Raw genomic sequence first — 72,089 nt, 5'->3', positions numbered from 1 at the left:
AGGGATGGTGCAGGCGGGAGGGATTCAGATTTCTGGATAACTGGGGCTCTTTCTGGGGAAGGTGGGACCTCTATAGACAGGATGGTCTACATCTGAACCTGAGGGGCACCAATATCCTGGGGGGGAGATTTGTTAGTGCTCTTTGGGGGGGTTTAAACTAATTCAGCAGGGGCATGGGAACCTGGATTGTAGTTTTAGGGTACGGGAGATTGAGAGTATAGAGGTCAGGAGCACAGATTTGACTTCGCAGGAGGGTGCCAGTGTTCAGGTAGGTGGTTTGAAGTGTGTCTACTTCAATGCCAGGAGTATACGAAATAAGGTAGGGGAACTGGCAGCATGGGTTGGTACCTGGGACTTCGATGTTGTGGCCATTTCAGAGACATGGATAGAGCAGGGACAGGAATGGTTGTTGCAGGTTCCGGAGTTTAGGTGTTTTAGTAAGCTCAGAGAAGGGGGCAAAAGAGGGGGAGGTGTGGCGCTGCTAGTCAAGGACAGTATTACGGTGGCGGAAAGGATGCTAGATGGGGACTCTTCTTCTGAGGTAGTATGGGCTGAGGTTAGAAACAGGAAAGGAGAGGTCACCCTGTTGGGAGTTTTCTATAGGCCACCTAATAGTTCTAGGGATGTAGAGGAAAGGATGGCGAAGATGATTCTGGAAAAGAGCGAAAGTAACAGGGTAGTTGTTATGGGAGACTTTAACTTTCCAAATATTGACTGGAAAAGATATAGTTCGAGTACATTAGATGGGTCATTCTTTGTACAATGTGTGCAGGAGGGTTTCCTGACACAATATGTTGACAGGCCAACAAGAGGCGAGGCCACATTGGATTTGGTTTTGGGTAATGAACCAGGCCAGGTGTTAGATCTGGAGGTAGGTGAGCACTTTGGAAACAGTGACCACAATTCGGTGACCTTTACGTTAGTGATGGAAAGGGATAAGTATACCCCGCAGGGCAAGAGTTATAGCTGGGGGAAGGGCAATTATGATGCCATTAGACATGACTTAGGATGTGTTGGTTGGAGAAGTAGGCTGCAAGGGTTGGGCACACTGGATATGTGGAGCTTGTTCAAGGAACAGCTATTGCATGTTCTTGATAAGTACGTACCAGTCAGGCAGGGAGGAAGGGGTCGAGCGAGGGAACCGTGGTTTACCAAAGAAGTGGAATCTCTTGTTAAGAGGAAGAAGGAGGCCTATGTGAAGATGAGGCGTGAAGTTTCAGTTGGGGCGCTTGATATTTACAAGGAAGCGAGGAAGGATCTAAAGAGAGAGCTGAGACGAGCAAGGAGGGGACATGAGAAGTCTTTGGCAGGTAGGATCAAGGAAAACCCAAAAGCTTTCTATAGGTATGTCAGGAATAAAAGAATGACTAGGGTAAGAGTAGGGCCAGTCAAGGACAGTGGTGGGAAGTTGTGTGTGGAGGTTGAGGAGATAAGCGAGATACTAAATGAATACTTTTCGTCAGTATTCACTCAAGAAAAAGATAATATTGTGGAGGAGAATGCTGAGACCCAGGCTATTAGAATAGATGGCATTGAGGTGCGTAGGGAAGAAGTGTTGGCAATTCTGGACAAGGTGAAAATAGATAAGTCCCCGGGGCCAGATGGGATTTATCCTAGGATTCTCTGGGAAGCCAGGGAAGAGATTGCTGAGCCTTTGGCTTTGATTTTTAGGTCATCATTGGCTACAGGAATAGTGCCAGAGGACTGGAGGATAGCAAATGTGGTCCCTTTGTTCAAGAAGGGGAGTAGAGATAACCCCGGTAACTATAGGCCGGTGAGCCTAACGTCTGTGGTGGGTAAAGTCTTGGAGAGGATTATAAAAGATACGATTTATAATCATCTAGATAGGAATAATATGATTAGGGACAGTCAGCATGGTTTTGTGAAGGGTAGGTCATGCCTCACAAACCTTATCGAGTTCTTTGAGAAGGTGACTGAACAGGTAGACGAGGGTAGAGCAGTTGATGTGGTGTATATGGATTTCAGTAAAGCGTTTGATAAGGTTCCCCACGGTCGTCTATTGCAGAAAATACGGAGGCTGGGGATTGAGGGTGATTTAGAGATGTGGATCAGAAATTGGCTAGTTGAAAGAAGACAGAGAGTGGTAGTTGATGGGAAATGTTCAGAATGGAGTTCAGTTACGAGTGGCGTACCACAAGGATCTGTTCTGGGGCCGTTGCTGTTTGTCATTTTTATAAATGACCGAGAGGAGGGCGCAGAAGGATGGGTGAGTAAATTTGCAGACGACACTAAAGTCGGTGGAGTTGTAGACAGTGCGGAAGGATGTTGCAGGTTACAGAGGGACATAGATAAGCTGCAGAGCTGGGCTGAGAGGTGGCAAATGGAGTTTAATGTGGAGAAGTGTGAGGTGATTCACTTTGGAAAGAATAACAGAAATGCGGAATATTTGGCTAATGGTAAAATTCTTGGTAGTGTGGATGAGCAGAGGGATCTCGGTGTCCATGTACATAGATCCCTGAAAGTTGCCACCCAGGTTGATAGGGTTGTGAAGAAGGCCTATGGTGTGTTGGCCTTTATTGGTAGAGGGATTGAGTTCCGGAGCCATGAGGTCATGTTGCAGTTGTACAAAACTCTAGTACGGCCGCACTTGGAGTATTGCGTACAGTTCTGGTCGCCTCATTATAGGAAGGACGTGGAAGCTTTGGAACGGGTGCAGAGGAGATTTACCAGGATGTTGCCTGGTATGGAGGGAAAATCTTATGAGGAAAGGCTGATGGACTTGAGGTTGTTTTCGTTAGAGAGAAGAAGGTTAAGAGGTGACTTAATAGAGGCATACAAAATTATCAGAGGGTTAGATAGGGTGGACAGCGAGAGCCTTCTCCCGCGGATGGAGGTGGCTAGCACGAGGGGACATAGCCTTAAATTGAGGGGTAATAGATATAGGACAGAGGTCAGAGGTGGGTTTTTTACGCAAAGAGTGGTGAGGCCGTGGAATGCCCTACCTGCAACAGTAGTGAACATGCCAACATTGAGGGCATTTAAAAATTTATTGGATAAGCATATGGATGATAAGGGCATAGTGTAGGTTAGATGGCCTTTAGATTTTTTCCATGTCGGTGCAACATCGAGGGCCGAAGGGCCTGTACTGCGCTGTATCGTTCTATGTTCTATGTTCTATGTTCTATTACAGTTGATTCCCTCATCCAAATCATTGATGTATATTGTGAATAGCTGGGGCCAAAGCACTGATCCCCGCGGGACCCCACTAGTCACCGCCTGCCACTTTGAAAAAGACCCATTTATTCCTATTCTCTGTTTCCTGTCTGCTCACTAATTCTCGATCCATACCAATATATTACCCCTATCCCATAGAACATAGAACATAGAACAGTACAGCACAGAACAGGCCCTTCGGCCCTCAATGTTGTGCCGAGCAATGATCACCCTACTCAAACCCACGTATCCACCCTATACCCGTAACCCAACAACCTTAACCTTACTTTTTTATTAGGACACTACGGGCAATTTAGCATGGCCAATCCACCTAACCCGCACATCTTTGGACTGTGGGAGGAAACCGGAGCACCCGGAGGAAACCCACGCAGACACGGGGAGAGCGTGCAAACTCCACACAGACAGTGACCCAGTCGGGAATCGAACCTGGGACCCTGGAGCTGTGAAGCATTTATGCTAACCACCATGCTACCATGCTGCCCCTGCTACCCTGCTGCCCCATGTACTTTACTTTTGCACCCTAACCTCTTACGTGAGACTTTATCCAAAGCTTCCTGAAAATTAATTCCAAGAACCTTTTAATTATCTGAAACACCTCAATTAGATCATGCCTTCATCTTCTATAGTCAGAGAAGACATGCCTATTAGGACGTAGAACATACAGTGCGGAAGGAGGCCATTCGGCCTATTGAGTCTGCACCGACCCACTTCAGCCCTCACTTCCACCCAATCCCCGTAACCCGGTAACCCCACCCCACCTTTTTTGGTCACTAAGAGCAATTTATCATGTCCAATCGACCTAACCTGCACGTCTTTGGACTGTGGGAGGAAACCGGAGCACCCGGAGGAAACCACAGTTTGCATGTTAATTCACTTGTACCTCATATTTTGCCTGAACATTAGAGTATGAGCTAGACATTGCAAATTGTTTTATCTTTCTGGCCTTGGATCGTGAAGTTTGTTTTGTTTGTTCAAAACCCGTTGAATCTTTGGTTTTATTCTCTTAGCAAGTATCATGACTCTCTTTGACGTCATGAAACAAAACTTTACTGGTTCCCAACCAAATCCAGCGACCTCGGGCGGGATTATCCCTTCTGGGGACTAAGTCCCCACACTGCCTGGAAAACCAGGGCCAACCACTCCGGCATCAACAGCCCCCGAAAGGGTGGAATTCTCGGCATTTTGGGGGGCTAGGTGGACGGCACAGTGGTTGGCGCCGCTCCAGCCAGCGCTGAAAGGCCGGCGCGAGTTGGCGCATGCTTTGAATGGCTGGCGTGATCTCGTGCATGTTCAGAACGGCCAGCATATTTTCGCACGTGCGCAGGAGGTTCTCTTGTCTGCGCCGGTCCTCGGGCAATATGGCGGAGCCCTACAGGGGCCAGGCGCGGAAGAAAGAAGACCCCCCACGGAACAAGCCCGCCCGCAGATCAGTGGGCCCCGATCGCGGGTCAGGCCACCGACCACGGGGTCGGATCCCCCTGTGCCCCCCCCCCCCCGAGGACCGCCCTCGCATACTCACCTGCCAGGTCCCGCCGTGGCGTGAGGTGAGTAATTCACACCAGCGGGACTGGTCAAAAATGGACGGCCGCTCGTGTTCTGTTGTCTAAGATGCTTCCACCGGTTCGAAATTAACAGAAGCTGCAATAACGGGTACCCCATCTGACACATCACTACTTGCTTCCACTGAAACATTAGTTATTTCAATACCAACTTCATCAGGTTCTTCATTGCTTATGAATTCAACAACATGCCTTGATGACAACACTGACTATTCCCCAAGAGGTTGACATGTCAATGAACGATCCGTCCCTCCATGTCCACTTGGTATGAAAGGGGTCCAATCTTAGAGGCAATAATCCCGGGGATCCGACTTGATCCACTACCGAAGTATCCCACACGGCTTCATTTACTATAAATGATCGTGCTGTACTTCCGAACCTTGGCTTCCTTTCTGATGACTTTGGCGTGGCCAATCTACCTACCCTGTACACCTTTTTGGGTTGTGGGGGTAAGACCCAAGGAAATATGGGGAGAATGTGCAAACTCCTCACAGACAGTGACCTGGGCCGTGACCGAACCCGGGTCCTCATCGTGGGGAGGCAACAGTGCTAACCACTCCGCCACTGCACTGCCCCGTTTTGAGGTTAAACAGAGGGTGAATACTGGAACCTCTGGTGCTAAACTCTTCCACATTGTATACTATGGTGTGCTAGCGTTCATTAGCAGAGGGATTGAATTTAAGAGCCGTGAGGTGATGATGCAGCTGTACAAAACCTTGGTAAAGCCACATTTGGAGTACTGTGTGCAGTTCTGGTCACCTCATTTTAGGAAGGATGCGGAAGCTTTGGAAAAGGTGCAAAGGAGATTTACCAGGATGTTGCCTGGAATGGAGAGTAGGTCTTACGAGGAAAGGTTGAGGGTGCTAGGCCTTTTCTCATTAGAACGGAGAAGGATGAGGGGCGACTTGATAGAGGTTTATACGATGATTAGGGGAATAGATAGAGTAGACAGTCAGAGACATTTTCCCCGGGTGGAACAAACCATTACAAGGGGACATAAATTTAAGGTAAATGGTGGAAGATATAGGGGGGATGTTAGAGGTAGGTTCTTTACCCAGAGAGTAGTGGGGCATGGAATGTACTGCCTGTGGAAGTAGTTGAGTCGGAAACGTTAGGGACCTTCAAGCGGCTATTGGATAGGTACATGGATTAGGGTAGAATAATGGAGTGTAGATTAATTTGTTCTTAAGGGCAGCACGGTAGCATTGTGGCTAGCACAATTGCTTCACAGCTCCAGGGTTCCAGGTTCGATTTCGGCTTGGGTCACTGTCTGTGTGGAGTCTGCACATCCTCCCCGTGACTGCGTGGGTTTCCTCCGGGTGCTCCGGTTTCCTCCCACAGTCCAAAGATGTGCAGGTTAGGTGGATTGGCCATGATAAATTGCCCTTAGTGTCCAAAATTCTATGATCTATGATTAACCTAGGACAAAAGTTCGGCACAACATCGTGGGCCGAAGGGCCTGTTCTGTGCTGTATTTTTCTATTCTACTTGTAACATCTTAGCTGATGATTACGTGGCAACCTTGACTTGGCTATGCACTGTTTTATCAAATGTCCTCTTTTGTTACAATAACAGCACCCAGCCTCCTTAAACCAACATGATTCAGGAGTGTAGTTACTTTCACATAGGTAACATTCCATTTACAGCATTACTGACTGATTTCGATTCTGTACCTTCTTGTTTTGTTACCTTTCGGTGGCTGAAATTGTTTCTGGTATTGCGGCTACTACGGCGATTTTGGACCATGCACCATGGCTGGCTGCAGGTTCCTGCCCTAACTGGCGAACGGTGCCATTTAGTGCATTCTGCAGCTCTTGTGTGTCTTTTCAGCGCTTTCCATGGCCAGCTCTATTTCCATTGCTCGTTTAAAATTTATGTTGACCTCTGCAAGCAATCTGCATTGAATAGCATCGTTGTTCGTGCCAGAGACGAACCTATCCCGTATCATATCATTTAGGGTGGCTCCAGAATCACAATACTCCGATAATCGCATCAGCTTGGCAATGTCGGCCGTGGTCGATTCTCCTGGGCCCCTCGTCCTCAAATGAAATGTGACACCCTGGAGTCTGACTGATGGTTGAGGTTGCAATTGAGCCTTCACTGATTTCATGTTCTCACTAAATGTTTTGGAGTTGCGCATGCTTGGGGCTTGAATACTGCGAATAATGTTCTCGGTCTGAGTTCCACAAACACTTAGAATTGCTTCGAATTTTGCCTCCATACCCATTTCATTTTCTTGGAAATAATACCCAAGGAGCTTGATTATAATGCGTCCAGTTGTCCATGGAGGAGTTCAATGGGCCTATTCTGATGAGTACATTTATTGTCAGACTGATTAAAAAAGGATACTTAGACCAGAGGCAGTGTCAGGATAATTTATCCTCATTGCCAGATGCAAAGAACTGGACAGCAGCCTCTTGACTGGAACCAGCTCCCAAATGTCTGCGTCCATGTGACCCTTACTCTGCTGTGTTATCCTTAAATGGCCAATGACCGCATTAATAAAGCCGGAATTACATCCTAGTTCCACTAATAATGACCATGAACCTACCAGATTGTTATAAAACCCCCGTCTGATTCCCAATTGCCCTTGATAGAGTGACATCTGCAGTCCTTACCCTGTCTGGCCTACATCTGCCCGACAACTGCCCTCTGAAATGGCCGTGCAATTCAGCTACCCAGTTGAGGGGCAATTAATTTTTTTTATTATTGTCGCACGTAGGCTCACATTAACACTGCAGTGAGCTGACTGCGAAAATCCCCTAGTCGCCACATTCCGGCGCCTGTTCGGGTACACCGAGGGAAAATTCAGAATGTCCAATTCACCGAACAGCGCGTCTTTCAGGATTGTGGGAGGAAACCGGAGCACCCGGAGGAAACCCACGCAGACACGTGTGGGAGAACGTGCAGACTCCGCACAGTCACCCAAGCTGGGAATCGAACCCGGGTCTCTGGCACTATGAAGCAACAGTGCTAACCACTGTGCTGCTGTGCTGGCCAGATGAGCAATAAATGACAGCCCTGCCAGTGATGCTCACATCACAAGAACAAATTTTTAAAAATACCTTTTGGTTTTTGTTTATCAATCTACTTGCTAAAGGAGAGACATTAAACCTTGATGAGGTATGATATAAAATGGATATTCACTGGTCATTCATTTTATTAATATAGTCTTAAAACTTGAGTATCATTGAGCAGAAAGTCAGGATTTCGTGTTGTAATAACCCTCACAAGATCCACAGGGATCTCCCCGTTAGGCTCAAAGAATCAACCCTTAAAAGCCGGCCCAGATTGGGACGAGGTTCCAATCCTTGTTGGATGAGGTTCGGAAGGGGCGGGAATCGCTCCGCACCGGTCGGCGTGCCCCCCTTGGTGATTCTCCAGCCCGCGATGGGCCGAAGTCACGCCGCTGTCAAACCACCTACCTTACCGGCGGGAGCAGGCGGTGCGGGCGGGCTCCGGGGTCCTGGGGGGGGCGCGGGGCGATATGGCCCTGGGGGGTGTCCCCACGGTGGCGTGGCCTGCGATCGGGGCCCACCGATCGGCGGGCGGGCCTGTGCCATGGGGGCACTCTTTTTCTTCTGCCTTTGCAATAGTCTTCACCATGGTGGAGGCGGAAGTGACCCCCTCCCCTGTGCATGCGTGGGGATGACGTCAGCAGCCGCTGACGCTCCGGCGCATGCACGGACTTCCGCCGGCCGGCGAAGTCCCTTCGGCCCCAGCTGGTGTGACGCCAAAGGTCTTCCACGCCAGCCGCCGGAGCACCAACCACTCCGGCGTGGGCCTGGCCCCTCAAGGTGAGAGCTTGGCGCCTAAAGGTGCGGAGATTTCCGCACCTTTGGAGCGGCCCGACGCCGGAGTGGTTGACGCCACTCCATCACACCGGGACCCCCCTGCCCCGCCGGGTAGGGGAGAATCCCGCCCCATGAAACCATTGCCATAAAAGCCCATCTGGTTCACTAATGTCCTCTTGGGAAGGAAATCTGCCGTCCTTACCTGGTCTGGCCTACATGTGACTCCAGACCCACAGCAATGTGGTTGACTCTCAAGTGCCCCTCTGAAATGGCCCAGCAAACCACTCAGTTTTAGGGCAGTTAGGGATGGGCAACAAATACCGGCCCAGCCAGCGATGCCCATGAAAGAAGAAAGAAAGAAAAAAGTTTCTTGATCACTTTCATTGAGGCTAATTGATAACTTTAAAGAAACAAATCAAATTTCTTATTGACCCAAGTGAGAGTTGAACTTATTTTTTTTGTGTCGTCTGGAGATGTGGATTCCTGACTCACTTCCACAACCGCTATAACTCCTCACCTGCCCTTGTTGGATGATTGCTTTTGAGGTAAATTCCAATGGGATTCTCCTGATACTCTGCTGTACCTTCAGGAAAGCTCCGGAAAACCTCTGGCTCCTGGTCGAGTCTGTGCCCAGCAGTGAGTGAATGCCGTTCTGTGAAACCAGGAAAAGGCAACCGAGGAGTGAATTGATGGGACTGCTCAGGATTTTGACAGGTGTAAATAAGGACAAGGCAGGAGAAGAAAAAAACATTCCCATTACCCGATGGCACAAGGGCTAGCGGGACACAGATTGAAGGTTTACGGCAAGAGGTCATGACCTCTGGAAATCACTGCCTACGAGGGTGCCGGAAGTGAAGGTGATCGATGATTACAAAAGCGAAATGTGTCGCCACGGAGGGGAAATAAACTCGCCAGGCCATGGGGATTGAGCAGAGGGATGGGCCTGACCGAATTATTGCTCCACAATCTACTTGATGGGCCAAATGGACTCCCTCTGTGATCCATTGACTCTATTCTCATGTTTATGGGGGTATTTGTTGCCCATCCCTAAATGCCCTTGAACAGGTCGGCTTGCTTGCCCTCTGTTTACTCATCCAGTGACATTAGCACGACGCTACGGCATACCCTTATTTCGGATTAAAGCCATGGCGACACTTCTTTAGGTTTTCCATGGGTGGTGAAGCAATTTAGGAGGTTGAGAGGGTGAGGAAGGTGCCATCTAAATGCGAGGCGTTCTTTAATGTTGGCCCATCTTTCTGCCAAATATTGCCCATGGTCAATCACCGCTGTTCCAATGAAACTACATGCCCCAATGGTCAGTGTATGGTTTCACCATCCATTCTACAGCTGGCACAATAATACCCTCAGTAGAATCAGAGAATCATTTTACAGTGCAGAAGGAGGCCATTCGGCCCATTGAGTCTGCACCGGCCCTTGGAAAGAGCACCCTACCCAAGCCCTCACTTCCACCCTATCCCTTTAATCCAATAACCCCTCCTGACCTTTTTGGACACTAAGGGCAATTTATCACCTAGTTAGGTGACCAATCCACCTAACCTGCACAACTTTGGACTGTGGGAGGAAACCGGAGCATGCCAGAGGAAAACCACGCAGGCACGGAGAGAACGTGCAGACTCCGCACAGGCAGTGACCCAAGCCGGGAAACGAACCTGGGACCCTGGAGCTGTGAATAGAACATACAGTGCAGAAGAAGGCCATTCAGCCCATCGAGTCTGCACCAACCCACTTAAGACCTCGCTTCCACCATATCCCCATAACCCAATAACCCTTCCTCGCCTTTTTGGTCACTAAGGGCAATTTAGAATGGCCAATCCACCTAACCTGCGCATCTTTGGACTGTGGGAGGAAACCGGAGCACCCGGAGGAAACCCACGCAGACACGGGGAGAACGTGCCGACTCCGCACAGACAGTGACCCAGCCGGGAATCGAACCTGGGATCCAGCGGGGAATCGACAGTGACCCAAGCCGGGAATCGAACCTGGGACCCCGGAGCTGTGAAGCAACAGTGCTAACCATTGTGCTACCGTGCTGACCTAGTAGGTGGTGCTGGGATCTCCTTCTTGAAGTCTGTAATGTTTGAAGGTGTTTGATGTAACTGAGTGCCTTGCTTGGACCCTTCAGAGGTCAATAAAGAGTCAATCACATCGGTCAGCTTGGTATCTGAATGGTAACGGCTCAGAAGGAGGATGTTTTGGTCTGTTGTGTACCCTGCTGGCTTTCTGTAAAATCAACTAACATTCTTTCCCTCCCTTGCTCTTTTCCCTGCAATCCTGCAATCCCGTTCTTATCCAATTTCCTTCCGAATGCCATGTTTGAATCTGCCTCCAGCACACCGTCAGGCGGTGGCTTCCAGATGTTGAAGAGTTTCCTCTTGTCACCTCTGAATTTGTTTTGCCAATCACCTTAAATTGGTGTTGTCTGCTTCTGGAACGTTCTGCCAATTGGAATAGTTTCTCCTCAGCCACTCTGTCCAGACACTGGCTCGCACTGAGCAATTGGGATGACAGATTTCCTTCCCTGAAGAATCGTTGGCACCTTGGGTGGGATATTGAAGGCCAGCGAGATCAATAATTGCTAATTTTAATCTGCATTCATCTGACACCGTTTGTTCTGTAATGTCAGAGCGCCACCTGTTGAACACTCTGAGTATGACAGCTGAAGAATCAAGGCGTGCTTAGGCAGAGTGGTGACGAGGGAAGGATGGGAAATGCAACAGCACCAACCGTGGTCTGGATGACATATTTGTTGAAATGGCTTGCGTTTATTTTCAGTGAGTGTAAATAGACTCTGCTCCCTGCGTGACCACAATTGTGCTGTGGGACTGTTCTATTGCATTGAAGGATGAAACGCCTGTTTTAAACAACAAGCCAGGTATCTTTCTGCGAAAAACTTCATTTTGAGTCCACAAGTGTCAGCGAGGAGAGGACTGGTGGACTGGTGGTGCTGTGGCTACTGTCCCTTTGTGTGGTCCAGAAGATGTGGGTTACAGTCCCTGTCAGGACATCTTGGCCATGGATGGAGCAGCCCAGAAACCCTTCCACCACGTCCCCACTATTCTCCAAAGTTGGGGGGGAGGGGGGGTAGAAAAGATCAAATGTGCGAGGATACGCTAAGACGAAGGAGACTGAGTGATGGTTTCTACGATGTGCTGTATATATTGTGCAAAATGCTCTCAGCGGCTGACCTGTGAAGGAAGACGATGTGTCTCATCAGCTGTGAAATTATGATCGTCCATTATGATCATGGCTGATCATCCAACTCAATAGTCTGTGTCATAATATACATCCAGGTATATGATGGTGCACAGACAGCCAGTGATTGACACACAGGATGACCAGTGAGCACACAGAACACAGCAGCCAATCACCAGACAGGACATGGCCAGAGGGCACTAGTTTTCCCGCTCTCTCGGGATCCAGCCTCTGAGACAGTCAGAGCCCGTGAGCAACAACTAGAACATCCACCATGTGGTAGTAAGATAGTCATGGTCAGGTTAGCCTCAGGTCTCCAGGCAACTCAGCATAGTGTCAACCCACAGTTAAAGTATGTTTAGTAGTTGAGAGTTCAATAAAATAGAGTTGTATTTCTTCAAGTGTTGGAAGCCTGTCTCTCTCACTGCGATGGTAAAAGCAGTCCTCGCAGACCCAGCATACCCAACACATCAGTCTGATCCCGCTTTCCCCCATATCCTTTGATCCCTTCGTCCTCAGTGCGATATCTAACTGCTTCTTGAAACCATACAATGTTTTGGCCTCAACTAATTCCTGTGGTCACGAATTCCACAGGCTCACTACTCGCTGGGTGAAGAAATGCCTCCTCGTCTCTGCCCTAAATGGTCTACTCCGTATCCTCAGACTGTGACCCCTGGTTCTGGACTCCCCCACCAACGGAAACATCCATCCGGCATCTACCCTGTCCAGCCATGTGAGAATTTTATAGGTTTCTATGAGATCCCCCCTCATTCGTCTGAACTCCAGCGAATACAATCCTAACCGACTCAATCTCTTCTCGTACGTCAGTGCCGCAATCTCAGAATCAGCCTGGTAAATATTCACCGCACTCCCTCTAGAGCACGAACATCCTTCCTCGGATAAGGAGACCAACTGCATCATTGTGACGAGGCACGTCACCAAATTGTGATCACCACCATTCAAAATCGTGTGGACAATGACGGTGCCCCAAGGCTCGTGCATTAAACAAAGTTATGCAGAGGCTTGTCCCACGCTTTTCCCTCAGGTCTGCAGTCCGCCAGCACGGTAGCATAGTAGTTAGCACAATTGCTTCACAGCTCCAGGATCCCAGGTTCGATTCCCGGCTTGGGTCACTGTCAGTGTGGAGTCTGCACGTTCTCCCCGTGTCTGCGTGGGTTTCCTCCGGGTGATCCTGTTTCCTCCCACAGTCCAAAGATGTGCAGGTTAGGTGGATTGGCCATGCTAAATTGCCCTTAGTGTCCAAAATTGCCCTTAGTGTTGGGTGGGGTTACTGGGTTATGGGGATAGGGTGGAGGTGTGGGCTTGGGTGGGGTGCTCTTTCCAAGAGCCGGTGCAGACTTGATTGGCCGAATGGCCTCCTTCTGCACTGTAAATTCTATGATTCTGAGGATTGGCCTGTTCAGTAACATGAAGCCCCATAGCAGAAACACATGGCCCTGAGTAAACCTGTCTCTGAATGGCAGCTGGCGTGGCACGCCTCGGCCGACGAAGGCATTCTCCATCTTGCCAGCTGGCCAATGGGGTTTCCCATTGTGGGCAGCCCTAAGTCATCGGGAAATCCCTGAGCGTGCGTGCGCTGTCAGCGCAATGGAGAATCCCGACAGCGGAGAATCCAGCCCAATAACTCCCATAACGAGCAATGTTACAACAATCAGATCATTTGCTTTGAGTGATGTTGGCTGAAGGGCAAATATTGTCTCAAGACATTGGGATGGAACTGTCCTTTGAATAGTGCCATTGGGATTGTGCATCATAAGAGGGCAGGCAGGGTCTCAGTTTAATGTGCACTCTGAAAGACTTGGGTACGTTTCTGAATGGATAGCTACAGCACTGGATGAAGTTTTCTGGTGGTCAGAAATTGTATGTTCAGCCCCACTGGAGGACTCAAAAACATGGTTTGAACTGACACCCCAGTACAGTAGTCATAGTCATAGCACAAAATAAGGCCCTTCAGCCCATTGTGTGCGTGCCGGCCATCAAACCTGCACAGGGAGAACTGGGCCATTGTGGGGCCTGCAAAGATGTTGCCATGTTTGAAATCGACTTCCCGGGCACTTTGCATCGGGTGACGCAGTGAATGTCCGAAACTTTGTCAACTGTTCCCAGTGGACTGCCGGTACCGACATCCAACCAGACAGGACCGGTTTCCAACTAGTGCAGTGTTCTTCAAAGTGGGGGGTGCGACCCACCGTGTGTCGGGAGGGTCGCGGAGCTGTTGCCGGCGGCGATCCCGATCGCGCAAATCTCCGCGCAGCAGCCGGCTTTTCATAACGCTGGCTGCAAGCGGCCGCAAACATGTGGCCGCATTGAGCATGCGCGCACGATGATCAGCGCGCATGCGCATTCCGCGAACGTGTAAAAAATTAGGCTGCATTGCGCATGCGTGCCCAATAATCGGGCACGCACGTGCAGTGCGGCCGCTATTTTTAAAAACGGTTGCAGCTGTTTGTTTTGCAAGTTCTGTAGTGGTTTTTATTCATTTATTTTATTCATTTAATTTTTATTTTTTTTTACAAGTTCAAGGGGTTTTATTAGATAAAATTTTACAGGAAAAAAATTTGGACAGGTGGAGGCTCCATACCTTCCGACACCGGAAGGCTTCACCTTCATCCAACAGGATCCATTGGAGGAGCGTGTACGAGGGCCAAAGGGACCCCAAGACCATTTCCTCCATTTTTGTCAGCAGCAAACAAGGTAAGAGAAAATGGTGGGTCGCGCAGGTCGGCCGGCGTGAGTCACGAAGGTTGGCCGGCGCGGGTCGCGAAGGTCGGCCGGGTTGGGTCCCGTAGGTTGGCCGGTTGGTAATAATGGGTCCCTGGAAAAAACGTTTGAAGAACACTGGTCTAGTGCAAGTCCAGGGTCGAGTAACGCAAAAGCACATGGACCACATGCGGTCCAGGCGACCAATTCTTTGCTAAATTTCTCGCAAGCGCAAAGTTCTTGTCCAGCCCAATCTGTTACCCGAACGGGACAGAGCAGAACCCCAAGGGGTCAAGATGTCGCCATGGGAGAGGTTGTTGACATGGATTCAGATATGGAGACACAACCATTGGCGGTCTCCGATGGGGGGTCCACAGTACAGCAGTCTCCGCAGAGCACAGAATCCGCCTCGGCGTTCCAGTCGAAAGTGACATTGACCTTTCCGGTACACACCACCGATCCTGCGCCGCGGGTGCACAATGCACAACTGGATTCAAAGCGAATCCTGCACCCTCCATCTCCATAGTCGGAGGAGGATTCTTCGGACTTTGGAGTGGAGGGGTGTCATAATCCGCACGGGACTTACTAGGAGGCAATGATTAAACTCCCCATGAACCATATATGAGCTCCCCTATTAAAGGGACGGGGAGCCCTAAACCGTGTATAGTTATCTTCTGTATAAAGTCGGCCAGTTGGGGGACCTACAGGAGAGACCCGGCTGGGATCTTTCTGTGCAAATAATAGTTGTTGTAATACAACTTTATTTCCTTTTGAAGACTAGGCGTGGGCTCCTTCATGGTCCACATGAGTACACCTCAATCAGGCCCCCCTTAGCCCTCTCTGCTCTCAGGAGAACAACCCCAAGTGGTAAAGGAGTGTCGCACAGTTGAATATGATGTCCATTGAGGAAGGACAGCGTGTTCGAATAATGTTCAGGGGAAGATTTTCCCTTCGGTTGGAACCATGAAGAATGCACAAAATAATGATGTACCATTAGCTCAGAGGTTATGCAGTGGGCTACTGAACCATAGAGATCCGGAGTTCAAATCCCACCATGGAGACTGATAAAAGTGGATTCAATTCATCTCGTGATGCACAGGAATTGGGACCAGAAAATGATCATGGAAGCTGCTGAGTTTTGTTGCAAAAAATTCAACTGGTTCATTATTATCCAGCCAGGGAGAAAAGCCGCTGAATGAACTCAGTCTAGCCTGGACGTGACTCTGCTCCCCACTCCTGGGGAGTGACCGGTGATCTCACGATGGGATAGTGACATTGCCACTAAACTAACAACCCAAGGAAAGTGAGGCCAAATCTCACTGTGGCGTTTGGAAAAGTTGGATTCTGTCTTAAAAAGAAACGTAGATCTAAATTATAAAAAGCTGCTCTCGGTCAAATGGGACATTTGTGGGAAAACCCCATCTAGTTCACTCATGTCTTTGAGGGAAGGATACTTGCTAACAATTCTCAGCCTGCGTCGACATGTAACTTCAGTCCCACAGCAGTGTAGCTGTCTCTTAAGTCGCTCAGGAAGACAATCAGTTGTGTTAAGCTTCTGCGAAGAATGCTGACTGGAATTGGATTAAGACGGCGTCTCACGGTGGCTCAGTGGGTTAGCCCTGTTGCCTCACGGCGCTGAGGTCCCAGGTTCGATCCCGGCTCTGGGCCACTGTTGTGCGGAGTTCGCACATTCTCCCTGTATTTGCGTGGGTTTCGTCCCCGCAACCCAAAGGTGTGCCAAAGATGAACCAGCCCAAAGAGGAGCTGGTTTAGCTCACTGGGCTAAATCGCTGGCTTCTAAAGCAGATCAAGGCAGGGCTGCAGCACGGTTCGATTCCCGTACCAGCCTCCCCGAACAGGCGCCGGAATGTGGCGACTAGGGGCTTTTCACAATAACTTAATTGAAGCCTACTCGTGACAATAAGCGGTTTTCTTTTCATTTCATTTCATTTTCGGTAGGTGGATTGGCCTCGCTAAATTGCCCCTGAATTGGAAAAAGTGAATTGGGCACTCTAAATTTAAAAAAAGAAGGCATCTCACCACCCCTGCTATGGGCAACTATGCATGGACAATAAAGGGCCCACATCCCGATGAATAGTTTTATTTAAAAAAGCTTTTATTGTGAGTGTCTCACCTAAAGGGGTTGAGAGTTGGAACTGCTGCATCAACCCAATCCACCAGAGCCATTACGGTCAATGTAGAGAGAGAGAGAGAGAGAGGGAAGGGAAAATTTGAGTTTGAATAGGCCCAGGGCCTAAAAAGGCGAGTCACCCACTTCCCTGTCAAATATTTCCTGCCTTTCCCACGAGCAGTGCTTCCTCAGTGCGGGTCATAAGCAAGGATGTGGTGTGGTCAAGAGGTTAAAAAAAAAACATCGAGCCGGGATGTTCAGAAGAAACTGTAAATAAAACCAAAACTGGAGTGGCCCAATTTCCTGCTGGCTCAAGTGGGTGAAACGCACTGCCCTGGTTTGACCCCTTGTGGCTGAACATCTGACAGTCTCGCCTCTGGTGTTAGAAGGTCTGTGGGTTCAGGTCCGTGCCAGAGAGTTGAGCTGGCACTCGTTATGCAACACTGTGCTATGCTGTCACAGGTGCCGACTTAATCATAATCACTTCTTGTCACAAGTAGGCGTCAACAAAGTTCCTGTGAAAAGCTCCTAGTCGACACATTCCGGCGCCTGTTCGGGGAGGCCGGTACGGGAAACAAACCCGCGCCTCTGGCATTGTTCTGTATTACAAGCCAGCTGTTTAGCCCACTGTACTAAACCAGCCCCGATAATAATTGCTTATTGTCACAAGTAGGCTTCAATGAAGTTACTGTGAAAAGCCCCTAGTCGCCACATTCCAGCGCCTGTTCAGGGAGGCCGGTACGGGAATTGAACCCACGCCGCTGGCCTTGTTCTGCATTACAAGCCAGCTCTTTAGCCCACTGCGCTAAACCAGCCGACTTGAGGATGAGACACCAAAGCGAGGCCAAACCCGCCATCTCACGTGGATGTAAAAGGTCCCGTGGCCAATAATTCAAGGAAGGGCAGAGGGAAGTTTTCCCTGATGTGCTGGCCAATCTCTCAACCAATTTCCCTCCAAAAAGAGGGCTGCCTGTTTAAATTCAGAGTGTTGTTTTTGGGATCTTGCTGTGCACAAATTGGCGGTTGCGCTTCCTACAGTACGACGGTTCCTATGCTTCAGGAGTATTGGTTCTGTTGGCTGCAATATGTTTTGGGACATTGTCAGGTTGCTATAGTAAATGCATTCATTCTTTCTGTAAACCTGGTTGTAGTGGCCAGATACATCACCTCTGATCTGAGATAGCTTAGTCACTGTTGAAGTGGCAGGTGTGGGGAGTGAGGCACGGATGCGGGAGGTTGGTAATGTGCTACGCATAACTTTTAAAAGTGTCAGAGCTCTGCGGAATAAAAGCACCAGTCAGTGGTCAGTGTGATGTGACTAGAAAGAAGCGTCATGGTTAGCAGCGAATGTTCCCAGAGTTGAGGGGGTTGGATTACGAGGAGAGGTTGAGTAGACTGGGACAGTACTCGTTGGAATTTAGAAGGATGAGGGGGCATCTTAGAGAAACATATAAAATTATGAAGGGAACAGATAGGATAGATGCGGGCAGGTTGTTTCCACTGGCGGGTGAAAGCAGAACTAGGGGGCATAGCCTCAAAATAAGGGGAAGTAGATTTAGGACTGAGTTTAGGAGGAACTTCTTCACCCAAAGGGTTGTGAATCTATAGAATTCCTTGCCCAGTGAAGCCGTTGAGGCTCCTTCATTAAATGTTTTCAAGATAAAGATAGTTTTTTTAAGAATAAAGGGATTAAGGATTATGGTGTTCAAGCCGGAAAGTGGAGCTGAGTCCATAAAAGATCAGCCATGATCTCATTGAATGGCGGAGCAGGCTCGAGGGGCCAGATGGCCTACTCCTGCTCCTAGTTCTTATGTTCTTATATTACCTCACCTTTGATTCCACCCAGCCCCACCCTCCCTTATATGGCCAATCATCTTGAATCAGTGTCCTCTGGTCACTGAACCTCCCACCAGTAGAAACTATTTTCTCCCTATCTCCTCTCGCAAAACTTTTAATCAGTTTTTGAAAATCAGAAAGAACAATCTCAACTTCCCGTGTTGCCCCATGTAACTTTTTTTCATTATTTCACGGGATATGGGCGTCGCTGGCTGGGTCAGCAATCGTTGCCCATCCCGAATTGCCCTTGAACTGAGTATGTTGCCAGTCTATTTCAGGTGGCATTTTTAAGAGTCAACCACTTTGCTGTGTGTCTGGAGTCACATGTAGGTCAGACCAGGTAAGGACGGCAGATTTCCGTCCCTAAAGGACATTAGTGAACCAGATAGGTTTTTTCAACAGTCAGCAATGGTTTCATGGGTCATCAATAGACATTTATTTCCAGAAATATTTTTCGTAAATTCAAACTTCACCATCTGCTGTGGTGGGATTTAAACCTGGACCCTCAGACTCTGGGCCTCTGGGTTACCAGTCCAGTGACCGTGCCACTACTTCCCCATCTCCCCATAAAGCCCCTCACATGGAAACATAGGAACATTGAAAATAGGAGCAGGGGGAGGCCATTCAGCCCTTCGAGCCTACTCCACCATTCATTATAGAAACACATAAAATTATGAAGGGAATAGATAGGATAGATGTGGGCAGGTTGTTTCCACTGGCGGGTGACAGCAGAACCAGGGGGCATAGCCTCAAAATAAGGGGAAGTAGATTTAGGACTGAGTTTAGGAGGAACTTCTTCACCCAAAGGGTTGTGAATCTATGGAATTCCTTGCCCAGTGAAGCAGTTGAGGCTTCTTCATTAAATGTTTTTAAGGTAAAGATAGATAGTTTTTTGAAGAATAAAGGGATTAAGGGTTATGGTGTTCGGGCCGGAAAGTGGAGCTGAGTCCACCAAATATCAGCCATGATCTCATTGAATGGCGGAGCAGGCTCGAGGGGCCAGATGGCCTACTCCTGCTCCTAGTTCTTATGTTCTTATGTTCTTATTATAATCATGGCAGATCATCCAACTCAGTAATCTGTTCCTGTTTTCCCACCCATATCCTTTGGTTCCCTTCACCCCAACACCTATGCCTCTCTCCTTATTGAAAATATGCAATGTTTTGGCCTGAACCGCTTCCTGTGGTAGTGAATTCCATAGGTTCACCACTCTCTGGGTGAAGAAATTTCTCTTCATCTCATTCCTAAATGGTTTAGCCCGTATCCTAAGACTGTGACCCTTAGTTCTGGACACCCCCACAATCAGGAACATTCTTCCTGCATCTACCCTGTTTAGTCCTGTTAGAATTTTGTGGTTTTCTATGTGTTCCCCCCTTATTCTTCTAAATTGCAGCGAACACAAACCTAACCAACTCAATCCCTCCTCATTTATCAGTCTCACCATTCCGGGAATCAGTCTGGTAAACCTTCGCTGCACTCCCTCAAGAACATCCTTCCTCAGGTAATCATAGATCATAGAATTTACAGTGCAGAAGGAGGCCATTCGGCCCATCGAGTCTGCACCGGCTCTTGGAAAGATCACCCTACCCAAGGTCAACACCTCCACTCTATCCCAATAACCCAGTAACCCCACCCAACACTGAGGGAAATTTTGGACACTAAGGGCAATTTATCATGGCCAATCCACCTAACCTGCACATCTTTGGACTGTGGGAGGAAACCGGAGCACCCGGAGGAAACCCACGCACACACGGGGAGGATGTGCAGACGCCGCACAGACAGTGACCCAAGCCGGAATCGAACCTGGGACCCTGGAGCTGTGAAGCCATTGTGCTATCCACAATGCTACCATGCTGCCCTCAGGAGACCAAAACGGCACACAATACTCCAGGTGTGGCCTCACCAAGGTCCTGTTTAATTACAGCGAGACATTCCTGTTCCTGTACTGGAATCCTCTCGCTATGGAGGCCAACATACCATTTGCCTTCTTTACCGCCTGCTGTACCTGCATGCTTACCTTCAGTGACTGGTGTACGAGAACACCCAGGTTGACTCTCTCAATCTACAGCCATTCAGATAATTATCTGCCTTCCTGTTTTTCCTACCAAAGTGGATAACTTCAGATTTAGCCACATTATTCTGCATCTGCCATGTATTTGCCCCAGCTTTTCCATATCACACTGAAGAATATCTGCATCCTTATCACAGCTCATCCTCCCATCCAGCTTTTTGTCTTCTGCAAATTTGGAGATATTACATTTTGTTCCCTTACTTAAATCATTAATATATATTCTGAATAGCTGGGGTCTCTGCACCAATCCCGATGGTACCCCACGAGTCATTGCCTGCCATTTGGAGTAAGACCTATTTATTCCTACTCTTTGTTTCCTGTCTGCCAACCAGCTTTCTATCTGTCTCAATACACTGCCCGCAATCCCATGCGCTTTAAGTTTACACGTTAATCTCTCATGTGGGACTTTGTCGAAAGCCTTCTGAAAGTCCAAATACACCACATCCACTCGCTCCCCCTCATCAACTCTCCCAATTACATCCTCAAAGCATTCTAGTAGATTTGTCAAGCATGATTTCCCTCTCGTAAATCCATGCTGACTTTGTCTGATCCTGTCACTGTTTTCTCAGTGCTCCACTATTACATTTTTTATAATGGACTCCAGCATGTTCTCCATTACCGATGTCAGGCTGACTGGTCTATAGTTGCCTGTTTTCACCCGACCTCCCTTTCTAAATAGTGGAAAGTTACATTCGCAACCCTCCAATCTGTAGGAAGTGTTTCAGAATCTATAGAAACTTGGACGATGACCACCAATGCATCTACTATTTCTGGAGTCACTTCCTTAAGTACTCTGAGATGCAGATTATCAGGCCCTGGGGATTTATTGCTCTTCAATCCCATCAATTTTACTGGCACCATTCCCCTACTAATACTGATTTCCTTCAGTTCCTCCCTCTCACTGAACCCTGTGTTCCCAACATTTCTGGTACGTTATTTATGTCCTCATTTGTGAAGACACAATCAAAGAGTGTATTTAGTTGCTCAGCCATTTCTTTGTTCCCCCATTATAAATTCCCTTGATTCTGACTGTAAGGGACCTACATTTTTCTTCACTAATCCTTTTTTCTTAACATACCTATAGAAGCTTTCACAGTCAATTTTTATGTTCCCGCAAACATTACTCTCGTACTCTGTTTACTCCTTCTTAATCAGTCCATTAGTCCTCCTTTGCTGAATTTTGAACTATTTTCTATCCTCTGGTCTGTTTTTTACTCGCCAACTTGTGTGCTTCTTGCTTGGATCGAATGCTATCTCTAATCACCCTTGTAAGCCATGGATTGGCCACCTTTTCATTCCAGACAGGAATGAACAATTGTTGCAGTTCACCCATATGCTCCTTGAATTTTCACCGTGGCCTATCCACCATCATCCCTTTAAATGATGTTTCCCAATCCATCATAGCCAACTTGCTCCTCATACCATTGTGGCTCCCTTTATTAAGATTCAGGACCTTAGAATCAATTACGTCACTCTCCACCTTGATGAAAAATTCTAGCATATTGTGGTCGCTCACCCCCAAGGGGTCTCACTCAGCCAGATTGGCAATGATTCCTTTCCCATTACACAGTACCCAGTTTAGGAGGCCTGTTCTCTATTTGGTTCTTCAACGCATTGGTCCAGAAAACCATCCTGTATACACTCCAGAAATTCCTCCTCTCTGGTATTGTGATTTGCCCGATCTATATGCAGATTGTGTTCACCTATAAATCAGATGTTCCTTTACCGCATGCATCTCTAATTTCCTGTTTAATGCCATTCCCAATATCACCCCGACAGTCAATATAAAACCTCTAACTCGTGATTTTCGCCCCTTGCTGTTTCTCAGCTCTACCCATCCAGATTCCACATCATTGGAGCTAATATCCTTCCTCACTATTGTGTTAATTGTCTCTTTAATCAGCCATACAACTCTACCGCCTTTTCCTTTTTGTCTGCCCTTCCCAAATAGTGAATAACCCGGATGTTCAATTCTTATTCCTGGTCACCCTGCAGCCATGTCTCCGTAATCCCGACTATTCCGTTTACATCTATTTGCGCAATTAATTCATCCACTTTATTGAGAATGCGGCCCGTGTTAAGAAACAACGCCATCAGGCTTGTCTTTTTAACATTTCTTGTCCCGTTTCAAAGAACAAAGAAACGTACATAGAACATAGAACATAGAAGATTACAGCGCAGTACAGGCCCTTCAGCCCTCGATGTTGCGCCGACCTGTGAAATCCCTCTAAAGCCCATCTACACTATTCTCTTATCGTCCATATGTCTATCCAATGACCATTTGAATGCGTTTAGTGTTGGCGAGTCCACTACTGTTGCAGGCAGGGCATTCCACGCCCTTACTACTCTCTGAGTAAAGAACCTACCTCTGACATCTGTCCTATATCTATCTCCCCTCAATTTAAAGCTATGCCCCCTCGTGCTGGACATCACCATCCGAGGAAAAAGGCTCTCACTGTCCACCCTATCTAATCCTCTGATCATCTTGTATGCCCTTCATCCCTCCAAGCCTGTGCTGATCATGAAGCCCTAATTAAAAACAACCTTCTTACCTTACTCGGTCCATATCCCTCTATTTTCTCCCTATTCGTGCACCCATCCAGATGCCTCTTAAATGTTGCTAATGTACCTGCCTCCACCACATCCTCTGGCAGCGAGTTCCAGGCACGTACCACTGTCTGCATGAAAAACGTACCCTGCACATCTCCCTCAAACTTTCCCCCTCTCACCTTGAACCTCTGCCCCGTTGTAATTGACACTTCCACCCTTGGAAAAAGCCTCTGACTATCCACCCTTTCTATGCCTCTCATCATTTTGTCGACCTCTATTCCATTATTTTTCACTGTGACCCTGTTTGATTTTGGCCCTTGATTTCTTTGCCTATCACTTTTCTTATTCCCCTTTTTGTCTTTTGTTATTGTCCTTGATTCCCCTTCCTCGCACTCCTTGAATAGGTTCCCATCCCCCTGCCATTTTAGTTCAAACACTCCCCAACCGCTCCAGCAATTACTCTGCCCTGGACACCAGTTCCAATCCTGCCCAAGTGGAACCCTTCCAGTTTGTTCTGGTCCCATCTCCCCCAGAACCAGTCCCAATGTCCCAGCAATCTGATATTGGGCAGCACGGTAGCAGTGGTTAGCACTGTTGCTTCACAGCTCCAGGGTCCCAGGTTCGATCCCCGGCTTGGGTCACTGTCTGTGTGGAGTCTGCATGTTTTCCCCGTGTCTGCGTGGGTTTCCTCCGGGTGCTCTGGTTTCCTCCCACAAGTCCCGAAAGATGTGCTGCTGTTACGTGAATTGGACTCTGAATTCTCCCTCTGTGTACCCGAACAGACGCCGGAATGTGGTGACTGGGGGATTTTCACAGTAACTTCATTGCGGTGTTAATGTAAGCTTACTTGTGACAATAATGATTATTATTATTAATTCTCCCCCTCACACCATGACTTCAGCCACATATTGATCCAATATATCCTTCTCCTTTTAGGTGAATTGGACATTCTGAATTCTCCCTCTGTGTACCCGAACAGGCGTCGGAGTGTGGCAACTAGGGGCTTTTCACAGTAACTTCAGCAGCACGGTAGCATGGTGGTTAGCATCAATGCTTCACAGCTCCAGGGTCCCAGGTTCGATTCCCGGCTGGGTCACTGTCTGTGTGGAGTCTGCACGTCCTCCCCGTGTGTGCGTGGGTTTCCTCCGGGTGCTCCGGTTTCCTCCCACAGTCCAAAGATGTGCGGGTTAGGTGGATTGGCCATGCTAAATTGCCCGTAGTGTCCTAAAAAAAAAAGTAAGGTTAAGGGGGATTAGTTAAAAAAAAAAGTAAGGTTAAGGGGTTACGGGTATAGGGTGGATACGTGAGTTTGAGTAGGGTGATCATTGCTCGGCACAACATCGAGGGCCGAAGGGCCTGTTCTGTGCTGTACTGTTCTAAATTCTAAATTCATTGCAGTGTTAAATGTAAGCCTACTTGTGACAATAATAAAGATTATTATTATTTCTACTCTGACGAACACATGGCACTGGTAGTAATCATGAATGAAGTCCTCCTTTTCAACTAACATCTTATCTCCCTATATTCTGCTTTTAAGACCTCATCAATGTGTACAATGTGTTTGGCTGTTCACCCCCTCCAGAATGTCCTGTACCCGCTCCGAGACATCCTTGACCATAGCACCAGGGAGGCAGCATACCATCCTGGAGCCTTCTTTGCGGCCACAGAAAGGCCTGTCTATTCCCCTTACAATTGAATCTTCTCTAACTGTTGCAGTCCCACACTTTTTACTCCGCCCCTCTGCAGCGAACCAATCGAGGCCATGAACAGGGAGTGGGTGGGAACGTCGGGGGAAGGGTGGTGTGGGGTGTGGTGCAGGAATGCTGATTGGCTGATGCGATTAGTGTCCATGTGGTAGGCTCTCTTGGAAAGACCTCATGAATGGATTCAAGTCGACTCCATACTGGAGGTAGACCATAAATACTCCGAGGCCCCGACTGTAGAACTCCTGGCGGAGAGAAAAGAATTACAAAGGAACTTTGACCTGCTCTCCACCAGGAAAGCAGTACACCAACTCCGCCAGGCACGCGGGGCCCTATACGAACACGGAGACAAAGCCAGCCGCCTGTTGGCCCACCAGCTGAGAAAGCAGGCAGCCAGCAGAGAAATCGCGCAAATCAGAGATACCAGAGGCACGTTGGAAACAGAACCAGAGAAGATTAACAAAACCTTCAAGGCCTTCTACCAAGAGCTGTACACCTCAGAGCCCCCAACGGGGAAGGCTGGGATGAACCGGTTTCTTGACGGACTGAACATACCAGTTGTGGGAGAGGGCAGAAAACGGGATCTGGAAGCACCACTAGCACTGGGAGAGATCATGGAGAGCATTAGCTCCATGCAGGCGGGGAAGGCGCCGGGACCGGACGGATTCCCGGCGGACTTCTACAAAAAATTTGCGACAGCGCTGGCCCCGCACATGCGGGAGATGTTCACAGACTCGCTAGCTAGGGGCACGTTGCCACCCACGTTAGCACAGGCCTCAATCTCGCTGATACCTAAGAAAGACAAAGACCCAACGGAATGTGGGTCATACAGACCCATATCTCTGCTGAATGCAGACGCCAAAATACTGGCCAAAATCCTAGCCAAAAGGCTAGAAGACTGTGTACCTGAGGTGGTCACAGAGGACCAGACGGGCTTTGTCAAAGGTAGACAGCTGACCGCGAACATCAGGCGCCTGCTGAACGTGATAATGACCCCCTCCGGGGAGAGAACACAAGAGGTGATCGTCTCCCTGGACGCAGAAAAGGCCTTCGACAGAGTCGAATGGAAATACCTCATAGAGGTACTGGAGCGGTTCGGGCTTGGAACAGGGTTCACCGCTTGGGTAAAGCTCCTGTACAACGCTCCCATGGCGAGTGTACAGACCAACAATACCAACTCCCAATACTTCCAGCTGCACAGGGGCACCAGACAAGGATGCCCACTGTCCCCGCTGCTGTTCGCACTAGCAATCGAACCGCTAGCAATCGCGCTCAGGGCAGCAAAAAATTGGAGGGGGATCCGAAGGGGAGGTAGAGAGCACAGAGTCTCACTCTATGCGGATGATCTGCTCCTCTATATCTCGGACCCACAAAGCAGCATGGACGGAATCATCGCGCTCCTGAAAGAGTTTGGAGCCTTCTCGGGCTACAAACTCAACATGAGCAAAAGTGAGATCTTCCCATTACACCCGCAAGGGGGGGGGGGGGCAGCACTAAAGGGGCTGCCGTTCAAACAAGCCCGACATAAATTCCGCTACCTGGGGATCCAAATAGCCCATGACTGGAAAGGGATCCACAAATGGAACCTCACCAGCCTGACGGAGGAAGTTAAAAAGGACCTGCTAAGATGGAACACACTCCCGCTCTCCCTCGCGGGGAGAGTTCAGACGATCAAAATGAACGTACTGCCCAGGTTCCTCTTCCTGTTTAGATCCATTCCGATCTACATCCCCAAGGCCTTTTTCAAAGCGCTGGACAAACTCATCATGGCGTTCGTATGGGGGGGTAAAAATGCTAGGATCCCAAAGAAGGTCTTACAAAAAACAAAAACCAGGGGAGGGTTAGCCCTCCCGAATCTACAATTCTACCACTGGGCAGCAACAGCCGAGCGAGTAAGGGGATGGATCCAGGAGCCAGAAGCTGAGTGGGTGCGTGCGGAGGAGGCCTCCTGCATGGGAACCTCCCTCCGGGCCCTCGCCACGGCAGCACTCCCATCCCCACCCAAAAAACACTCCAGCAGCCCAGTGGTGACAGCCACCCTCCAATCCTGGAACCAACTGCGGCAGCAACTTGGCCTGACCAAAATGTCGAACAGGGCTCCCATCTGCAACAACCATAGGTTCAAACCAGCACTGACCGACGCCACCTTCAAAAGGTGGAGGCAGGACGGGGGGACACTGACAGTCAGGGACCTATACACGGACGACAGGATCGCAACACTGGACGAACTGACAGAGAAATTTCAGCTAGCTGGGGGGAACGAGCTACGGTACCTGCAGCTCAAAAACTTCCTACGAAAGGAGACAAGGACGTACCCACAACCGCCACGACAGACACTACTGGAAGACCTACTGGACGCAAGTATCCTAGAGAAAGGGAACTGTAGTGACATGTATGACCGACTGGTAGATAGGGACGACACCGTACTGGACGCAACAAGGAGGAAATGGGAGGACGACCTGGGGATGGAGATCGGGTGGGGACTCTGGAGCGAAGCACTGCATAGGGTCAACTCCACCTCCACGTGCGCAAGGCTCAGCCTGACGCAACTAAAAGTGGTACATAGAGCCCACTTAACAAGAACCCATATGAGTAGGTTCTTCCCGGAGGTGGAAGACAGATGTGAACGGTGCCAAAGAGGCCCGGCCAACCACGCCCACATGTTCTGGTCCTGCCCCAGACTCGTGGAGTACTGGACAGCCTTCTTCGAGGTAATGTCCAAAGTGGTGGGAGTGAGGGTGGAGCCATGCCCGATAGTGGCGGTCTTCGGGGTTTCAGAACAGCCAGATCTATTCCTGGGGAGGAGGGCGGATGCCCTTGCCTTTGCCTCCCTGATCGCCCGCCGTAGAATCCTGTTTGGCTGGCGGTCAGCAGCACCGCCCAGAGCTGCGGACTGGCTGTCCGACCTCTCGGAATCTCTCCAAATGGAGAAAATCAAATTTGCCATCCGAGGGTCGGACGACGGCTTCCACAGAACGTGGGAGCCATTCATGCGACTGTTCCGGGACCTATTTGTGGCCAATGTACAAGAGGAAGAATAGTCGGGGGAAGGTAGCGGGAGGGGGGGGGGGGGCTACAGGTTCGTTACGGGGGTTCGATGGCTAGCTAAGGCCCAAAACCAAGCTAAATAAACATGTTGAGGGGGGGAGGGGGGGGGGGGGGGGGGGGGGGGGCGCAGTTACTACTACGAAGATGCTTACCTGTAAATATGTGTGTTAATTTTTGCGTGTTTGTTTTTGTTTGTTTTTTTTTTCTCTCTCCTAACAATTTGTAATTTGTTCAATATAAAATACGAAAACTGAATAAAAACATTTATAAAAAAAAAATGAATGGATTCAAATGCTTGGTGGGTTGAATGGCCTTCTCCTGATGCATTGTCCCTCAACCGACCCCCAGCTCACAAAGAAACGTACAGAACAACAAAGACCCCCCCACTTTGTGAAAAAGAGTGGGCTGGGTTTGGATTTGGATTTTGTTTATTGTCGCGTGTACCGAGGTGCAATGAGAAGTATTTTTCTGCGAGCAGCTCAACAGATCATTAAGTACGTGGGAAGAAAATGAAATAAAAGAAAATACATAATAGGGCAACACAAGGTACACAATGTAACTACATAAACACCGGCATCAGGTGAAGCATGCAGGGTGCAGTGTTAATAAGGTCAGCCCATAAGAGGGTTGATTAGGAGTCTGGTGACAGTGGGGAAGAAGCTGTTTTTGAGTCTGCTCGTGCGTGTTCTCAGACTCCTGTATCTCCTGCCCGATGGAAGAAGTTGGAAAAGTGAGTAAGCCGGGTGGGAGGGATCCTTGATCATGCTGCCCGCTTTCCCCAGGCAGCAGGAAGTGTAGATGGAGTCAATGGATGGGAAGCAGGTTTGTGTGATGGACTGGGCTGTGTTCACGACTCTCTGAAGTTTCTTGCGGTCCTGGGCTGAGCAGTTGCCATACCAGGCTGTGATGCAGCCCGATAGGATGCTTTCTATGGTGCATCTGTAAAAGTTGGTAAGAGTCAGAGCCTTTGTGAGCTGTCAGCCCGGGCAACACCAAAACTTATTAGCAGGCACTGCGCGGACAGAAAGCGGTGCCACGATGTTGAAAGCAAAGGACCTCAGATAAGCCCAGGGCTTTTGGGCAGAGAGGGATTGGGCACTGGGGAAGAGGGGCAAGATAGGGTCCGAAAGGGTGGGTATCATCTTGGACAGGTACCCATGATGTTTACAGGACCCTTCCCCAAGGAGGTATGTCCCCACCCTTCCTATTTGTAAAGCTCAGATGGCGGAAAACTGAAATGCCCACTCTCTCCCGCCTGACTTGTTAACAAGTTCAATTGCCCTTTGATGGTTTGGGCAGCCTGTTCTGGCACCTGGCTGCCAGCTGTATTCTGGGAGGTGGGCCTGTTGACATTGGGTTCACGGCCTGACGCCTGGATGCGTGGGATAGCCTAGTTTATCAGTCCAACTCATTTTGAATACTTTTTTGTTGAATTTTTGTGTTTGTTGATGACGTTCCAGCAAAAGGGAATATTTCATTAAGAGCCGTTGACCAGAAACTCAACTCAACCACTCACATAAATGCCATGGTTACAAGCGCAGGGCAGAGGCCGGGAATTCTAGCGTGAGTTACTCACCTCCTGACTCCTGAAAGCCTGTCCAACAAACAACACTTGTACTTATATTGTGTCTTTCATCTGCAAAGCACAAGTATGATGAATACTCTCCACTTGCCTGGATGAGTGCAGAGCTGCCTTCCTGATTGGCATCCCATTCACCGCCCTAAACTGTCTTTCCCTCCACCACAGCGTGTGCAGTCTACAAGATTCACTACAGCAACTCGCCTAGTCTCCTTTGACAGCTCCTTCCAAAAACACCAGTTCTACCATCTAGATGGATATCTAAATAGGAAGATGCTGAGGAAATCAGAAGCTCAAAGGCACTTGGGAGTCCTTGTTCACGATTCTCTTCAGGTTAACATGCAGGTTCAGTAGGCAGTTAGGAAGGCAAATGCAATGTTAGCATTCATGTCGAAGGGGCTGGAATACAAGACCAGGGATGTACTTCTGAGGCTGTATAAGGTTCTGGTCAGACCCCATTTGGAGTATTGTGAGCAGTTTTGGGCCCTGTATCTAAGGAAGGATATGCTGGCCTTGGAAAGGGTCCAGAGGAGGTTCACAAGAATGAACCTTGGAATGAAGAGCTTGTCATATGAGGAACGATTGAGGACTCTGGGTCTGTACTCGTTGGAGTTTAGAAGGATGAGAGGGGATCTTATTGAAACTTACAGGATACTGCGAGGCCTGGATAGAGTGGACGTGGAGAGGATGTTTCCACTTGTAGGAAAAACTAGAAACAGATTAGGACACCATCTCAGACTAAATGGACGATCCTTTAAAACAGAAATAAAGAGGACTTGCTTCAGCCAGAGGGTGGTGAATCTGTGGAACTCTTTGCCGCAGAAGGCTCTGGAGGACAAATCACTGAGTGTCTTTAAGACAGAGATAGATAGGTTCTTGATTAATAAGGGGAGTTGTGGGGAGAAGGCAGGAGAATGGGGATGAGAAAAATATCAGCCATGATTGAATGGCGGAGCAGACACGATGGGCCGAGTGGCCTAATTCTGCTCCTGTGCTTTATGGTCTAAGGGCAGCAGACCCGTGAGGACACGATCCAACCCTCACTTCTGCCCCTCTTCCTCTCACACACACCCAAGACACAGCTTCCAATCTCAGCTTTCACCCTCCTCTCCCATTTCTCACCAGTATTGGAGGAGAGTTGGTCCCCATATTGGAACTTGTAGACTTCAAGCAGCTCCTGGAACACAAGTATTGGTCTCAGCGTCGCTGGAAGACACACACCTCACGGGAAAGAAAAATGGAGTTAAGGCTGAATGAATCATGGGATCGTAAACCGTTATTGCACAGAAAGAAGCCATTCAGCCCATCCATGGTGGCACAGTGGTTGGCACTGCTGCCTCACGGTGGCAGGGACCCGGGTTCGATTCCGGCCTTGGGTCACTGCATGTGTGGAGTCTGCACTTTCTCCCTGTGTCTGCGTGGGTTTCCTCCGTGTGCTCCGGTTTCCTCCCACAGTCCAAAGATGTAAAGGTTAGGTGGATTGTCCATGATCAATTGCCCCTTAGTGTCCAAAAAAAAGACGTGTAAATTAGGTTAAGGAGTTATTGGGATAGCGCGGGAGAGTGAGCTTGGGTGGAGTGCTGTTTCGGAGGGTCAGTGGAGACCGTATTGGCTGAATGGCCTCCTCCCGCCATGTAAGGATCCTATTCTATGATTCTATTCCATCTGTGTCAGCTCTTCTGAAGAGCTATCGAATTAGTCCGCGCCCTGCCCTTTCCCCATAGCCCTGCATTTTTATTCCTCTTAAGTATTTATCCAATACCCTTTTAACGGCCATTAATGATGCAAAACCTACCCCCTGTCAAGCAGCACATTCAAAATGGCAACCACTAGTGAAGTTGAAAAGTGTTTCCTTGTGCTGTCTCTGCTTCTTCCCTCAATTATCTTCAACCCGTTTAGCGATCTCTTGGCCATCGGAAACACTCTCCCTTTATTTACTGGATCGAAACACTTTCTGATTTCTCTCAAGCCTCCTCTTGGCTTCACTACTCAAAGGAGGACCTTGTCCAGTCAATCCGTGTATCTGCGATCTCTAACCCCTGTCACCAATCTCGTGAATCTCCTCTACACCTTCGTATCCTTCCGAAAGTGCAGTGCCCGGAATTAAGCAGCACTGCAGCCGGAGCTGAACTCGTGTTTTATTTCCTGGCAGAGATGAAAGATAAACAAAGATTAGATCTTTTTGCCTTGATAAGGTTCTCACAGGTTGAAAGACAGCATCAGATTGAATGTGTTGATTGAAAAGATATAGTCACAAAGAAATCCCCTTGAGCTGGCGTGTGAGTGACCTTCAGTTGATCTGTGGCAAGGTGTGTATGTGCAGATATTGTTTTGTTTCCTCACATATCTTCCTAATGACTCCATCATAAGGTTACAAGCCCTGTCAATGCAGCGGGTAGCCCCCCTTGCTTCTGGGTGTGAGAGTCACGGGCTCACGCCCTGCTCTAAAGGCTGACGTACATCATTCTGGAGGAAGACCAATCAGATTCCTGGACTCGAAAGGCGTCAAGGGGCATGGGGAGTCTGCGGGAGTATGGTGCTGAGAATCAGTCATGGACCAGAATCCTTCAGCTGTGGGGGTTCACTGTTCCCGTGGGCAGCTCACCCCCCCGACACAACCCCCCCCCCCCCGCGGATTTCCCAGAGTTGTGGGGCGACTTCAGTGGAAAACCCCATTGACAAGCGGCAGGGAGAGAGAATCCTGCCGCCAGCGAATGGCGTGCCACCGTGAATCCATGCCAAGATCGCATTGAACGGTCCGGAGCAGGCTCGAAGGGCAGAATGGCCGACCCCTGCTCTTAGTTTCTATGTTCCGATTGGCGAAAATAGGAAATAATAAGGGTCAGAAAATGGGGAAATCAGGCTGTGAAAGGATGATGGAAACTACTGGCATCGGAAGGTAGAACCACATAATTCCGACAGTGCAGAAGGAGGCCACTTGGCCCATTGGGTCTGCACCAACCGTCTGAAAGAACACCCTACCTCGGCCCACTCCCCAGCCCTATCCCCGTAACCCTATCCAACCTGCACATCTCTGGACAGTAAGGGACAATTTAGCATGGCTATTCCACCTAACCTGCACATCGTTGGACTGTGGGAGGAAACCGGAGCACCCGGAGGAAACCCACGCAGACACGGGGAGAACATGCAGACTCCGCACAGATAGTGACCCAAACCGGGAATCGAACCTGGGACCCTTGCGCTGTGAAACCACAGTGATAACCACTGTGCTACCGTGCTGCCCCGGGATTCTCCATCGGTGGGATTCTTGGCTTCGCCAGCAACGCACCCACGCCCGCGGGTTCCAGACGTGCTGGGGTTGCCACAACGGGAAACCCCATTGGGGAGAACGGAGAATCCCATAGGGCATGCAGCTGGGGCCTCTGATCTCCTGGGAGTCCTCCACGAGTGCCGTTCCGTCCGGTCCTCGTTTGTGGGGGTCAGTGCTGAATGACGCTCGCCCAAGGTCCGAGGCAAAGGGGATGTATCCCAAAGCCTCAGGTACATCGGGAATCTGCACGTTAGAGTGGGACTAACCGTTCGCTCCACCATGGGCGTTGCGAGCCGGGTAGATTCCGGGAGCGGAGTCTCCCGGCTGTTATCGGTCACGGCGAGCTGCTGTCTGGGTGCAGCATGGCCATTGGATGGCAGCCCAGAATTAGGAGCAGTACTGGGCCATTCAGCCCCTGAGCCTGCTCCGCTATTCGGTAAGATCATGGCTGCTCCGACTGTGGCCTCGGGCTGATACAGGTCATGGATTGCACCAGTACCCTGCCTCAAAATATCAAAAATACGTTTTTGAATAAGTCAATACCATTCCTCGCGAGAGAAATCTCTGCCGAGGTCTCAACTTCTCCAGGAGTTGGTAATCTCGGCAAGAGAAGGCTCTCGTCACCCCAGCTGGTTGGCCACAGCTTTGATTTGGGGGCAGGCGCAGTGGTGGAAGTGAGAACTAACTCGAGTGAAAAGTTCAGTTAGCCTCGGTTCCCCTTTCTAAACCTCAGCGTTTTAACAAATGGTAAGTGTGGGCCCAAATCCAGGCATTCACCCTTTACTTCTGGTTTAGTCGCTTTGGTCCAGGCAATGTGATTGACCTCTAAATGGAGGGCAGTTAGGGACAGCATTAACCGCTGGCCCAGCCAGCAATGCTCACAGCCTGCTTGGTCCAAGATCGCAAGAAACTGCAGAGTGTGGTGAACTCAGCCCAACACATCACACAAGCTTGCCACCCCCACATTGATTCTGTATACACCTCCCGCTGCCTCAGGAAGGCAGACAGCATTATCAGAGACCCCTCCCTCCCAGGCATTGCCTTCTTCCAGACCCTTCCATCAGGCAGAAGGTATAGAAGTCTGAAGACTCTCACATCCAGACATCGGAACAGCTTCTTCCCCACAGCTACAAGACTCCCCAACACCTCCTCTTTGGACTGATCTGTTCCCTGTAAGACATCATTCATAATGCCCGATGCTGCTCTTGCTCATGTATTTGCTTTGTTTGGCGCCTTGTTCCGCACTGTAACCAATCACTCTTTGTCGATGTATCATTTGTCAATGCACTCTGTTGATTAATCTTTTGTCTTCTATGTACTGTGTACGTTCCCTTGGCCGCAGAAAAATACTTTTCACTGTACTTCAGTACATGTGACAATAAATAAATCAAATCAAATCAAAATCAACATCATCCTGTATAAATAACTAAAAAAGTGTCAGGCTGGTTTCAGTGGTTTTCACCCTTGCGTCTGAGTCAGATGTTGTGGGTTTATCTATCAAAGTGGTAGGTTTTAAGGAATAACCTCACGGAGGAGAGGGATTTAAAGAGAGAGAAAGACTGTGTAAACTTGTTCTTTTTTATCCTCTTTATTACTGTCCTGCAGCTAAAGGTGTACAGCTACGGACCAGGGAGAGTTTTTCATTAATCTCCAATCTATATCCGATCTTTGATGCAGTGCAATAATCCATACCACGTTTATCTTTGATGTAAAATCATCCTGATTTTCAAATCCCTCCATGGCCACAGCCCTCCTCTGCAACCAGTCCCTTCTCTGCCACTCTCTGGCATAGAAACATTGACAATAGGAGCAGGAGAAGGCCGTTCGGCCCTTCGAGCCTGCTCCTCCATTCATTCTGACCATGGCCGATCCCCTATCTCATCGCCACACCCCACTGCGCTCCCCATTTGATACCTTTATACTCGAGAAAACTGTCTATTTCGACCTTCCGTGGTAGAGAATTCTCCAGCCTCTGAGCGAAGAAGATTTTCCTCATCTCTGTCCTACTCTACGGCCTGCTCCATATCCTGAGACTCCGAACCCTTATCCTGGGTGCTCGGTGAAACGCTGGGTGCAGAACACAATGGGCCGAATGGCCTTGCTTGGCACGGCAACCGTTCTGTGATGTGTATGATGGACCTTTGTCCTTCCCCTAACACTGCATTTCTCCACGTTCAGCATAATTTATGAACCACGAGCACAATCCGCAAACTCAACCATATCCTGTAGTCCAATCAGTTCTGGAATTTAACACTGAAATGTGTGAGAGGATACATTTCGGATGGACTAACAAAGCAGGGAATACACAATGAATGGTAGGAGTTCAGGAAGCACAGAGGATCAGAGGGACCTTGGGTTCAAGTCCAAAGGACCCTGAAGACAGCAGGACAAGTAGATAAAGTGGTTAAGAAGACACATGGGATACTTGCCCTTATTAATCGAGGCACAAAATATAAGTGCAGGGAGGCTATAATGGAGCTGTGTGAAACGCTGGTTAGGCCACAGCTAGAGTATTGCAGTTCTGGTCACCACACTACAGGAAGGATGTGATTGTGGGCGGTGTGGTAGCACAGTGGTTAGCCCTGTTGCTTCACAGCTCCAGGGTCCCAGGTTCGAATCCCGGCTTGGGTCACTGTCTGTGCGGAGTCTGCACGTTCTCCCCATGTCTGCGTGGGTTTCCTCCGGGTGCTCCAGTTTCCTCCCACAGTCCAAAGATGTGCGTGTTAGCTGGATTGGACATTCTGATTTCTCCCTCTAAGTACCTGAACAGGTGCCGGAATGTGGTGGCTATGGGCTTTTCACAGTAACTTCATTGTAGTGTTAATGTTAGCCTACTTGTGACAATAAAGATTATTATTATTACTGCACTGGCGAGAGTGCAGAGGTGATTCTCCTGGTTGTTGCCTGGGCTGGAGAGTTTCTGCTGTGAAGAGAGACTGGATAGCCTGGGGTTGTTTTTTCTTGGAGGAGTGAAGGGTGAAGGGGGGACCGGACTAAGGTGTAAAAAACTATGAGGGTCATAGATTGGCTGGATGGGAAGTAATTTTTCCCCTTTAATGGAGAATAATGGTGGGGATAGGTTTAAAGAATATTTCTTTATTCTCCTCCTTTTTCATATTTTCTCCCAAATGTACACCCACCAACAATAAATAATAATCAGTAACAAATATGTGAACCCCATGATGCACAAACAAAAGGCTTTAATGCACAAGATGTGTGCCCGGCAGCAGACGTACAGAAGAAAGGCCGACTGCCGGGAAGCACAGGTTCTTATATCCCGCCTTGTATCCCGGAGCTACCTAACTCTCAGCCAATCGGCTGAGAGGCACATGACTTACCCAGGCCAATGGGCAGTGAGTCCTCTGCACCAATAGCAGCTCACTTCCAAGGTACCGTAATACCCCTAGTCATACTACCACACCCCATATCAATAACAACGATCCCATCCTCACACCAAACCCAAAATATTCACCCACATGTTCACATAAACAACTGACAAAAAGGAATCAGGAATTCCCCATAGCCCCATGAACTCCCATTACCCCCCTCCCCCCCAGCCCTCCCACCCACCCCCCCAACTAATGTTCGATGTTATCCAGTTCTTGAAAGTGCATAAAGAATAATGCCCATGAATTGTAGAACCACTCCGTCCTTCCCCTCAGTTCGAACTTAACCTTCTTAAGGGTCAAGTATTCCAGCAGGTCCCCCCGCCACGCCAGGACACAGGGTGGAGAGGCTGCTCTTCATCCCAACAGGATCCGCCTTCGGGCGATCAACAAGGCGAAGGCTACGATATCTGCCTCCGCACCCGTTTCCAACACTGGCTGGTCTGACAGCCCGACTATGGCCTCCCGGGGGCCCAGGTCCAGTTTCACTTTAGAAATTATCCTAAAAACCTCCTTCCAGTAATCCTCTAGCTTGGGACAGGACCAAAACATATGAACGTGGTTAGCAGCCCCCCCCCCCCCCCCCCCCCCCCCCGCCTCCGCAACGTATCTTCTACTCCTTCATAGAATCGGCTGATCTTCGCCCTTGTGAGGTGTGCTCTGTGTACCACCTTCAGCTGTATCAGCCCCAGCCTCACGCACGAGGGGTAGGCAGTCACTCTCCGGAGCACCTCACCAGAACCCCTCCTCCATATCCTCTTCCTCCCACTTTGCTTTGACCCCTTCCAGTGGTGCTTTCTCCTATTCCAAAATAGCTCCGTCGCCCACTGACACTACCCCCTTCTCCAGTCCCCCTGTCGTCAGCGCCTCCTCCAGCAATGTGGAGGCCACTCCTCCGGGAAGCTCTGTATCCCCTTCCTGGCAAAATCTCGAACCTGCATGTAACAAAACACTTCCCCCGCTCCAGCCCATACTTCGCTTCCAGCTCCTTCAATCCTGCAAAGCAATGCCTAAGAAACAAATCTTTTAGTGTCTTAATCCCCTTCTCCCATTTCCGAAAATTTCCATCCCACCTCTCTGGCTCAAATCTGTGGTTCCTCCGAATCGGCATTTCCCTTGACCCTGCTTCCAACCCGAAGTGTTGGCGGAACTGCCTCCAAATTTTCAACGAAGCTATTATTACCGTACTCCCTGTGTACTTTCCCAGGGCTATCCGGAGCGGGGCCGTTGCTAACCCCCTGCACAAACTCTCCTCCATTCTGACCCACTGGGAATCAACCCCCTCTGACCCAGCTCCGCACCTTCTCCACATTCGCCGCCCAGGAGTAATACATCAGGTTCGGAAGACCCAAACCCCCTGCCTGCCTTCCCCTCTGTAGCAGCACCTTTCTCACTCTGGCCAACTTCCCTCCCCATATGAACGACGTAATCCTTCCCTCAATCTCTCTGAAAAAAGCCTTTGGCAGCAAAATCGGCAGGCATTGAAAAATAAACAGAAATCGTGGCAACACGTTCATTTTAACCGCCTGTACCCGACCTGCCAGTGATAGAGGGAGACCATCCCACCTTGCCCGATCAGCTTTCACTCTCTCCACCAAACTAGAAATGTTGTACCTGCGAAGGCTCCCCCACTCCCAGGCAACCTGCACCCCCAAGTACTTAAAGTGAGTCCCTGCCCTACGGAATGGCAGCCCCCCCACCCCTGCCCCCACCCCCGGCCAAGATACCACAAAATACTCACTCTTGGCTAGATTCAGCTTGTACCCCGAGAAAGACCCAAACTCTCGAAGCAGCTCCAATATTCCCCCTATGGACACACTCGGTTCCGACACGTATAACAGCAAGTCACCGGCATATAAGGACACCCTATGCTCTATCCCCCCCCCCCCCCCCCCCGCACTATTCCTTTCCATACCCCCGAACTTCTTAATGCGATGGCCAACGGCTCAATCGCGAGTACAAACAGCAGGGGGGACATAGGACATCCCTGCCTAGTCCCACGGTGGAGAGAAAAGTATCTCGAGCTGATGTTGTTTGTGCGGACACTCGCCCTCGGCTCCTTATACAGTAGCTTTACCCAGTTCACAAATCTTGGTCTAATCCCAAACCCCTCCAGAACTGCCATCAAGTACCCCCATTCCACCCGGTCGAACGCCTTCTCAGCGTCCAATGCCACAACCGCCTTTGTTTCCTTCCCCTCTGCTGTTGCCATAATGACGTTCAATATCCTTCCAATGTTTGAAAAGGGTTGCCTCCCTCTCACGAACCCTGTCTGATCTTCACCTATCACCTTCGGGAGGCAATCCTCCAGCCTACCCGCCAGTACCTTCGCGAATACTTTTGCGTCCACATTCAGAAGTGATATGGGCCTATACGTCCCACACTCCGTCGGATCCTTATCTTTTTTTAGCAACAGGGAGATCGATGCCTGCCCCAAGGTTTGTGGCAACACCCCCTTCTCTATCGCCTCTTCAAACATCTCCACCATCAGGGGTGCCAGCTTATCCTTGAATTTTTTAATAATATTCCACCGGAAACCCATCCGGCCCTGCCACCTTCTCCGACTGCATCCTCTCAATCGCATCCTTTATCTCTTGCTCCCTTATCGCTCCTTCTAATGTTGCCCTGTTCCCCCTCCCCTAACCTCGGGTACTCCAACCCATCTAGAAATTCCTGCATCTCACGATCTTCCCCGGGTGGCTCTGACCTGTACTTCCTCTCATAAAATTCCTCAAAAACCTTGTTAATCAGCTCCGGCGCCACCACCAACTTCCCTGCCCTATCCCTCGCCTGAAGAATTTCCCTTGCTGCTGCTTCCGTCCGGAGCTGACCTGCTAACTTATCTCCCTGTTCGTAAACTGCACCACTTGCTCGCCTCAGTTGGAGCACCGCCTTCCTGGTAGATAGCTGGTCAAAGCTCGCCTGTAGCTCCTTCCCCTTTTCCAGCTTTGCTAGGTTATGATAATGGAGGTTTAGAGGAGATGTGAGGCAAAAACATCTCAGCCAGAGGGTGTTGGGAATCTGGAACTCAATGCTTGAAAGTATGGTAGAGGTGGGAACCCTCATAACATTTCAGAAATATTTAGATGAGCACGTGAAACGTTGCAGCATACAAGGCTATGGACCAAGGGCTGGAAAATGGGATTAGAATAGAGAAGTGCTTGATGGCCAGTACAGAGACGATGGGCTGAAGGTCCTCTTTCCGTGTTGTAAAAATGACTCTACGACAGCAGTGTCATCCAGTCTTGCAGCTTTGCAGCTTTGGAAAGTTTGTAGACTGTTCCCAATGCAATGAGCAACACTAACCGCTGTGACATCACTGATGACAGGTCTTCAAGAAACTTTAAGCCTCCTTGACAGTCTACCGATTGATGAAGGTCAAGAAGGCGTCTCACCACCACCTTCTCAGAGCAACTGGGGATGGGCAGCAACATCCACAAACATTTGGGGAAGGTCGTGCGGAAATGGATCACTCAAGTGATGTAATTCAGGCGGGTTACAGGCTTCCACGTGGAACTTCTTGACAATATCCTGGAAGGGAATGGACTTCAAGGAGCTGTTTCCAAATATTTGATTAATAATAATTCTAACAGGACTAGACAGGGTAGATGCAGGGAAGGTGTTACCGATGGTGGGTGTGTCCAGAACCAGGGGTCACAGTCTGAGGATTCAGGGTAAACCATTTCGGACAGAGATAAGGAGACATTTCTTCACCCAAAGAGTGGTGAGCCTGTGGAATTCATTACCACAGGAAGTAGTTGATTCTATAACATTATATAACATCGGCGCAACATCGAGGGCCGAAGGGCCCGCACTGCGCTGTAGTGTAGTGTTCTATTGAATATATTCAAGAGGCGGCTGGATATAGTACTTGGGGAGAATGGGATCAAAGGCTATGGGGAGAAAGCAGGATTAGGCTATTGAGTTAGATGATCAGCCATGATCATGATGATTGGCGGAGCAGACTCAAAGGGCCAAAAGGCCTCCTCCTGCTCCTATCTTCTATGTATCTGTGAAGCATGGTAGCATTGTGGATATCACAATCGCTTCACAGCTCCAGGGTCCCAGGTTCGATTCTGGCTTGGGTCACTGACTGTGCGGAATCTGCACATCCTCCCCGTGTGTGCGTGGGTTTCCTCCGGGTGCTCTGGTTTCCTCCCACAGTCCAAAGATGTGCAGGTTAGATGGATTGGCCATGATAAATTGCCCTTAGTGTCCAAAATTCCCTTAGTGTTGGGTGGGGTTACTGGGTTATGGAGATAGGGTGGAGTTGTTGACCTTGGGTAGGGTGCTCTTTCCAAGAGCCGGTGCAGACTCGATGGGCTGAATGGCCTCCTTCTGCAATGTAAATTCTGTGATATGAATAACTGAGGTACTGCTCAACAACAACCTGCAATAATAGTATTAACACAGCAAAGTGTCTCGAGATGCATCGTCAGTGACGTTTCAGCAGATATCTTTAAGCTTTATTGCTGTTAAATTACCATTGAACCTTTGAAGTCAAGAGGCCGTCCAATATCACCATAACTGGACCAAGTGGGGTTCGGCACTTGGTTTTACTGAGATTCAACACGTGATTAATTTGCCTCTTTTGAAATAAGCAGAGCTGCTTGCACAGAGCCACCTTTGTGCAACCTCTCGAGACTCACCACTTCTCTTGAATGTGCATGCTTTGTTTTGGCATGCACAGTTACACCCCAGCAGTATAATACTGAAGTGACGTGAGACTGCTGAAATGGCTGCTCGCGCTGGAACGCGGCAGGTGTGTGACTCAAATCTCTGAGTAATTGGGATGGAAGCTGAGATCCACCAAGATCGTTTCGCCCGAGTTCAGAAACTCAAAGCAGGGTCATCCGAAGTTCGCCGAAGGAGAGGCAGCACGACCATGGAGAGATAAAGGGGCAAAAGAGTGCGCTGGTGTGGAGATCAGATACAGCACGACACTATAGCCCTCCCAACTCTGAAAAAGGTCCACACTGGGAATATGCTTATGGCGCATTTACCCCAGAGAGCGTGAAAAAAATCAGCAATTAATCATTCCCTTCCACCCATCTCATCCCCTCCAGCTCGGTGATTCAATTTGTTTTGTGCTTGGTGTGAATTTTGTGCTTATCAAGGTGACAGATCATGGTTGGGAATATAACGCCTTTTATTTTAATCAACTAGTGTGAAAACCAAGTATGCTTCAGTCAGCATGGGTTAGATACAGAGTAAAGCTCACTCTGCACTGTCCGTTCAAGTAGGCATCTGTCTTCTTCTTCCAGAATTGTCGGACACAGCCAGAGAAAGTTTCAGCCACGTTAAATCCTGTGAATATCATTGATCCTTTAAGATTGTGCCCCTCATCACAAGAGTTCAAAGGTATTTCTTTGGCTGTGGGAAATCCCGGCGTTGTCGAAGGCACGAGTAAATGTACATCTTTCTCGTCTTTCCTTTCTTCATTTACACCTGCCTTTCTTCCCCATTTGTTTTCCTCTCACAAGAGGAATCATTTTCCGAGCTTTGGTATGTCTGGCCTCCATCTTGTGCTGTGACTGAAGTGGGTGAAGACCATTTCTGACAGAACCATTTCTTATAATCATTCAGATTATAAATCCTCCCCAACCTCACACAGCCTTCTGCATCTCCTTCAGTGCTGGGAAAGATTGTGCTGTGACTGGCTATTGCAGCACTGCATCCGACTGCGGATGGGTCTTTCATCCAGTAAGCTGGCAAATCTCCCCAAGCGGCAGCTTCTGTATTTGCGGCCTTCAATGTTAGAACATAGAACTGTACAGCACAGTACAGGCCCTTCGGCCCACAATGTTGTGCCGAACTAGCCTGCAACTAAGATCAAATCAACCTACTTCCAATCATTCTAATGCACTCCATGTGCCTATCCAATAACCGCTTGAAAGTTCCTAAAGTGTCCAACTCCACGACCATAGCTGGGAGTGCGTTCCACGCCCCAACCACTCTCTGAGTAAAGAACCTACCTCTGACATCCCTCCTATATCTTCCGCCATGAACCTGATAGTTATGCCCCCTTGTAACAGCTACATCCACCCGAGGAAAATGTCGCTGAACGTCCACTCTATCTATCCCTCTCATCATCTTATACACCTCAATTAAGTCACCTCTCATCCTCCTTCGGTCCAATGAGAAAAGCCCTAGCTCCCTCAACCTTTCCTCATAAACCCACCCTCCAATCCAGGCAGAATCCTGGTAAATCTCCTTTGCACCCTTTCCAATGCTTCCACATCCTTCCTATAGTGAGGTGACCAGAACTGCACACAATACTCCAAATGTGGTCTAACCAAGGTCTTGTAGAGTTGCAGCATAACCTCATGGCTCTTAAACTCAATCCCCCATTAATAAACGCTAACACACGACAGGCTTTCTTCACGGCTCTATCCACTTGGGTGGCAACTTTCAGAGATCTATGGACATGAACTCCGAGATCTCTCTGCTCCTCAATGTTCTTCTGATTCCATGAATCATCGTTCTGCTGCTCCAGTCAGCCTGTTGCAAAGCACAGTCACCTTTACAGATTGTGACTTATGTAACCAGACCAACAAAGCTAGTGAGGCGGTTACAGAGAGATGGAAACAGAGGAAGGGTAAAACACAGGGAATCAGAGGGAGAGAAGGAGGAAGAATGGGGAGGAAAGATTCATGGTGCAGACACACACTGATGGACACACACAGGGACCAATCAAAATGTACAAACACCGCAGCCAATCACCAGTTAGAATACACACACTATAAAGGCAGAGGGCACCACGGTTCCTGCTCATTCTGGGTGCTGCCTCTGAGTGTAACAAGAACTCATCCAGCCCAGCACAGGCTCACAACACGTGCTGAGAGAATCAACTGGTTTGGACAAGGCTTAGGTCTCTAGTTTAAGTTAGCATCATTTAGACCCACAGCCATCGTGTGTTAGTTAGAAATAGTTAATAAAATTGAGTTGAACCTTCATCAGTGTTGGAAGTGTCTGTTCATCTCTCAAGTCTACACTAGCCAACACTTCAACTATGATTTAGTGGCCATTACTGAAACATGGTTAAAGGATTGTCACGACTGGGAGTTAAATATCCAAGGGTATCAAACTATTCGGAAGGACAGAGTGGATGGTAAGGGAGGTGGTGTAGCTCTGTTATTTAAGGATGACATCCGGGTCATGAGGATGAGAAGGGAGATTTAATGAGGAAATGGCTGAGGAACTGACAGGTTTTTTGGGTCGGTCTTCACAGTGGAAGACACAAATAACATACCAGCGACTGATGGAAATGAGGCTATGACTGAGGACCTTGAGACGATTGTTATCACTAAGGAGGTAGTGATGGGCAAGCTAATGGGGCGAAAGGTAGACAAGTCTCCTGGCCCTAATGGAATGCATCCCAGAGTACTAAAAGAGATGGCTAGGGAAATTGTAAATTTACTAGTGATAATTTACCAAAATTCATTAGATTCTGGGGTGGTCCCGGTGGATTGGAAATTAGCACACGTGGCGCTATTGTTTAAAAAAGGAGGTAGGCAGAAAGTGGGTAATTATAGGCCAGTTAGCTTAACTCCGGCCGTAGGGAAGATGCTGGAAATAGCAACGCATCTGGATGGAAACTGTCCCATTGGGCCGACGCAGTATGGGTTCATAAAGGGCAGGTCGTGCCTAACTAATTTAGTGGAATTATTTGAGGACATTACCAGTGCGGTAGATAACGGGGAGCCAATGGATGTGGTATATCTGAATTTTCAGAAAGCTTTTGACAAGGTGCCACACAAAAAGTTGCTGCATAAGATAAAGATGCATGGCATAAGGGTAAAGTAATAGCATGGATAGAGGATTGGTTAATTAATAGAAAGCAAAGAGTGGGGATTAATGGGTGTTTCTCTGGTTGGCAATCAGTAGCTGGTGGTGTCCCTCAGGGATCCGTGTTGGGCCCACAATTGTTCACAATTTACATAGATGATTTGGAGTTGGGGACCAAGGGCAATGTGTCCAAGTTTGCAGATGACACTAAGATGAGTGGTAAAGCAAAAAGTGCAGAGGATACTGGAAGTCTGCAGAGGGATTTGGATAGGTTAAGTGAATGGGCTAGGGTCTGACAGATGGAATACAATGTTGACATATGTGAGGTTATCCATTTTGGTAGGAATAACAGCAAAAAGGATTATTATTTAAATGATAAAATATTAAAGCATGCTGCTGTGCAGAGAAACCTGGGTGTGCTAGTGCATGAGTCGCAAAAAGTTGGTTTACAGGTGCAACAGGTGATTAAGAAGGCAAATGGAATTTTGTCCTTCATTGCTAGAGGGATGGAGTTTAAGACTAGGGAGGTTATGCTGCAACTGTATGAGGTGTTAGTGAGGCCACACCTGGAGTATTATGTTCAGTTTTGGTCTCCTTTCCTGAGAAAGGACGTACTGGCACTGGAGGGTGTGCAGAGGAGATTCACTAGGTTAATCCCAGAGTTGAGGGGTTGGATTATGAGGAGAGGTTGAGTAGACTGGGACTGTACTCATTGGAATATAGAAGGATGAGGGGGGATCTTATAGAAACATATAAAATTATGAAGGGAATAGATAGGATAGATGCGGGCAGGTTGTTTCCACTGGCGGGTGAAAGCAGAACTATAGAACATAGAACAGTACAGCACAGAACAGGCCCTTCGGCCCTCAATGTTGTGCCGAGCCATGATCACCCTACTCAAACCCACGTATCCACCCTATACCCGTAACCCAACAACCCCCCCATTAACCTTACTTTTTTAGGACACTACGGGCAATTTAGCATGGCCAATCCACCTAACCCGCACATCTTTGGACTGTGGGAGGAAACCGGAGCACCCGGAGGAAACCCACGCACACAGGGGGAGGACGTGCAGACTCCACACAGGCAGTGACCCAGCCGGGAATCGAACCTGGGAATCGGAGCTGTGAAGCATTTATGCTAACCACCATGCTACCCTGCTGCCCTAGGGGGCATAGCCTTAAAATAAGGGGAAGTAGATTTAGGACTGAGTTTAGGAGGAACTTCTTCACCCAAAGGGTTGTGAATCTATGGAATTCCCTGCCCAGTGAAGCAGTTGAGGCTCCTTCATTAAATGTTTTCAAGATAAAGATAGATAGTTTTTTGAAGGATAAAGAAATAAAGGGTTATGGTGTTCGGGCGGGAAAGTGGAGCTGAGTCCACAAAAGATTAGCCATAATCTCATTGAATGGCGGAGCAGGCTCGAGGGGCCAGATGGCCTACTCCTGCTCCTAGTTCTTATGTTCTTGCAAAAAGTAAAAAAGGAATTTACTTATTTTCTTTCACAACCTCAGCTGGAAGAGTAAAGATGTCCTCAGTTCTGTGGAAGTACTCTCTTTGTTATACTGTGAGAAGGAAAATGGGATTGAGGGCGAGAGATAGACAGCATGAGGCAGAGAAAGAAAGGAACAAACAAAAATGATGTGGCGATTTAACCTTAGAATTTCAATGTTGTTTTGGGTGTGTTTGGTGGGTCTTTTCCCACCGGACGGTTGGGCGAGATCCAGACCAGTATTCACCCATCTTTTTGGGCCACTGGGAGTTTCTCCCTGTTCCTAACCACACTTGGGGCGTGATTCTCCGGCCTCGTCACGCTATCACTCGAGTGAAACGAGGCTGGTGAATAGCGGGAGAGACCAAAAATGCAAACATCTTCAACCTCTCTACAACAATCTGATGTCCCTATCTGCTTCAAGAGGACGACCATCATCCCTGTACCAAAGAAAAGCCAAGCAGTGTGCCTTAATGCCCATTGTCCAGTGGCTCTGACATCCATCATTATGAATTATTTGAAAGGTTAGTCATTGCACAAATCAACTCCTGCCAACGGATTGCCTTGATCCACTACAATTCGCCTACCGCTGCAACAGGTCCACAGCAGGTGCTATCTCCCTGGCCCTGCACTCAACACTGGAACACCTAGATAACAAAGACACCTATGTCAGACTCCTATTTATTGACTACAGCTCAGCCTTCAACACCATCATTCCTACAAAACTCATCTCCAAACTCCGTGGCCTTGGCCCCGGCTCCTCCCTCTGCGACTGGATCCTGAACTTCCTAACCCACAGACCACAATCAGTAGGGATAGGCAACAACACCTCCTCCACGATCATCCTCAAAACCGGTGCCCCACAAAGCTGTGTCCTCAGCCCCCCTACTATACTCCTTATACACCTATGACCGTGTGGCTAAATTCCCCTCCAACTCGATTTTCAAATTTGCTGATGACACCACCGTAGTGGGTCGGATTTCAAACAATGACGAGACAGAGTACAGGAATGAGATAGAGAATCTGGTGAACTGGTGCGACGACAATAATCTCTCCCTCAATGTCAACAAAGCGAAGGAGATTGTCATCGACTTCAGGAAGTGTAGTGGAGAATATGCCCCTGTCTACATCAATGGGAACGAAGTAGAAAGGGGCGAGAGCTTCAGGTGTTTAGGTGTCCAGATCACCAACAGCCTGTCCTGGTCCCCCCATGCCGACACTATAGTTAAGAAAGCTCACCAACGACTCTACTTTCTCAGAGGACGAAGGAAATTTGGCATGTCAGCTACGACTCTCTCCAACATTTACAGATACACCATAGAAAGCATTGTTTCTGATTGTATCACAGCTTGGTATGGAGTCTGCTCTGCCCAAGACCACAGGAAACTACAAAAAGTTGTGAATGCAGCCCAGTCCATCACACAAACCAGCCTCCCATCCATTGACTCTGTCTATAATTCCCGCTGCCTCAGAAAGGCAGCCAGCATAATTAAGGACTCCACGCACCCCGGACATACTCTCTTCCACCTTCTTCCCTCAGGAAAAAGATACCAAAGTTTAAGGTCAAGTACCAACCGACTCAAGAACAGCTTCTTCCCTACTGCCAGCAGACTTTTGAATGGACCTACCTCGTATTAAGTTGATCTTTTCTCTACACCTTGCTATAACTGTAACATTATATTCTGCAGTCTCTCCTTCCTTCCCTATGTACGGTATGCATTGTCTGTATAGCATGCAAGAAACAATACTTTTCACTCTATACTAATACACGTGGCAATAATAAATCAAATCAAATCAAATCAAAACCGAGAACCGTGCCAGGCGGCAAACAGTTTACGATGCAACCGGCCCGCCCCCGTAGGTGAAATCGTGATCTCGCCGTAGCGAGACGAGAAACCACCTGCGAGGAGGAGGAGGACGAGGACATTGAGGTGGCGACGGACCAGCGGGGGCCGGAGAACGAGGCCAGGGACCCCCCCCCCCCCCCCCCCCCGCCATCTCCACCTCCCATCCTTCCAGGGTCTGTGTCACATAATGCCAGGGTGCTGGGACATGGTACTCTAAGTACATCTTCGATGTGCTTCACCTTCCCAGCTCTACCGCTACGTCAAGGTGTGACCCTGGAATCTGAGGTGGTGGCAATCAGCTGCTTACCACGACCCATGGCCTGTGATCCCCTTGGCAGGCATCCGCTGGGGCCGGCTCACTTGCCGACGGTATATGCACCGCGTGCCGCCCTGTCCCGTGTGCTGACCTCGAGTCACAGCCTCATCAAAGGGGTGGAACTCAGGAGAGCTGGTGGCCACCGTCGCCTCTCCATGGAATCAGTCCGAGTTGGCACTCAGCGTCCTCTCCCCCCGGTCGGTGCCCATAATGCCCCGGGGTCCACCTTGGGACAGAGAGCCATCTGGTTCGAGCCCCGGCTACCCCTGCATCATCTGGCTCTGCCGGCCCAGGCGGCTCCCCATGGCCCGCACCATCTTGTCAACGCCCTCGGTGATCATCCACAGTGATTGGGCCATGCTCTGCAGTGCCCCGGCAATGCCCACCTGTGACTGGGGCAAGCTCTGCAAAGCCTCGGTCATTCCCCTCTGAGAGGGGACATGTCCTGCAGCACCTGATCAAGTTCAGCCTGGTACTGGGTAACATCGCCCAGCGAGTCGGAGGGCTGAGACCCATGAGGCTGTGTGGAAGTGGGTTACCCAGAGCCGGGCATTCTGCTGTGGCCCTCAGCTATGGTCGTCATCGACTGCACGACGCCTTGGACACTTCCACTAATGGTGCCAACGCCATGCACCAGGCTCTCCACTGTTGTCACCATCCTAGCAGTTTTGGCCTCAGTGCCATGCATTGCCGGCGACATCTCCTGCATCCGCAGCCTCTGGGACTCCTCCAATCGGCTAGGGATCTGCTGGAGTGACACTGACATCTCCCTCTGAATGTCCCGGCTGCTCCCTATCATCTCCATCAGCTCCAGGTAACTCACTTCCACAGGCTCAGCATCAGGCTGGGACCCAACCCTCTGACTGCTGCCTTGCCTGGAGATTCCTGCCTCCATCTGATGTGCATCAGCAGCTGTGTGGTGTTCACCACAATGTGCCCCAGAAGTCTGACCACTAACATTTCCCACCGAGGTGTGTGTATCTGCTGCTGGTGGAGGGTGGGGCTGACAGCTGTGACACAGCGATCATGTCTTCCTTGGAGCTCTCTTCCGACTTGGTTGCATAGGGCGTAGGCCTAGGTAGGGTGCTCTTTCAAATAGTCGGTGCAGATGAAAATGAATGAAAATGAAAATCGCTTATTATCACGAGTAGGCTTCAATGAAGTTACTGTGAAAAGCCCCTAGTCGCCACATTCCGGCGCCTGTCCGGGGAGGCTGGTACGGGAATCGAACCGTGCTACTGGCCTGCTTGCAAAGCCAGCGATTTAGCCTTGTGAGCTAAATCAGCCCCAATTCGATGGGCTGAATGACCTCTTTTTGCACTGTAGTATTTGTTATATGAGAATACCTTTAAGAAATGGATGTTTAAGCAATGTACCTTTAAGAAATGGAGCAGCTCATATTACTGAAGTGATGTCATCCACTGTCGATCATCAGCAAAATGATGGAAGTATTCATCAACAGAGTTATCAACTCAGTAATAACCTGCTGACGGCGTGGGTTTCCGGCACTGCATCAAATGACTTCTGCATGTCCATGTACACCACTTCAACACCTTTACCCTCATCCACCCTCCATGTTACCATCTGAATAAACTCCAGCAAGTAAGTTAAACACCAATTCCCCCTTTAGAAATCCATGCCGGCTCTTTCTAATCAGCCCCAAATTTTTCCATGTGACTACTAATTCTTTTCTGAATAATTGTTTCTGGAAGCTTGCCCACCACTGAGGTTAAACTGACTGGCCCGTAATTGCTGGGGTTTTCCTTGCAACCTTTTTTGAACAAGGGTGTAACATTTGCAATTCTCCAGTCCTCTGTCACCTCCCCTGAGTCTGGAAAAGACTTGAAGATTATGGCCAGCGCCCCTGCAATTCCCATTCTCACTTCCTTCAATATCTTTGGGATGAATCTCATCCGGTCCTGGCGTCTTGTCAAACAGTTTATTCAACACTTCCTCCTTATTAGTTTTGAACCATTATGGGACAAAGCTTCCTCCTCTGTCACCATGGACTGGGTAGAGTCTGGGTCACACACACATCATGTGGACATTCACACACAGTCATACACACACACACGTGCAAACTTGGACAATGACACAAACTTGGGCGCATGCATATTTTCACACATGCACACACACTCACACTCAAATACATATTCAGACATATTCACACGCCCAACCTCACACACTCGTTCACACACATACACGTTTGTGCACAAAGGGTCATCTTGACTGGAAACGTTAGCTCTTTCCTCTCCTTAACAGATGCTGCCAGACCTGCTGAGGTTTTCCAGCATTTTCTCACTGGGTTTCATGTCTATGCGCACACATATACTTATGCATATACTCACAAATATACTGACACTTGCGTAAAAGCACCCACACTCACACTAACACAGGCACACAAATACTTGCACCCACAGCGGGGAGCAGGCACACTCACATACACACACAGTCACACAGTCACACACACATTCAGACATGTACATATGTGCAGACACGCATGTAAACCCACTCACCCCCATGCACTCACACTCATGCTCAGACGCACATGAAGCAGTCAGCCAAGTCTCACAGTGATGTCCCCCCTGCCAAGCTCTGTCAGAAAGTGTCCAGCCCCTGTGACAGGCAGTGAATCAGGAGAGAAGACCAGGAAATCAGAAGTCCCGACGTTCCTACGCTCTTTTGTTTATTAGCCCCTTGTGTTTGATACTCTGAGTGACATGGACTTTGGTTCATTGTTTCCTCAATTCATTCTCTCTCTCTGTCTCGTTTTCTCTCTCTGTCTCTCTTTCCACCTCCCACTCCCATTCATCTACAACTCAAGGGGAATTTGCCTGGAACTCACCCCAGATATATAACCTCCTCGCTTGGACTCCAATGGTGTTTGTGTCAAGTTCATCCAAAGGTCGTTAGCTTGGCAGCAAGACAAGGCACACAGTTTGCAAAAAATCCCTACCTCATAGCTGGCCAACGCTCAAGGAACTTCCTTGCTCCCTTGCCAGTGAAGGAGGGAGGTGGGCAAATATCCTCCATCTTGACCAACCCACCCGTGGGTGGGTTTGCGGACACTGGGCGACATATTATTCTCACTCGGCCGCAGGGGTCACCGTGAATGCACGGAAACGCTGCCGTTTGCAATCGCTGGGGTTGACTTTCAAATCCAGATATCATGACTCATTCTGTTTCAGTTAATGAAACGCACAAAAAACACGAGATGAGGAGAATTATGTTTTTACTCAGCGAATGTAGTGATGGAAAGCAAGATGAGAGCAGATTCAACAGGAACTTTCAAAAGGGAACTAGACACACAAACTAAGGGGGCGATTCTCCAATATGGAGCCCAAGTGTTCGCGCTGTTGTGAACGCCGTCGCGTTTCACGGCGGCGCGAATCGGGCCCGGGTGCGACCGATTCTGGCTCCTGCAGGGGACCAGCACAGCGCTGGAGTGGTTCACACCGCTCCAGCCTCCTTTCGCAGCGCCAAGCGGGCGCCGTGCCAACCCGCGCACGCGCAGTTGCGCCGCGCCATCCTGCGCATGCGCGGGGGTCGCACCAACCCCGACTCAAGATGGAGTCGGTGTTCAGGGGCCTGCCGCGCCAGAAACTAGGCCTGGAGGGGCGGGTGAGAGGCGGGCCCGCCGATCAATGGGCCCCAATCGCAGGCCAGACCCCATCGGAGACCCCACATGGTGAAGGAGCCCCCCTCCGTTCCCCACAGGCCACAGAGTTCCCGCTGACGCCGGTGGGACTCTGTTATGTTGGCGCGGCCGCTCGGCCCATCCGGGCCGGAGAATCGGTGGCCCCGCCGATTCCAGTGGCCCGCGGCCGGTGTCGCTCCAAACGCGCCGGCGCAAATGGCGGCGATTCTCCGCACCTCGGAGAATGGCGTACCGGCGTCGGGGCATTGTGGCACGGTTGCGGTGATTCACCGGCCCGGCGCGGGGCTCGGAGATTCGCCCCCTCAAGACGCGTATTTATTTGCACTTTTAATGACCAGCAGGTGTCTCGGGGATTGCCAGCAAAGGAAGTACTTTGACCTGTTATCATTGTTAGCTTGCAGAGATTGCAGCAGCCTATGTACGCGTAGCAAACTTTTACAAGTAGCAATGTGGTAATGCCCAGATTATCTGTTTATGTGACATTGGCTGAGGAATAGACACGAGACGGGACACCAGGGAAAACTAAAACAAAGGGAAAATACCAGGGATGCTGGAAATCTGAAATAAAAGCAGCAAAGTTGCTGGAGGGACTCAGCAGGTCTGGCAGCATCTGTGGAGAGAGAAACAGAGTTAAAGTTTTGAGTCCAATATGAGTTCCTCATAACTGAAGAGTCAGATCGGACTTGAAACGTGGGGCGGGATTCTCCAATAACGGGGCTATGTCCCCACGCCGGCGTGAAATCCGGCGCCAACCACTCCGGCGTCAACGGCCCTCGAAAGTGAGGAATTCTCTCCTTTCTCGGGGAAGGTGCCCGCAGCTCCAGCCGGCGTGGAACGGCCCGCGCGAGTTTGCGCATGTGTGGAACGGCCCGCGCGAGTTTGCGCATGTGCGGAACGGCCCGCGCGAGTTTGCGCATGTGCGGAAAGGCTGGCGTGATTCCGCGCACGCGTGGAACAGCCGGTGTATTTCTGCGCATGCGTGGGGGCTCCCTTCTCTGCGCCGGCCCCTGGGCAATATGGCGGAGCCCTACAGGGGCACAGCGCGGAGTAAAGTAGGCCCCCACGGAAACAGCCCCCCTGCCGATTGGTAGGCCCCGATCGCGGGCCAGGCCACTGTGCCCCCCCCCCCCCCCCCCGGGGTCGGATACCCATTCTCCAGGACAGCCATTTCCATCCATCCAACATGGCGTCTCGGTTTCCTCTGAGGTACAGCACCTCCGACAGTGCTGCACTCCTTCCGCACTGCACTGTCAGTCTTGGTTTTCATGCTGGGAGGCGGGGGAAGGGGGAGCACAAAGCCATTGTAGACGGAGCAGGTGAGTGGGATGGACAGACTAGCTCTTTCTTCCCAGCGTGCAGGGAAGGATGAATGGCCTCTTTCTGTGCTGTACATTCTATGATTCTGTCAATTCGTTCATATTGCCAATCACTACCGCTGACTAGAAACATGGAAACTCGGAGCAGGAGCTGGCCATTCGGCCCTTCGAGTGTACCCAATTCATTTTCCCCAATTAAGGGGCAATTTAGCATGGCCAATCCACCAGGCCTGCACATCTTTGGGTTGTGGGAGCGAAATCCATGCAAACACGGAGAGAATGTGCAAACTCCACACGGACAGTGACCCAGAGCCGGGATCGAACATGGGACCTCGGCGCCGTGAGACTGCAGTGCTAACCACTGCGACACCGTGTTGCCCTCTCCGCCATTCATTATGATCATGGCTGATCATCCAGCTCAATAGTCTGTTCCCGCCTTCCCCCCATATCCTTTGATCCCTTTCGACCCAAGTGCTATATCTAAGAATTGGGAAGTCATGTTGCAGCTGTATAGAACCTTAGTTAGGCCACACTTGGAGTATAGCGTTCAATTCTGGTCGCCACACTACCAGAAGGATGTGGAGGCTTTAGAGAGGGTGCAGAAGAGATTTGCCAGGATGTTGCCTGGTATGGAGGGCATTAGCTACGAGGAGCGGTTAAATAAACTTAGTTCTCACTGGAATGACGGAGGTTGAGGGGCGACCTGATAGAGGTCGACAACATTATGAGGGGCAGAGACAGAGTGGATAGTCAGAGGCTTTTTCCCAGGGTAGGGGGGTCAATTACTAATGGGGCATAGGTTTAAGATACGAGGGGCAAGGTTTAGAGGAGATGTACAAGGCAAGTGTTTTACACAGAGGGTAGTGGGTGCCTGGAACTCGCTGCCGGAGGAGGTGGTGGAAGCAGGGACAATACAGTAGTCCCCCTTTATAACGCGGGTGTTGGGGTCCAAGACAGCCACCCGCGTTGTATCCGAGCCGCGGATATCCATGATGGGGGTTTTAAATTTATTTAAAAATCTATGCTAGCGCTTCCCATTGAGAGTCTACGGGGGACGGGGGGAGAGGTCAGACCCCCGTAGACTCACAATGGGAAGCGCTAGCATAGATTTTTAAATAAATTTAAAACCCCCATCGTGGATCCAATTAAAACAGTGTCAATTTCAGCGGCCGGCTCACTTTGATCCGGAGAGGGAAGCTGCTCTCTCACTGAAGCAATCAGCCGGCCGCTGAAATTGACACTGCCCGCTGCTCTCTCCCTCCAATCAGAAACATTAAAACTTAAAAGTTGGATTGGAGGGAGAGAGCAGCGGGCAGTGTCAATTTCAGCGGCCGGCTGATTGCTTCAGTGAGAGAGCAGCTTCCCTCTCCGGATCAAAGTGAGCCGGCCGCTGAAATTGACACAACTGACAGTTGGGGTCCATAAGCCCCCCCGCGATATTGCGGAGCGCGGTATTGCGGAGCGCGGTATAACGGGGGACTACTGTAGTGACATTTAAGGGGCATCTTGACAAATACATGAATAGGATGGGAATAGAGGGATAGGGACCCAGGAAATATAGAAGATTTTAGTTTAGACGGGCAGCATGGTCGGCGGAGGCTTGGAGGGCCAAAGGGCCTGTTCCTGTGCTGTACTCTTCTTTGCTCTTTGTTCTTTTAACTGCTTCTTGAAAACATTTGGTCTCTGGTATTAATAACAGTATTAACAGCCACTCCTGATCAATGGAACTATTCACTGCGATTAACCAATGCCATTCAGCAATACTCTGAATTGATGGCCTCTTTCTGTGCCTCTTTCAAATCATTATTAAAAGATGGCGCCAGGGTTGCGTTGTTTCTAATTCAGTGTTTTATGGGATGTAGGTGTTACTAGCACGGCCAGCATTTGTATCCCATCCACATTGCCCTTGAATTGAGAGGCTTGCTGGACCATTTCAGAGGGTAGTCAACCAGGTAGTCTGGAGCCAGATGGTGACCAGAACAGGTAAGGTCAGTAGATTTAATTCCCAAAAGGGACATTAGTGAAGTTGATGGGTTTTCATGACAATGATGGTGGTGCTCATGGTAGAGGTATTGCCATGGAGAATGCACCAGTTAACTGATGGCTGACAGTTAACTGCCAAGCATTGTTTGAAATAGCTTGACTCTGATTGAATCATAGAATTTACAGTGCAGACGGAGGCCATTCGGCCCATCGAGTCTGCACCGGCTCTTGGAAAGAGCACCCTACTTAAACCCACACCTCAACCCTACCCCCATAACTCAGTAACCCCAGCTAACCTTTTTTGGACACTAAGGGCAATTTATCATGGCCAATCCACCTAACCTGAACATCTTTGGATTGTGGGAGGAACCCGGAGGAAACCCACACAGACACGGGAAAAACGTGCAGACTCCGCACAGACAGTGACCCACGCCAAGAATCGAACCTGGGACCCTGGAGCTGTGAAGCTACTGTGCTAACCACTGTGCTACCATGCTGTCAAGGTCAAGGCTTGCACTGAGGAATGAACATCAAGTGGCTACCACTTATTTTGTTGGCTGTAACAGATGCAATGTGTTTACATGTCCTTTCATAGAACATACAACATAGAACATTACAGCGCAGTACAGGCCCTTCAGCCCTCGATGTTGCGTCGACCCGTGAAACCCCTCTAAATCCCATCTACACTATTCCCTTATCGTCCATATGCCTATCCAATGACCATTTGAATGCCCTTAGTGTTGGTGAGTCCACTACTGTTGCAGGCAGGGCATTCCACGCCCTTACTACTCTCTGAGTAAAGAACCTACCTCTGACATCTGTCCTATATCTATCTCTCCTCAATTTAAAGCTATGTCCCCTCGTGCTGGACATCGCCATCCGAGGAAAAAGGCTCTCACTGTCCACCCTATCTAATCCTCTGATCATCTTGTATGCCTCAATTAAGTCACCTCTTAACCTTCTTCTCTCTAACGAAAACAGCCTCAAGTCCTTCAGCCTTTCCTCATAAGATCTTCCTTCCATACCAGGCAAAATCCTGGTAAATCTCCTCTGCACCCTTTCCAATGCTTCCACATCCTTCCTATAATGAGGCGTCCAGAACTGCACGCAATACTCCAAATGCGGCCGCACCAGAGTTTTGTACAACAATTTCTGTCCGCAGAGAACAGAGCCTTGTGTTAATATGTGTAGCTTCCAGTACATACAGAATTACCACACTGTGAGCCTGAATAACAATTTGAAATTGACTGTAAATGTAATTTTTAGCACACTGAGGAAGATTTAGCAAGTGTTGTCCAATCACAGAATCACATCTAATGTTGGACACGATGCCAAGAATTCTCCCAAAAAGTGTTGTTTTGGGGGGGAGAAATGGTGAGAATTTTCGAAGAGCATCCTGATCTCCAGGCAACCCTTCAGGACCACCCCCCTAGTCACTGGCAGAGAATCCCCCATATTTGAAGCCATCAGGCTCACGCCTGCCCCCCCCCCCCCCCCCCCCCCCCCCCCACCCACTGCTGGTACAAGCGGCCCTTGCCCACTAAGTGACCAGCACCAAAGGCCCTTAAAGGCCCCCTATTTCAGCCCCTCCCCCCTTTATCCACTCTGCCTTCTTGCCCCCCTAAGGATGCCCTTTAGGCTCCCTTCATGCCCCTGCTTCAATCTTTGCCCTTTCATGGAAATGCCACCTCTCAGCACCGCCTCTTGGTAGTGCCCCTAGATACCCTGGCACTGCCCCTTTGCACCCTGGCAGTGTCCACCTGCCCCCATTCAGTGTTACACATAGGCAAAGACTGGACCAGGATGGCACTTTCCGAAAGACCTTTCCTGAAGACCATAAGAGGTAGGAGCAGAGGTGGACCATTCAGCCCATTGAGTATCCTCCACCATTCAATGAACCAGCTTGCTTTTTCATAAAAATCCAAATGCTTACACCCAATTTTACTGACATGAGCTTTTTATTCCCACATTGCCACAGCGCAGTGGGATTTGAGCTCATCGGCCGAAGGTATTGATCCTGGGTCGGGAGTACAATGTTGGGATAGAGTTTCCCAGCTCCAGAAATCCGACCCAGGAACAAGAGGCCCAGAAGTTTTGATTTTCATCCCAAGGGGTCATCCCAAGGGATCATAAGTCTGGCCTACTAGCAAAGAACAAAGAACAAAGAAAAGTACAGCACAGGAACAGGCCCTTCGGCCCTCCAAGCCTGCGCTGACCATGCTGCCCATCTAATCTACAATCCTCTACACTTCCTGGGTCCGTATCCCTCTATTCCCATCATATTCATGTATTTTTCAAGATGCCCCTTAAACGTCACTATCGTCCCTGCTTCCACCACCTCATCCAGCAGCGAGTTCCAGGCACCCACTACCCTCTGTGTAAAAAACATACCTTGTACATCTTCTCTAAATCATGCCCCTCGCACTTTAAACCTATGCCCCCTTAGTAATTGACCCCTCTACCCTGGGAAAAAGTCTCTGACTATCCACTCTGTGCCCCTCATAATTTTGTAGACCTCTATCAGATCGCCCCTCAACCTCCTTCGTTCCAGTGAGAACAAGCCAAGTTTATTCAACCGCTCCTCATAACTAATGGCCTCCATACCAGGCAACATCCTGGTAAATCTCTTCTGCATCCTCTCTAAAACCTCCACATCCTTCTGGTAGTGTGGCGACCAGAATTGAACACTACACTCCAAGTGTGGCCTAACTAAGGTTCTACACAGCAGTAACATGACTTGCCAATTTTTATACTCAATGCCCCAGCCAATGAAGGCAAGCATGCCGTATGCCTTCTTGACTACCTTCGCCACCTGTGTTGCCCCTTTCAGTGATCTGTGGACCTGTACACCTAGATCTCTCTGACTGTCAATACTCTTGAGGGTTCTACCATTCACTGTATATTCCCTACCTGTATTAGACCTTCCAAAATGCATTACCTCACATTTTTACGGATTAAACTCCATCTGCCATCTCTCCGCCCGAGTCTCCAAACGATCTAAATCCTGCTGTATCGTCTGACAGTCCTCATCGCTATCCGCAATTCCACCAACCTTTGTGTCGTCCGCAAACTTACTAATCAGACCAGTTACATTTTCCTCCAAATCATTTATATATACTACGAACAGCAAAGGTCCCAGCACTGATCCCTGCAGAACACCACTAGCCCTCCAATTAGAAACGCACCCTTCCATTGCTACTCTCTGCCTTCTATGACCTAGCCAGTTCTGTATCCATCTTGCCAGCTCACCTCTGATCCTGTGTGACTTCACCTTTTGTACCAGTCTGCCATGAGGACCTTGTCAAAGGCCTTACTGAAGTCCATATAGACAACATCCACTGCCCTACCTGCATGAATCATCTTTGTGACCTCTTAGAAAAACTCTATCAAGTTAGTGAGACACAACCTCCCCTTCACAAAACTGTGCTGTCTCTCGCTAATACAACCCCAAGCTTCCAAATGAGAGTAGATCCTGTCTCGAAGAATTCTCTCCAGTAATTTCCCTACCACTGACGTAAGGCTCACCGGCCTGTAGTTCCCTGGATTATCCTTGCTACCCTTCTTAAACAAAAGAAAAATATTGGTTATTCTCCAGTCCGCTGGGACATCACCTGAAGACAGTGAGGATCCAAAGATTTCTGTCAAGGCCTCAGCAATTTCCTCTTTTGCCTCCTTCAGTATTCTGGGTTAGATCCCATCATGCCCTGGGGACTTAGAACATAGAACATAGAAGATTACAGCGCAGTACAGGCCCTTCGGCCCTCGATGTTGCGCCGACCCGTGAAACCATCTGAAGCCCATCTACACTATTCCCTTATCATCCATATGTTTATCCAATGACCATTTAAATGCCCTTAATGTTGGCGAGTCCACTACTGTTGCAGGCTGGGCATTCCACGCCCTTGCTATTCTCTGAGTAAAGAACCTACCTCTGACATCTGTCTATATCTATATCCCCTCAATTTAAAACTATGTCACCTCGTGCTAGACATCACCATCCGAGGAAAAAGGCTCTCACTGTCCACCCTATCTAATCCTCTGATCATCTTGTATGCCTCAATTAAGTCACCTCTTAACCTTCTTTTCTCAAACGAAAACAGCCTCAAGTCCCTCAGCCTTTCCTCATAAGATCTTCCCTCCAAACCAGGGGCTGGTTTAGCACACTGGGCTAAATCGCTGGCTTTTAAAGCAGACCAGGGCAGGCCAGCAGCACGGTTCAATTCCCGTACCAGGTGCCGGAATGTGGCGACGAGGTGCTTTTCACAGTAACTTCATTGAAGCCTACTCGTGACAATAAGTGATTTTCATTATCATTTCATTTCAGGCAACATCCTGGTAAATCTCCTCTGCACCCTTTCCAATGCTTCCACATCCTTCCTAAAATGCGGCAACCAGAACTGCACGCATTACTCCAAATGTGGCCGCACCAGAGTTTTGTACAGCTGCAACATGACCTCATGGCTCCGAAACTCAATCCCTCTACCAATAAAAGCTAACACACCGTACGCCTTCTTAACAACCCTATCAACCTGGGTGGCAACTTGCAGGGATCTATGGACACTGAGATCTCTCTGCTCATCCACACTACCAAGAATCTTACCATTAGCCCAGTACTCTGTCTTCCTGTTACTCCATCCAAAATGAATCACCTCACACTTTTCTGCATTAAACTCCATTTGCCACCTCTCAGCCCAGCTCTGCAGCTTATCTATGTCCCTCTGTACCCTGCAACATCCTTCCGCACTGTCCACAACTCCACCGACTTTAGTGTCATCTGCAAATTTACTCACCCATCCTTCTACGCCCTCCTCTAGGTCATTTATAAAAATGACAAACAGCAGCAGCCCCAAAACAGATCCTTGTGGTACACCACTAATAACTGAACTCCAGGCTGAACATCTCCCATCAACCACCACCCTCTGCCTTCTTACAGCGAGCCAATTTATGATCCAAACTGCTAAATCACCGAATCCCATGCCTCCGTATTTTCTGCAATAGTCTACTGTGGGGAACCTTATCAAACGTTTTATTGAAATCCATATACACCACATCAACTGCTTTACCCTTGTCCACCTGTTTGGTCACCTTCTCAAAAAACTCAATAAGGTTTGTGAGGCACGACCTACCCTTCACAAAACCGTGTTGACTATCCCGAATCAAATTATTTCTTTCTAGATGATTATACATCCTATCTCTTATAAACCTTTCCAAGACTTTGCCCACAACAGAAGTAAGGCTCGCTGGTCTATAGTTGCCGGGGTTGTCTCTACTCCCCTTCTTGAACAATGGGACAACATTTGCTATCCTTTAGTCTTCTGGCACTATTCCCGTAGACAATGACGACATAAAGATCAAAGCCAAAGGCTCATCAATCTCCTCCCTAGCTTCCCAGAGAATCCTAGGATAAATCCCACCTGGCCCAGGGGACTTATCTATTTTCACACTTTCCAGAATCGCTAACACCTCCTCCTTATGAACCTCAAGCCCTTCTAGTCTAGTAGCCTGTATCTCAGTATTCTCCTCGACAACATTGTCTTTTTCCTGCGTGAATACTGACGAAAAATATTCATTTAGCACCTCTCCTATCTCCTCGGACTCAACGCACAACTTCCCGCTACTGTCCTTGACTGGCCCTACTCTTACCCTAGTCATTCTTTTATTCCTGACATACCAAAGAAAGCTTTAGGGTTATCCTTGTTGATCCTACCTTCCAAAGACTTCTCATGTCCCCTCCTGGCTCTTCTTAGCTCTCTCTTTAGGTCCTTCCTAGCTGACGTGTAACTCTCGAGCTCCCTAACTGAACCTTCATGTCTCATCTTTACAAAAGCCTCCTTCTTCCTCTTGACAAGTGATTCAACTATTTTTGTAAACCACGGTTCCCTTGCTCAACCACTTCCTCCCTGCCTGACAGGTACATACTTATCAAGGACACGCAGTAGCTGTTCCTTGAACGAGCTGCACATTTCAATTGTCCCCATCCCCTGCAGTTTCCTTCCCCACCCTATGCATCCTAAGTCTTGCCTCATCGCATCATAATTGCCTTTCCCCCAGCTATAACTCTTGCCCTGCGATATATACCTATCCCTTTCCATCGTTAAAGTAAACGTAACTGAATTGTGGTCACTATCATCAAAGTGCTCATCTACCTCCAAATCTAACACCTGTCCTGGTACATTACCCAGTACCAAATCCAATGTGGCCTCGCCTCTTGTTGGCCTATCTACATACTGTGTCAGGAAGCCCTCCTGCACACATTGGACAAAAACGGACCCATCTAAAGTACTCGATCTAAAGCATTTCCAGTTCAATATTTGGAAAGTTAAAGTCCCCCATCACATCTACCCTGTTACGTTCGCTCCTATCCAGAATCATCTTTGTAATCTTTTCCTCTCCATCTCTGGAACTTTTCGGAGGCCTATAGAAAACTCCCAACAGGGTGACCTCTCGTTTCCTGTTTCTAACCTCAGCCCATGCTACCTCAGTATTCGAGTCCTCATCAAACGTCCTTTCTGCCACCGTAATAATGTGCTTGACTAACAATGCCACCCCTCCCCCTCTTTTACCACCTTCCCTGAGCTTACTGAAATATCTAAACCTGCAACAACCATTCCTGTCCCTGCTCTAGTCATGTCTCCGAAATGGCCACAACATCATAGTCCCAGGTACCAACCCATGCCACAAGCTCACCCACCTTATTCCGGATGCTCCTGGCATTGAAGTAGACACACTTTAAACCACCTTCCTGCCTGCCGGTACACTCCTGCAACCTTGAAACCTTACTCATAACCTCACTACTCTCAACCTGTATACTGGAGCTACAATTCAGGTTCCCAAACCCCTGCTGAATTAGTTTAAACCTTCCCAAAGAGCATTAGCAAATTTCCCCCCCCCCAGGATATTGGTACCCTCTGGTCCAGGTGTAGACCATCCCCTTTGTAGAGGTCGCACCTACCCCAGAATGAGCCCCAATTATCTGAATTATCTGAAACCCTGCACCATCCCTGTAGCCATGTGTTCAACTGCTCTCTCTCCCTATTCCTCGTCTCGCTAGCACGTGGCACGGGTAACAACCCAGAGATAATAACTCTGTTTGTTCTAGCTCTAAGTTTCCACCCTAACTCCCTGAATTCCTGCCTTACATCCCTATCCCTTTTCCTACCTATGTCGTTGGTGCCTATGTGGACCATGACTTGGGGCTGCTCCCCCTCCCCCTTAAGGATCCCGAAAACACGATCCGAGACATCACGGACCCTGGCACCTGGGAGGCAGCACACCAACCACGAGTCTCTCTCGTTCCCAAAGAATCTCATATCTTTCCCCTAACTATGGAGTCTCCAATGACTAATGTTCTTCTCCTCTCCCCCCTCCCTTCTGAGCAACAGGGACAGACTCTGTGCCAGAGACCTGTACCCCATGGCTTACCCCTTATAAGTCATCCCCCCCACCAGTATCCAAAGCAGTATACTTGTTACTAAGGGGAACGACTACAGGGGGTACCTGTACTGACTGCTTCCTCCCAGCCCTTCTCATCGTTACCCATCTATCTTCGTTCTTCAGAGTAACTACATCCCTGAAGCTTCTATCTATGACCACCTCTGCCTCCTGAATGATCCGAAGTTTATCCAACTCGAGCTCCAGTTCTCTAACACGGTTTCTGAGGAGCTGGAGATGGGTGCAGATCAGTGTTGAGTACTGAGGCTGTTGCAGCAATGCCATCATCATGGGGGATGCTGATGTGGAGTGCTGAGACGTCCATTGTGATGAGGAATGTTCCTGGTTCAACTGGTCCATGGGTGCTGAGTTTCTGTAGGAAGTCCGTCGTATCGCAATAGAAGCTGCGTGTTCCTTGTACTGTGGGTTTCAAGATGCCCTTGATGTAGCCAGAGAGGTTCTCATACAGGGTCCCATTGCCTGATACAATAGGCCGGCCTGGTGTGTTGGCCTTGTGTATTTTTGGGAGGCAGTAGTGATCTGTACATCTGTACATATATCTGCACATACACCAGGGACTGCAGCACAGATGTAACAGCCACAGCATCACTAGAGGGCAGCATCAGAGACGGGTATAAAGGGTCCAGCTCAAGGTTGGATCCACCTCTTTGAGAAGCACAGAGCTAGTGAGCAGCAGCACACAGAGACAGCTCAGCATAGGCCATTTACCTTAGTTTCACTGGTCATACCTCTTGACTTTTACATCTAGTTGAGCTCTGGAAGCAGAACAAACCCTTTGAATAAAGAGCTTGTGTTAACTGTAAGTTTCCAGTCTTCATTCAGACTTAGAGAATAACATATGGTACCAGGAGTTATTTCAACAAGCTAGCTAGGCACCAGCAAGAGAAGAGTACTTAAACCAAACATTCGACCATGGAAGGCCTCGCAGCATTCGGACCCTTTGGATACCAATCGGCAGTATGGACCAAATCCAACCTCCACGCCTGCTCAAGACCACTGATAATATGCATTCCAATTGGAAACGTTTTATACAACAGTTCAAAATATATCTAGAAGCTAAGGATCTGACCTCAGCGTCTGATGCCAGGAAGATAGCCTTGCTCTTATCCCTGGCTGGGCCGCAGGCATTAGAAATATATAATTCCTTTCCCTACCTGGCAGGGGAGGACAAGGGCAAGCTAGAAATAATCATCAACATCAAACTATTTGAAACCCACTGTCAATCTGAAGTCAACGAGATATTTGAAAGATTCAAGTTCACCAGGCGATGCAAAAACCGGGAGAGTCTTTCGGCAGTTTTGTAACTGATTTAAAATTACTAGCTCAATCCTGCAACTTTGAAAACCTCCGTGACTCTCTCATCTGAGACCAGATAGTCAATGGTATATCTGATGAGGGACTTAAAAAATCCTTATTTAAACAGAAAGACCTAACCCTAGAAACAGCCATGCAAAGACGCTCTACTTATGAAAAAAGTGAAGAAGAATATGAGGAGTTTACTTACCGGGATCAAGGCCTTCACCACAAGGTCGAGCCTGTCAAAATGGTGGCCCAGGCTTTCAGAAGGCGCTCCTCGAATGGCAATCCCGCGCGCGGGAACCTGGATGCAGGCCACACGCATGCGCAGTTCTCCCGAAGATTTGACATGGAAGAAAGGCCTATTGCGCATGCGCGAGAATTCAGGGACAGCATCATGACGTGTCCCTGCTGCGGACACACCCACTTAAAAGGGCAATGTCCAGCTTCTGGAAAACAATGTTTAAAGTGTGGCAAATACAACCACTTTGCCTCACAGTCCAGAGATAATGAAGACAACTAGACAGAAACACATGAATTTCAATGTAAAAAGCATAGATTCAACGGAGCACAAAAAACCCAATGATGAGTATTCCTCGGACGAGGACAACCTCGCTTGCGACAACTCGCTTGTTGAGGACACGATCGTGACAATCGAGGAACATGACACAGCAATCGCCACGCCTGACCCGGTCAACAGCATTGATTCCAGCAGTGAGTGGACTACGACTGTGCAAGTCAATGACTTTCCATCAGTCTTCAAGCTTGACTGGGGCCTCAGCTAAACTCATCACTAGCAAGGATCTCCATTCAATTCCAGGAGACCATGAAATAATACCCGCTGCATGTCGGCTGAAGGACTACAATGGCAATCAGATCGCCTCAAAGGGATCGTGCCATCTCCGGGTGGACAGCAAGACGTTACACAAGCAGCTACAATTCGAGATTGTAGACCACAACAAATCATCACTGTTAGGCGCTCAGGCCTGCAAAGACCTACGGCTGGTGCAAGGCATCAAGCCTGGAAGCTAAAATCCACAGCATGCTACAAGAATACCCCGATGTATTCAAAGGCATGGGCACCTTACCCTGCCAATACAAAATCATGCTGCAGACAGGCGGCAAACCCGTCATTCAGCCGCCCAGGAGAAGTTCTGCGGGAGAAGTTGAAAGCGGAACTCAACAGACTGCAGTCACAAGGCGTAATATCGCAAGTCACACAGCCGACTGACTGGGTTAGCTCCATCGTCTGTGTTAAGAAACCTTTTGGAGATCTTCGCATATGTATAGACCCGAAGGACCTGAACCAGAACATTCGCCGGGAACACTACCCCATCCCCAAGCGTGAAGGGGTCACATCTGAGATGGCGAATGCTCGTATCTTCACCAAACTCGATGCCTCACAGGGGTTTTGGCAGATACAGCTCGATGACTCGAGCAGATTACTGTGTACGTTTAACACTCCATTTGGACGTTTCTGCTTCAATCGCATGCCCTTTGGCATTATCTCTGCGTCAGAGATTTTCCACAGGATAATGGAGCAAATGACCGAGGGCATCGAGGGTGTCAGAGTCTATGTGGATGACATCATCGTGTGGTCCACCACTGAAGAGGAACACCTCAGTCATCTGAAGGTGTTTTCAGAGGATTCATAAATACGGTTTGAAACTGAACCAGGCAAAATGCACATTTGCGAAGGAGTTTGTAACCTTTTTGGGTGACACCATATCATCTCAGGGTGTCAGCCCTGATGAGGCGAAAATCGCTGCAATCTGGACCATGAAGACGCCACATGACAAGAAGATGTTGCTACGATTTCTGAGCTTCGTCAATTTCCTCGGCAGGTTCATCCCAAACCTGTCCGCACGGACGGCAGCTTTACGCAATCTCCTACGAAAGACCACAGCCTTTGAGTGGACACAACGTCACCAAAATGAATGGGTGGACCGCAAACAGCAACTAACGAGGGCACTGACCCTCGCTTTCTTTGACGCAGCCAGACCCACCAAGATCTCCACTGAAGCCAGCCAGGACGGGATTGGCGCCATTCCCCTCCAACAGGACGACCAGTCTGACTGGGTCCCGGTGGCATACGCGTCCAGGGCCATGACCCCAACTGACTGCAGATATGCACAGATCGAGAAAGAATGTCTCGGACTCCTCACTGGGATTCTGACGTTCCATGACTATGTGTACGGCCTGCCCACGTTCATAGTGGAAACCGACCGCAGACCGTTGGTCCATATCATAGACAAGGATCTAAATGACATGACACTTCATCTGCAGCGCATCATGGTGAAGCTGCAAAGGTATGGGGATTTCACCCTAGTATACACCCCGGGACGAGCCCTTGCCATTGCCAATGCACTGTCCCGATCCATTGGCACTGACAGTGCACCACCAGCCCCCGTCAGAGAAATCGAGGCCCAAACACAGTTATGCATGGAGAATCTGCCTGCTTCGGATGAGAAGCTTTGCCTAATCCGACAGGAGACGCAGAAAGACACAACCTTACAGTGGGTGCTGCACCTACTCCAGCACAGTTGGGCGAGGGGATAATGTCCACAATTTCAGAATGTCAAGTCAGAAGTGATTGAAGTTGACGGCCGGCTGCTATGCAATGCGCAGATTGTGATTCCGGCCACACTCCGCGCCGAGATGCTACGTAAGATTCATGAAGGCCACCTAGGCATTGAGAAATGCAAAAAGCGAGCAGGACAGGCTGTGTACTGGCCCAGCAGGAAACAAGACATAACGGACATGGTCATGACATGTGACACCTGTCAAAGACATCAACCCGCACAGTGCAAAGAACCACTGCAGCAACACAAACTCACAATGGCGCCGTGGACAAAAGTGGGCATTGACCTATTTCATGCCACAGGGCGTGATTATGTCTTGGTCATGGGCTATTACTCAAACTATCCAGAGGTACTGAAACTCCATGATCTCACGTCTTCATCTGTCATCAAGGCGTGCCAGGAGACATTCACGCGATATGGAATCCCGTGTGTGGTGATGTCAGATAATGGTCCCTGCTTCGCGAGCTGGGAATGGAAAGAGTTCTCAGACCGTTACAGCTTTCGGCATGTAACATCCAGTCCGCGCTACCCACGGTCAAATGGGAAAGTGGAAAAGGTTGTCCACATCGTTAAACGGCTTATTAGCAAGGCAACGGATTCGCGCTCGGACATCAACCTAGCGCTGTTATCCTACCGAGCAACCCCATTGAGCTCAGGACTGTCGCCAGCGCAGATGCTCTTTGGCAGGAACATCCGGACAACCCTACCGGCGATTCAATTCCGAGACCCTAATAACGCTCTGGTTCTCGACAAAATGCAGGTACTACGGTCCAAACAAAAACAATACTACGATCAACATGTGATCCCAACCAAGCCACTGAACATGGGCGACATCGTCAGGATCAGGGACCCAGAAGGTGGATGGTCTGAGCCAGCCACGGTGATCAGGCAGGAGGCACCGCGGTCCTACATTGTCAAGTCGTCGGCGGGAGTACTCTTTCGCCGTAACCGCCGGGATCTGTTAATGCTTCGGCCAACAACGCCGGTGTTTCCCACACTGGACTTGACCAAGTCCATTGGTCCACAGGACGCTCCTCGCCACACAACGCCAGACAGTACTCGTGATGGCATCAAACCATCATCCCTACTACCACCGTTAGGACGCTCCAGCAGAAGCCGTAAGGCACCCGACCGGCTGGATTTGTGACGACACTTCAACACACGCACAAGACAAATATGGACATTTCTCACGATGGACTCATAAAACAGTTAATTATTTCTGTATTACATTTATCATTTTCGCAGTGTGCAAATTTGCATATTCTCACCACCGGTTCTGTACAGTTTTCTTGCGGTCAGAACATAGAACATAGAATGATACAGCGCAGTACAGGCCCTTTGGCCCACGATGTTGCACCGACATGGGAAGTCAAAAACTAACGGCCATCTAACCTACACTATGCCATTATCATCCATATGCTTATCCAATAAACTTTTAAATGCCCTCAATGTTGGCGAGTTCACTACTGTTGCAGGTAGGGCATTCCACGGCCTCACCACTCTTTGCGTAAAAAACCCACCTCTGACCTCTGTCCTATATCTATTACCCCTCAATTTAAGGCTATGTCCCCTCGTGCTAGCCACCTCCATCCGCAGGAGAAGGCTCTCGCTGTCCACCCTATCTAACCCTCTGATCATTTTGTATGTGGCAGGGGGATGGGAACCAATGCTGGAAGTTGGAAGGTAGTAAAACAGGGACAGAAACAAAAGGAAGTAAGGGGAAAAGTGCAAGGCAGAGAAGACATAGTCAGAAATCCATAAGGGCGACAGTACAAGGTACAGTGACTGAGGGGAGCACAGTGAATAGGCCCAGTAATAACAAAAGGAATAAAACTGGAGATGTTAAGATTCAAAACAGAGGTAAAAAAACCAACATAAGTGTACTTTACCTGAATGCTCGTAGTATTCGGAATAAAGTAAATGAGTTGGTGGCACAAATCATCGTAAATGACTATGATTTAGTGGCCATTACTGAAACATGGTTAAAGGATGGTCACGACTGGGAGTTAAATATCCGAGGGTATCAAACTATTCGGAAGGACAGAGTGGATGGTAAGGGAGGTGGTGTTGCTCTGTTATTTAAGGATGACATCCGGGCAATAGTAAGGGATGACATCGGTGCTATGGAGGATAAGGTTGAATCCATTTGGGTGGAAATCAGGAATAGTAAGGCAAAAAAGTCACTGATAGGAGTAGTCTATCGGCCACCAAATAGTAACGATATGGTGGGGCAGGCAATAAACAAAGAAATAACTGATGCATGTAGAAATGGTACAGCAGTTATCATGGGGGATTTTAATCTACATGTCAATTGGTTTAACCAGGTCGGTCAAGGCAACCGTGAGGAGGAGTTTATAGAATGTATCCGCGATAGTTTCCTAGAACAGTATGTAATGGAACCTACGAGGGAACAAGCGGTCCTAGATCTTGTCCTGTGTAATGAGACAGGATTGATTCATGATCTCATAGTTAGGGATCCTCTCGGAAGGAGCGATCACAATATGGTGGAATTTAAAATACAGATGGAGGGTGAGAAAGTAAAATCAAATACTAGTGTTTTGTGTTTAAACAAAGGAGATTACAAGGGGATGAGAGAAGAACTAGCTAAGGTAGACTGGGAGCTAAGACTTTATGGTGGAACAGTTGAGGAACAGTGGAGAACCTTCCAAGTGATTTTTCACAGTGCTCAGCAAAGGTTTATACCAACAAAAAGGAAGGACGGAAGAAAGAGGGAAAATCGACCGTGGATATCTAAGGAAATAAGGGAGAGTATCAAATTGAAGGAAAAAGCATATAAAGTGGCAAAGATTGCTGGGAGATTAGAGGACTGGGAAATCTTTAGGGGGCAACAGAAAGCTACTAAAAAAGCTATAAAGAAGAGTAAGATAGAGTATGAGAGTAAACTTGCTCAGAATATAAAAACAGACAGTAAAAGTTTTTACAAATATATAAGACAAAAAAGAGTGGCTAAGGTAAATATTGGTCCTTTAGAGGATGAGAAGGGAGTTTTAATAATGGGAAATGAGGAAATGGCTGAGGAACTGAACGGGTTTTTTGGGTCGGTCTTCACAGTGGAAGACACAAATAACATGCCAGCGACTGATATAAATGAGGCTATGACAGGTGAGGACCTTGAGAGGATTGTTATCACTAAGGAGGGAGTGATGGGCAAGCTAATGGGGCTAAAGGTAGACAAGTCTCCTGGCCCTGATGGAATGCATCCCAGAGTGCTAAAAGAGATGGCTAGGGAAATTGCAGATGCACTAGTGATAATTTACCGAAATTCACTAGACTCTGGGGTGGTCCCGGTGGATTGGAAATTAGCAAACGTGACGCCACTGTTTAAAAAAGGAGGTAGGCAGAAAGCAGGAAATTATAGGCCAGTGAGTTTAACTTCGGTAATAGGGAAGATGCTGGAATCTATCATCAAGGAAGAAATTGCGAGGCATCTGGATAGAAATTGTCCCATTGGGCAGACGCAGCATGGGTTCGTTAAAGGCAGGTCATGCCTAACTAATTTAGTGGAATTTTTTGAGGACATTACCAGTGCAGTAGATAACGGGGAGCCAATGGATGTGGTATATCTGGATTTCCAGAAAGCCTTTGACAAGGTGCCACACAAAAGGTTGCTGCATAAGATAAAGATGCATGGCATTAAGGGTAAAGTAGTAGCATGGATAGAGGATTGGTTAATTAATAGAAAGCAAAGAGTTGGGATAAATGGGTGTTTCTCTGGTTGGCAATCAGTAGCTAGTGGTGTCCCTCAGGGATCCGTGTTGGGCCCACAATTGTTCACAATTTACATTGATGATTTGGAGTTGGGGACCAAGGGCAATGTGTCCAAGTTTGCAGATGACACTAAGATGAGTGGTAAAGCGAAAAGTGCAGAGGATACTGGAAGTCTGCAGAGGGATTTGGATAGGTTAAGTGAATGGGCTCGGGTCTGGCAGATGGAATACAATGTTGACAAATGTGAGGTTATCCATTTTGGTAGGAATAACAGCAAACGGGATTATTATTTAAACGATAAAATATTAAAGCATGCCGCTGTTCAGAGAGACTTGGGTGTGCTAGTGCATGAGTCACAGAAGGTTGGTTTACAAGTGCAACAGGTGATTAAGAAGGCAAATGGAATTTTGTCCTTCATTGCTAGAGGGATGGAGTTTAAGACTAGGGAGGTTATGTTGCAATTGTATAAGGTGTTAGTGCGGCCACACCTGGAGTATTGTGTTCAGTTTTGGTCTCCTTACTTGAGAAAGGACGTACTGGCACTGGAGGGTGTGCAGAGGAGATTCACTAGGTTAATCCCAGAGCTGAAGGGGTTGGATTATGAGGAGAGGTTGAGTAGACTGGGACTGTACTCGTTGGAATTTAGAAGGATGAGGGGGGATCTTATAGAAACATTTAAAATTATGAAGGGAATAGATAGGATAGATGCGGGCAGGTTGTTTCCACTGGCGGGTGACAGCAGAACTAGGGGGCATAGCCTCAAAATAAGGGGAAGTAGATTTAGGACTGAGTTTAGGAGGAACTTCTTCACCCAAAGGGTTGTGAATCTATGGAATTCCTTGCCCAGTGAAGCAGTTGAGGCTCCTTCATTACATGTTTTTAAGGTAAAGATAGATAGTTTTTTGAAGAATAAAGGGATTAAGGGTTATGGTGTTCGGGCCGGAAAGTGGAGCTGAGTCCACAAAAGATCAGCCATGATCTAATTGAATGGCGGAGCAGGCTCGAGGGGCCAGATGGCCTACTCCTGCTCCTAGTTATTATGTTCTTATGTATGCCTCTATTAGGTCACCTCTTAACCTTCTTCTCTCTAACGAAAACTAAAACTAAAACGGTCAGTTTAGGAAACATATCATATCAAAAGGGGGGGATGGAGTGATCTGTACATCTGTACATACATCTGCACATACACCAGGGACTGCTGCACAGATGTAACAGCCACAGCACCACTAGAGGGCAGCATCAGAGACGGGTATAAAGGGTCCAGCTTAAGGGAGGATCCGCCTCTTTGAGAAGCACAGAGTTAGGGAGCAGCAGCAGACAGAGACAGCTCAGCATAGGCAGTTTACCTTAGTTTCACTGGTCATACCTCTTGACTGTTTTACATCTAATTGAGCTCTGGAAGCAGAATGAACCCTTTGAATAAAGTGTTTGTGTTAACTGTAAGTCTCCAGTCTTCATTCAGACTTAGAGAATAACATAATGCACAAGTTTGAACAAGACCTCCTCACCCCACAGGGCCTTCAACCGATGTTATACACCAGATACATCGATGATATTTTTTTCCTTTGGATCCATGGCGAAGAATCACTGAAACAACTACATGATGACATCAATAAGTTCCATCCCACCATCAGACTCACCATGGACTATTCTCCAAAATCGGTTGCATTCTTGGACACACTCATCTCCATCAAGGACGGTCACCTCAGCACTTCGCTTTACCGCAAGCCCATGGATAACCTCACGATGCTCCACTTCTCCAGCTTCCACCCTAAACACGTTAAAGAAGCCATCCCCAATGGACAAGACCTCCGTATACACAGGATCTGCTCAGACGAGGAGCAGTGTAACAGGCATCTACAGATGCTGAAAGATGCCTTTGTACGAACGGGATATGACGCTCGACTCAGCAATCGACAGTTCCAATGCGCCATAGCAAAAAACCGCACTGACCTCCTCAGAAGACAAACACAGGACACAACCGACAGAGTACCCTTCATCATCCAGTACTTCCCCGGAGCAGAGAAACTATGGCATCTTCTTCGCAGCCTTCTATACATCATCCATGAAGACAAACATCTTGCCAAGGTCATCCCCAAACCCTCACTACTTGTCTTCAAACAACCGTGCAACCTCAAACAAACCATTGTTTGCAGAAAACTACCCAGCCTTCAGAACAGCGACCATGACACCACACTACCCTGCCATAACAATCTCTGCAAGGCGTGCCAGATCATCGACATGGATACCACCATTACACGTGAGAACACCACCCACCAGGTACGTGGTACATTCTCGTGCGACTCGGTCAACGTTGTCTACCTTATACGCTGCAGGAAAGGATGTCCCGAAGCGTGGTACATTGGCGAGACCATGCAGACGCTGCGACAACGGATGAACGGACATCGGGCGACAATCGCCAGGCAGGAATCTTCCCTTCCAGTTGGGGAACATTCCTTCAGTCAAGGGCATTCAGCCTCTGATCTTCGGGTAAGTGTTCTCCAAGGCGGCCTTGAGGACGCGCGACAAGTTCCGCATACATGAGTACGGCCTAAACCGGGACCTTGGATTCA

Source organism: Scyliorhinus canicula, chromosome 3, assembly GCF_902713615.1.
Source record: "Scyliorhinus canicula chromosome 3, sScyCan1.1, whole genome shotgun sequence".
Classification (NCBI taxonomy): domain Eukaryota; kingdom Metazoa; phylum Chordata; class Chondrichthyes; order Carcharhiniformes; family Scyliorhinidae; genus Scyliorhinus; species Scyliorhinus canicula.
The sequence above is the reverse complement of the archived record's forward strand: the minus strand, read 5'-3'. Positions refer to the sequence as shown.